Here is a 72,089-nt window from a genome sequence, read left to right as displayed (position 1 = left end):
CAATATATGATCTGCCTCTAACATGCGTATAGGATGAAACCATTCAGAAAGAAACGAGTGACCATTAAATTGTTCCAACTCACTAATTCTTCGACCTGTTATTAACTCTAGTAAAACAATGCCAAATGCATATACATCTACTTTATATGTAAGATTTCCAGCTTCAAGATATTCAGGTGCAAGATACCTGTATAGGTTTATGCAAAAATTAACAACGTAACGGTGTTATATAACATGAAATTATGTATAAATAGAGATAATTACCCTGATGTTCCTACAACTCGATCTTGTTCAGTATTTATATTCCATTCTGAGTGCCATCTAGCAAGCCCGAAATCAGCCACCTGAGTGAATGCGAAACGATCATGTTTAAAGCTACTTATTCTTAAAATTCATACGGTGAAAACTCAGCTGCAGTCGATTTCAGGTGAAGTTGATAGCTGAGAGCCATTGGATAAAAATTTAGTCAAACTAGTAAAATCATCTAACGGTTCTCAGCTATCAACTTTATGTGAAGTCGACTGCACCTGAATTTCCACCAATTCACACACTACAGAATGCAGAAGGGCCAGGTAATTAAGCTACCAAAGGCTCAAAGTCATGCGTTAAGAGAATATTTCTGGGTCGAAAATCTCTGTGCACTATGCAACCAACTCTGCAATCTTCATGAAGGTAGCGTAATCCTCTTGCAGCTCCAATCGCTATCTTTAACCGTGAGTTCCAATCCAAGGGGGTATTCCCATCTCCTGTCAATATAGAAAGAAATAAACTTTGATATGAACTTTTTATTGGATTATTCAGAAGAACATTCAAATACAAGTGCAAAGAACTGAAAGAGAAACTCATAATATGGAAAATGAACTAATAGCCGTGTAAGTAAGGGTCCAATGAAATTGAGGCATACCATGTAAGTAAAGGTCCAAGGATCCATTGCATATGTATTCATAGACTAATATCCTCAAATTGGCCTCTACACAAAATCCTATCAACAACACAACATTTCTGTGTTGTGCACAGCTCAAAACACGAACTTCCCTGCAGAAATCAAGATCAGCTTGAGAGCCTCCAAACTTTAACTGTTTCACAGCAACAACCTGGCCATCTCTGAGAATTCCCTTGTGAACAACACCAAATCCACCTTCAGCTAGAAAATTTGCATGCGAGAACATATCAGTAGCTTCCTCTATCTCCTTGTAAGAAAACTGTCTAGGAGGCTTTCCAAAAACTGGTGCTTTGTTCTGACATTGAGAGCACAAGGGAGGAGGTATACACGAAGTTCTGCCCATAGGAATGGTGGCATTACCTCTGTTGCCCATGTTGGAAGCGTAAACTCTGCTTTGAGATTGTTTAAACCCAAGTTCATTAGTTGTCCTTTTCATTTCCTGATCACAGTGCATAAAATTCTCAAGTAGTGTTTTGGAAGTTGGAGATTTGGTTCTTTGGATAACTCTGTTCTGAGGAATCCAAAATACATCCTTGTTATCATCACTTGACGCATATGGGATTGAATGTGTCCCCAAATCCTTTTCCAAATCAAAGTTGAACTCTTTTGGCTCATTGATTGGTTTGTATGCTCTTTTGTCGTGCAGTCCCTGACCCTCATACAGAGGATTTTGCTCATAGACTTGGAAAAGAGAAGCCATTGAATCAGAACTTGACTCTGAGTAAACTCCGATGGTTCTAGTGGCAGAAGTAGCTGGTTCTTCAGGGCTACTCACTGGGGTTGAATGCTTCAATCTGCGGCCTTTGAGCTTTCCAATTGCTATATCCGGTGAAGAAGCAGAGGAGAAAAATGGAGTTTGGAGTTCATCAGAGCATGCTAAGTTAAGCCTGAGAACTTTTGGTTTTGAGGCATTCATCACCACAACGCTACAGTTGAGTTCATCCATGCAATGCTTTACCTCTTGCTTTAACTTCCTGTTTCAGAAAATAAGGTTAAGTTATATAACAAAGTATGATTTTGGCATAAGGCACTGAAAAGTTCTACTTGGTTGCTCTGCATGATTGATAGTTGAAAACAAATGCTGGTTTGTTAATATTAAAGGGGTATGCATGTGAGTATGTGAAGAGACACAATGCAAGCAGTCAATTAAATGAGCTATAATAGCTTAGAAAAAAGAAATACATTTTTCATGTTAAATTACTTGTCCAGTATGACCCAATGGGAGCCACTCCATCTGGCTTCAGCTGCTACAGCACCACTTGGAGTACCAGTTACCACCTTAATCTTCACCCTAACCTGCATTTATATATTTCATCAGTACTTATGTTATGCTTATTAGTATCCATTTACATGATTAGTGAAAACTGAAAAGGTTTCACCTCCTTGTGTGCAATCTAATTTGTCACTTGTAAAGTTGTACCCAAAAGGTTCACTGTGGGAATTATTTATGTGTCTTTTTTGTAATTTGAAGTTTTGAACTCTTGTAAGGATATCTAGCATATGGCTAATCATTGAAAGAATCTATTCATCTTTTACTACACATTATTGTTGCCACGCCATTGTTACTAACGGTAATGCTAGGAAAACAAAAGAAACAGTCAGAACTTGACTTGTTTAATATTATTAATTATCGCAACAATTAATGAATGTTAAATAAGACAAATTATGACTGTTTTTAGCTAATTTTCTTTGATTATCAAATATTTTTGTGTTACGAATATGTCTAACATGCTTTAATTTCATGATCCTTGAAGTTAATTCTACATTCCAAATACCTTTTTAAGCTAATTGCGTAAATTTATAGTTCTAATAGGCTTTTCTCCTTGCTAGTTGCTGCCTCCTGTTTAATTTTATTAAATATTGTTGTCTAGTTCGTGAAAACTTTATGCATGTGCAATTATTAATGCATGTTGTTTACCAAGGCAAGATTTGCAAAGCACATGCAAATGAAACAAACTACAGTCAAGCTGGTACAGCAGTACAGCTTGGCAAATATCAGAACTGAAGCTTCCTCTATTCTGACACGTTACTGGGAAAAAGATTTGAGAAAAAAAAAATATATATATATATATATATATATATATATATATATATATATATATATATATATATATAAGGATATTTGTTCATAGATCAGACTACCATATATACTATTTTACGTGGTAAGAGCAAAAGAATCTATTAATAATTTAAGTTTCATTCTCAATAGTGTGTGCATTAATTCTCAATAGTGGTAAGAGTTAAAGAATCGATTAATATTTTAGGTACAAATTCATGCATGATTTTGGGGGAAGAAAAATGGAAAACCAAATTAGTAAGGAAAATTTATGGAAGATGAGGTGTGTGTTTGAATTAAAATTTTGTAAATGAGAATTTGTATTAAATTGATTTTATAAATTTTATTTTGATAAAAAGTGAGTTAGTATTTTTTTAAAAAAGTAAGATAATTTCATTCATAAAATAAAAGAAACATATAGGTGTTTATATATGGGATAAATAAAAAAAATAGGAGATAAATAACTGAGTTAGTATTTACAAAGTGACTTAGTATTAATGTGATTTATGTTTAATAATTTTATATCAAAATAAATTATAATAAAATTAATATTATTTAAATTATATTATTTAAAATTATATTTAGATAAAAATTACAAAAAAATGTTCATTTATATCATTTAAAAATATATTTTTTAACACTATTTGACTATATATATTTTTTTAAAAGAACTTGAATTTATTTGTTAAAATTTAGTATTTTTTAGTCATAATTTTTCAATACTCTTTTTTAGTATTTTTTTTGCATTTAACTTGACATTTCTAATGAAATTAAAAAATTATATTATAGAAAAAATAACAACGGTAAAAGAATTGTATACTAATTCAAAAAACACATAGTAAAAATTATACAAAATTAAATAAAAATTAACTAAGTTTCATATAAAAAAATATGTATTAATAAAAATAATTAAAAAGTTTATATGAATAATGAGTACTAAAAATTTTATTACAAAAATACAACAATATACGTTAGAAAATATAAATTAAAAAAAACATATATATTATGAACAAAAAAATTAAATAAATAATTGATTAAAAAAATTAAAATTTATTATAAAAGAATACTAAAAATAATAGTATAAAAAATATTTATTTATAAAACATTACCGTGAAAAAAATACAAAAATTCTGATAATTATTCTTAGTATTTTTTATTACAAATGAAATTGAATAGTAAAATTAGTAAAAAAAAATATTTTTTCAATTATTTTTTAATTTAACAATTGAACGTAAACGTAAAAAATACACTTTGTTACTTCGAGTGAATAAGAGTTAAAACACAGAAGTTATGTTTGTCTTTAGAAAGAAAAAAAAAAGTCAAACAAAAAAATTCTGATATTCAAAAAGATTAAACGTAATTTTTGTATGTAAACGCTAAACTAAACACACCATTGTTTAATTTGCTTTACGCTTAAGTAATAAAGATTTGAAAGACAGAGCAGGTGAAAAAAATAAAACAACAGTAAAAGTCTACAAAACTGAAGGTAAAAAAAATAAAAGGAATAATACTGTAACTTTTTCGTACACTAAATTCAAAAATTTTTTTACGATAGTAATAACTCGCAAATCCCAATTTAATACGAGGACAAAATTCGTGAGGTGCATAGCTTCGTTATTTCATTTTATTATTTAAAAAGTTTGGAATAATTTATTTACCTCAATTTGATTGTGCAGCTGAAGCACCATCTGAGCACAAGATTCTGATATATCGGAAATTTTCTCCGGCAACTTTCCAGCACTTACTCCGCTAGAACAATCTCCACGCAACCTTGAAAAGTTCCAGAACCTTCTGCCTGAAAAATTAAATCCACTCCACGTTCATCAAATTGTTAGAACAAATTACAAATAATAATAATAATAATAATAATAATAATAATAATAATAAAAGGCTGAGAGAGCGTACCAGATTTCTCGACGGAATAAACAGCAAGGAGCGTGATGGAGTCCGAGGAGTGAACAACATGAGTGAGAGCCCAAGCTAGTGCCGTATTGGAGATTATCTTCTCTGCTTTAACTGCAACCAGAACTTTGTTGACCGATGCTGAAATTCTGGTGCCAGCAGTGCTGGTGGTGCTGTGACGCGCGCTAATCGAACCAATTGTTTCCTCTCTGAACATCATCATTTTCGATCGATGATTTTAAGAGTCTGAGATGAGAGTGAGAGTAAAAGTAACGTAAACACATTAGCCATTAGCTTGATGGTTTCGTTTGCATTATTTTGTTGTGTTGTTGCAGAATGCAGAGAGAGTAATTAATTGAAGTTTGAGCCGAACGAAAGTGAAGCATCCATGTCTACTACAACTGGCAGCTCTCTTAACTATGGTTAGGTGAGTAACTCAAGTTAGTTATTACATATGACGTAGGACAAATGGAAATTATAGTAGGTAATTTAATAGACTATATTATAGTTAATAAAATATATTAATATGCAAAATGAATAATAAAAAATTAATATAAAATAAAAATCGAATTAAAAAGTTGTTGCAACGAGTACATAAAATGATCATGATATATACGTGTATATTAAAATTGTTCATTAATATAAAATATATATTAAAATATAAAAATATATTAAAAATAAATTAAATAATATATATAATAATTAATTTTAGTGATTTATTTTAATATATAAATAATATTTTTGATATCAAATATATATAAAATAAAAAGATATGTGAGTACATAATAATAGGAAGATATATAGGTGTATTATAAACATAATATATTAAAACACAGCTTTTTTTGTTTTTGTTTTTGTTTTTGGTGTAATTTACTCTCTAATGGAGCTATATATGACCTCTATTAATTCTTGAAAGATAGTACAATTTATATTATTTTTTGAAAAATATATACATGTGATGTTTGTTTATTTAATTTTCAACGAAATTATTTGGTATAACATTTATATTTTAATGATAATATAAGGAGTCGAAATTATTTATATCTGACTAAACTATATATATATGTTGAAAATTAATTTTAACTCTCTCAGTTAATTTTTTTTGTTAAAATTTATTTTATTTTTTTTAATTTTTTTTATCTCAAAACTTCACTGAAAAAGGAGACAATAACCCTCTTAATATTTAATTTTTTTATATAAATTATATATAAATTTTTGTTTTATTCTCTTAAAATTTTTATTTTTATTTTATTTTATTATAAAATTAATTTTTAGTTCTTCTTTAATATTTTGCCTAGTTCCGTCATTGCATCTATTATTTTATTATCTAATTGTTGGCTTAAAAAATTTGAGTTTCAAGAAAATTGATTACAAATCTTTAAAGAATTAAACTTATGTTAGGTATACTTTTTTTTGGATTAATCCACTAGGTTATTATTATTTAGAAAATTATAAAATTATCAGTCTCTATATATATATATGTATATCGTTGTAAAAAAGGATAAAAAGAAAATTATGAGAATAAAATTAGCCCTCTTTTAATTATTACAGTCTATATATATATATAACAGATTTAATTAATTATTTTTCAGCAAAATAATATTCTTAACAAACACAAGTTTTAATTTCAAGTAAACTCAAACAACGAAAAGGACATAATCATGGAATATAACATATAATTTTATTTAACTAACTTTGTTTAATTAAAAGATACATTATTAGTTACAAAGAAAAAGACGAGCTATTATTTGCTTTCGGTTGTTAATAATAAGACAATATAACGAGTATGTATTATAAGTACATCAGATATCATCCACCGCCCCAAATCTCAATTAATTAATGAAAAAGTACGAAGAGTTCAATAGAATATTTATATAATATGTATAATGAAAGTTTATGGAGTATTAAAAATATAATTATTAATGTTATTTTTTTATTAGTTGAAATTTTTGGAATAAATGATATTATGACATATGGTATTAAAGCGTTAGATAATAAATAATATAAAAGATGTTCATTTTGTAACTCAATAATCTATTGTATAAATAGTTTATTATCTCCTTAGCAGACTCTTAATTAATTAGGTAACTTTCTTCTATTCATACCCTTTTTATTATTCTTCAATGAAAAATAACTATTAAATAAAATCGAATTAATTTTTATCCCACAAAGATAAAAGATACTGTGAATAATAAAAAAATTAAAAATTAATTATAAAATAATTAATATAAAAGTTAGTATCAATAATAGTTACTATTTATGTTAAAAAATATTTTTATAAAAGGAGTATAACTAAAAATAATTATTTATTATAATACGTGTTAATATTTTAATTTTTTTTATATAAACAAAGATATTTTTATATACGTGAGTCTTATCATCGAAAATATTATTTATTATAATACGTGTTAATATTTTAATTTTTCTCTATATAAACAAAGATATTTTTATATATGTGAGTCTTATCACCGAAAATATAATAAAAAATTTCAATGATACGGCTGGACCTTGGTTTGAGTTGGTACACATCAACATATAGGTTAAATATAGAGCAAGTAGATAGACGTTTTCTTTTTGGGACCATATCCAACAACTTTTATATTTGTGTCTCCTATTTTATTTTTCTCATTTAAAGTGTAGTTTTTTAATTGGATGAATTCATGCTTAATATCTACAAGTACAACTCTCAAATCTAACACAGTTTATGGCTGTAAATGGATGAAATGAAACATAAATTATTTCTTAAAAAATTTAAGAAGTTAAAAAAATAAAGGAGAAAATAACAAGTAGCTACTCGTTTAAAAATTTTGGTCATAACATGATTAGTTTATTATATGAACAAAGCAAATTAAATGTACTCCAATTATATTAGGCTGAATTTGTCATGCCAAAATTCCATTGTGGGCTACAAGTTTGGTCCACGTTGATAACAAAGTTCTTTCCAAAGTAATCACAAAGGGGACACATGGGTACATGCAATCCATTCAGAGGAACCCACTGATCTACATGTCAAATCTGTCTCATTTCGGTGTTATTTATCCTATTTATTTATTATTTAAATGGTTATTATTTTAGTACTGAAATTAAATTTAATTAACAAAAATAAAAATCATGAAAAGATTAGGATTGAATTTATAGTCTAAAAATTAAATCTTTTATCTAATCTTATTTGAATTTGGATCTCATGTTTAACTCTTTCATATACTCTTTAGAAATAATTTTTACTTTTACCATTCTTTAATTAAAAGAGTGTACTATTCTCACTTGAAAAATAAAACATCACTATTGAAGCTTTTTATTCAAAATTATCAAAAAAAATCAGTTCTTTTCTTTAAGTATATAAATCATAATTTTAAGAATTAAAATAAAAAAATAAATTAATAAACTTTTATAAATATATTCAGTTTGCATCTAATAAAACATGTCAAATATAATGTATATTATTATTTCACGTTATCAATTGTTAATGGCAAATGTTAAAAGAATGACAAAAAGACAAACATAATTTACTTTTAATTTTTAAAATATTAATTTGATTGACAAAATTTTTTAAAAATAATATTAAAAAATAATGAATCTTTTAAAAAAAATTAACTATTAACTCGTATATCTAAATTATATCCATTGAAAAGATGACTAATGGAAAGAGACAAGGAACTCAACTATTGACATGAGATATACATACAACCATTTATTTATATATGTGTGTAGCAAGAGAAGGAAAAAAAAAAAGCATCATGATGATAACAAATTTTTAGCAAGACTTATCTTACCATGCATGTGAGTGCAGTTATGACATTATTGATGATAATATCATCCACCAAAGAGCACGTTTGCATTGTGGGAGCACCCACCATGGACCGTTTCGGTGCAAACTATATTAATTAAAAGTAGTTAGGAAATGTGCACATATAAATGAATTACGTTCAACCCTTCTTAGATCGAATTAATGGTAACCAATAATAAACGTGAACATTGTCTCACAATATATATACACACACAAACACACAATTATTCGAACTGTTAATGTGGAATGACAACTAGCTAGCTAGGGTGGTCACCATTTCTTCTTCTAGGATAAATGCTTCATCAGTTGATCTACTTCATAGTTCAACAAAAAGTAATAATAATGTTAAGAATCGTTTTTTTCTTTTTGGGTTTTGGAGAATAAAGTTATTTGTAAGAAGGCTATTATAAGAGTTCTTCAATTTGAAGGCTATGTTACCCAAGGTGACTGAGGCCCATCTACACAATATTTGTTTTTTTTTTCTTTTGTAGAACTTGGGTCTAGTGACCTGGATTTAAATGAATAGTAGCCTTTGAAAAATAAAAAATATTGAGTAGTTGGGACTATGATACGGGCTTTATGCTAGAAATGTATCATTTAGTCTTGGGAATCAAACATAAAAATTAATATTTTTATATTTTATTTAGTAGTAAATTTAACATAAAAAATATAAATTATGAAAGTTAATTTACAATAATTTTTTTTTCATGCAAAAATTTTAGAATGAAAAATATAATGATAAAAAAAATTAGTGTCTATGTACTTTTTCTGTCAGAAACAATAGAAAATATATATCTTATCTATTAAATATGATTTTTGTTGTCTTAATGTTTCGTATCTATCAACAAATGCAACAAAAAATTACTAAATTTTGAGCTGACCGTATTGTCAGTTTATTTGTACACTTCAAGTTATAACGTATTAGAGGTTGAATCTCATCTTATGTATATTATAATCTATTGACAATAGTAAATTTTTAAATGAAACTATAATAAATTGATTTTTGATTTGTCAAATTATATATATCGATTATGCTACATGTACATCAAAAGTAGTCACTAGTATAAAATGTTGAAATATAAATATACATTAAAAATATATTAAACTACACATATATTTATACACAAATATACTAATAAATAATTAATTTCAATGACTATATATATATATAATGAAAATGATTTAACCAAAAATTCAAGCGACCTAGCATTTTAGGACATCTTAACTCTTAAGATGCCATGAACATTATCTTTGTACTTTATCCCTTTAAACCTTGCATGCACTAGTCCATGAAGTTTGAAATTAACAAATCATAGCCCTAAACTTTTTCTAATTGTGATTTTTTTTAGAATTACTAGCGAATCAGTATAATTTATTATTTTTTATTATTATTTGTAATTATTAATCTAATTATTTTACTCTAATAATTTAATATTATATTTTTAATTCTTATTTTTAAATATTAATAATTAACTACTAATAAAAAATAATAAATTTTGATAATTTTTAATTTTTTTTCCGCTCTCAGTAAAGTGTATCCCCTTAAAGGTTAGCTTATGTCCAAAGCATCTCTTGAAGCTTTCGTAATATATATATATATATATATATATATATATGCAAAATTACCTCCTTAGTTTTTTAGTCTTTTTTAATATGTATTCTTTTGTAACAATTAATGAGAAAACTGTCAACATGATGATACATTTACACTTTTAAAAAAGGTTTCAAGAATTGATTTATACATTTTAAAGTTCACAAAATTAAAGTATACACATCATATAAAATTCGGATATTATGGCTATATATATATATCGGAAAAGTTCTGCATAGGGCTTGTATGCTTTACAAGTTTATTAAACAATAAATTTAAAATACGCGCTCCTCCACCTACGTTGATTACACGCGCTATATAATATCCCGCGTATATCTAACTTTCAAATTTAAAATATTTGTTTCCTTCTTCGTTTTCGTTATTTTGAGATTTGGTTGTTCTTCTTCTCGCGCGTCTTCCCTCATTCTTCTCCATCGATCTTTTCCTCTTCTTTTCTCACTGGTATGTTCTTCGTTTACGTTCTCTTTTTCTCTCTCTGCAACTCGAGCTTCGTTTTCTCTTTTGATTTGTTGTTTTCTGAAATCAAAGTTCGAACTCGTTTTGAAGATGATGGATCTTTCAAGCTCAGATTCTGTGCTGAATCCAGGCGATGTGGATTATGAATTTGAATCTAACGAAGTTCCTGAGGTTTGATTTACAGTAATTTGTATAGCATTGTGTAGTTTAAAAATTGCTGAACATTGTTTAATTACCTGGAATTTATAGCAGACGCTCGGGTGTAGATCAATTCTTCTTTGGGTGTATTTTAGCTATAAGTGTGGGTATATATACACTTTACTGGTTTTTTGTTATTTTTAATTGAGTTGTTGTTGTTCAGGTGTATTATATCAGACATGATTGGGTGTGTTTTTAGTTTTTGACATGGTGTATTCTGCAGCCTGTGTATTGACAGTTTATGGCTTTAAAGGTCATTCTGTAGTTGAATTGTTTCGGTTCGGGTGTATCATATTAGACATGATTGGGTGTATTTGTATCATATCTATGGGTGTATTCACAGTTCTGACCAGGTGTATTCTGCAGCCTCTCTCTGTTGTTGATGACGAGCTTGTTCCGAAGGTTGGAATGACCTTTACGACCCTTGAAGATGCCGGAAAATTTTACAGGAACTACGCGAAGGCTGCAGGTTTCTATACAAGAGTTCGGTGCACAAATAGGAAGGGAAACGAGATTAAGAATCAACTGATTACATGTAGCAGAGAGGGAAAATGGAAATCTAAAATATCTCCAACCGAGAAGACCAATCCGACAGCCAGTTTAAACTGTCCTGCAAGAATTTATATACACACATTGAAGGATGTCGGTGCTTGGATCATTTCAAAGGTTGTGCTGGATCATTCACACCCCTGCTGTCCAAGCAAAGCAGAGATGCTCAAACAGCACAGGGAACTAAGCATGTCCATTCGTCGTACGATAGAGAATAACGACGAGGCCGGTATCAGACCAAGCAAAACGTACCAATCATTTGTTGCGGCTGCCGGGGGTCACCGCGAGTTAAATTTTATCGAAAAGGACGTGAGGAATTACATTACCAGGGAAGTGCGGAATGTTTCCGAACAAGAAGATGCAAAGGAATTCGGGAAATATTTCTTAAGAATGAAAGAGAAGAATCCGAATTTCTTTTTTGAGCTCGAACTCGAGGAGGATCAATCGATTAAGCTGGCTTTTTGGGCCGACGCAAGAAGCAGAGCCGCCTTTGAGTATTTCGGAGACGTCATTTCATTCGATACCACCTACAATACAAATAGGTAACAAACTGTCCCTGTTTATGATGCTAAATTAATTTATTTTTACGAATCCGCAGCAGAGGTGTATATTGGCCGTCTCATTGGGTGTATTCGAAGCATTTGTTGGGGTGTACCTAATGATTTTGCATTCTGCACTATGGTAATTTGTTTCAGGTATAATTTGGTCTGTGGTTCTTTTGTCGGGGTGAATCACCACGGTCAGTCAACACTTCTCGGATGCTCTTTGATGAAGAACGAAGAAATTGAATCATTCAAATGGTTATTTCAATGCTGGCTTCGTTGCATGGGAGAAAACGCTCCGAAAGGGTTTCTCACCGATCAGTGCGCATCAATGAAAAGGGCTTTAGAGGCCTGTATGCCAACAACAGTTCACCGCTGGTGTATTTGGCACATCATGAAGAAGATTCCAAGCAAATTAAATGGGTACAAGGGACATGCCGATATCGAACAACAAATGAGCCATGTTGTTTGGAACTCTCACAGCAAAGACTCATTCGATTGGAATTGGAACGATTTTCTGGTGAATTTTGGTCTTGCGGACAACAAGTGGCTTTCAGGTAATGTGTTTTTAAAATCTGCAGCAGAGGTGTAAATTGTACGATCACTCGGGTGTATTTTACTGTGTGTGTTTGGGTGTATTATGCAGATCTGTACGAAGACCGTCACATATGGGTTCCTATCTATCTGGACCACCACTTCTGGGCAGGGATGAGAAGCACACAAAGGAGCGAGAGCATGCATTCATTTTTTAACAAGTACATCACCCGGAACAGCTCGCTCATTCAGTTCGTCAAACAGTACGATAATTGCCTCGGAAGCAGGGAGCAAGCAGAGAGAGAATCAGATGCTGCAGATTTTCATACGGTCATACCGTGTGCAACCAAATCCTCCATCGAAGCTCAGTTTCAAGATGCGTACACCCACGCAAAGTTTAGGGAAGTCCAAGCCCAATTTAGAGGAAAGGCGAATTGCATCACCAGATTAAAGAATTCCGCTCTAGGCTATTCAGTATACGAAGTCGGAGAACAAGTTTCCAGCTCAATATTCAACAAGTTCGCGGTTACCTACGACTCAGTTGCAGCCGAGGTAAAATGCCAATGCTTATTATTCGAGTCGAGAGGGATACTGTGCCGTCACGCACTAAGCGTTTTAAGCTTCGAACAAGTAAGCCAAGTGTCCCCTAGATACATACTGGAACGATGGAGCAAGAAGGTAAAGAGGCGACACACACACATCAAGAGCAGCCACGACGAGCCACTAATGGAGCCAAGAAGCAAGAGGTTCGACCAATTGGTTTTTCGTTCGCAAAATATTTGCGAATTTGCCTCCGAATCGGCGGAGCTGACTGCAATTCTGCACCGTGCGTACGATAACGTCATGGCCGAGATAGAAGCACTAAAAGGCAAAAGGAAGGGGACATCTTCTTTATCCCACGAAGACGCCAACTTGGAATCCGTTAACGAGCTTCAAAGCCCGCCAAGGATTCGAACAAGAGGACGTCCAAAAAACAGGCTAGGTTCAAAGCTGGAGAAACAGATTGCAAATTCCACAAAGAAGAAGAAGACGAAAGTTTTAAGCGAGGTAAATGTAATGTTCTTTAAATTTGTGGCGATTGAGTTTATTTTTCTAGTTAATAGTTTAGCTAATGCGTGAGTGTTATATTCAGATAAACCTGTTTGATGCTGCATCAGTGGGGCATTCAAGTTGCAGCCAATATCAGGGACAAGTTATAAATTATCAGTTCATGGTACCAATAGCAGGGGATAACTCTTTGGGTGTATAGTTATAAAGAGTATGGGTGTAAAAGCACTGTTACTTTTGGGTGTATTTTTGTTAATTGACAATTTACATATAGACACATATGTAGATACATATAGAACAAAAGCTGTAAAAATTCACAGGTTATGGGCGTATATTTCAGTTGATTTTTTTTTCATATTTTAGTACATGTAATTCATTCATTTTGAATATAGCACAGACAATTGGGTGTATATTTTATTCAACCTCGGGTGTATTATTAGACTTGCGTTGGGTGTAACAGTTTATAATATGCGTATGCCTTGATTTTTTGCTTTATGTTTTACCACCTGTAATACAGTTTTTGAATACATCACAGACAGTTTACCAGCACAGATAGTTTAACTATGGGAAAAAATATACATGGAATAGAAGTTGTTGATAAATGGCAAATATTTACATCATTTGTTCAATTTACAAACTACCCAGTTTCTATATCAGCAGAATTAATCTGACAAAACGGACTCAATAATACAGAGGATGGCTTCGACAGCCTTATAACACTACTCTCTCTAATTGCCCGATCTCTCTGTGTATTCATCTCACTGAATAGTATCCGGGAAGCATACTCCACTCTATAGTGGTCCACCTCCTCCTACAATTAAAAAGTATGTTATGTTTAAACAGAAATATTAATTCAGTAAAGTAATACAGAGTTATATAGTTCTAAAGACAGTTACATGTGTCCAATTATCCCATTCATACTTCCCCTTTTTAATGTTTTCCGGCTCTATTAACTCAAGCCACTTCATTACGTAGATAGAGCAGTCATAGCTGAAAACGAAGAAAATAAATTACAAATCTCATTTAGGAAAGTTTAATGTTCAGAGTCACAAATTTATACCTTGTTTTTTGGCCTGAAATTTTAACATATGGTGCTTTAATTTCCTTCTCCTTCTCGCCTTTCTCGAGAGGTTTCCCGCCGGCATATGTTATCAATCTTGAAAATACATATCCCTTAAATACCAAAAGAAGTCAGTAATTCACCCGAATAAATGGACAAGATACACCCAACTGAATATGGAATATACACCCAACTCAACTTTCAAAATAGACCTATCTATTAAAGTAAAGAAGACAGAGGCAACTTACAGTGAATTTATTAATGTCCTTTCTCTCATCGCTTGGAGCTTTTTTGTGTAGCGGGTCAAGTATTTGACATTTCCGCGTTCTTGTATTTATCAGCCATAACCACCAATGTCCCGAGTGGCAAACAGGAGCAAAAATCTGAAGGATTTCCATATTTCAACAGTCTGTTATTTTATTTGGCATATAAGTAAATAAGCGTACTAACAAATTTAGGAAACGAAAACTTACATATGGATGCGAACTTAATTTTTTTCTATCTATGAATTCAATGAAACTCGGGTAGGCTTCCACCCTGAATTCTTTGTTCGTTTTCGGGGATATGAATTCCCCCCTTGGGTGATCCGAAAGTGCCATGCTCTGCAAGAATTGCGATACAAGAAATGAAAAACCGAAAATACACAACATACACCCAAATCAAAGCACAAAATACACCCAAATCAAAGCATAAAATACACCCAAAGTTCGTAGAAGTAACACTTACCACAATATCAGGGGGGAGACAGTATATTTGTTCCTGAAACCTCTTTTCATTTTTCTGGTTTAGGATGAGGCAGATGGCAGATACAATCTAGAAATATATGACGAAATCAATTTTACATTAATAAACGTTGCAGTTGACTTTGGTGTAAAAACATTAATATTATTCTAATATTACCTGAGATTCTATATCACTTTTTGCCTGGAGGGATGCGAGGTGCATTCTGATCAAAATGTATTCTCCTTGGCCAATCAGAGTGCACATCTCCTCATACTCGTCAGTATCGCCCTTTGCATCTTCCTTCAGTCTCGTCCCCCAGATGTAGCACTTTTGTTTCATATCATCCGGAATTTGATTTATTCCCCCGGGGTTTCAAACTTTGCAGAACTTTCTCCCCCAGCCTCCCTCCGAATTTGTGGACTTTCGTCTTTTCCCTTTGACGCACTGCTTGCTAACTTTTGGACCAAACTGTCCAATTGTTCTAGCATAGTTGCAGTTTCTGGAGATTTTTCCCTTTCTGTCTCCTGCGTCGACGCCCCTCCTGGCTTGAATCTGTCAATCCGAGGCTGAATGATGGCATCCCCGGATCTGTTTTAGGAACATAGGCTGCTGTCCGTGCCATCATCAACAGGGCAGCAGCGTCCTCGGCGTCTGGATGACTGCATCATTATGTATAAGAATAAGAGTAAGAATAAGAATATACGGATGACAAGCAAAGATTGATTTTAGTCTAATTAACTTACATTTTTGTTGGAGCTGGGGGAAGCTTGGGTGTTGTTTCTTGAAGTTGTTTGGGGGTTTCAGGAGTGCTGCACAGTTACACAAAATCGATCAGGAAGAGTATACACCCAAACTCTTAGCAAATATACACCCAAACCCTAGACAAATATACACCCAATACTATTTTCTTACGTTTCTCTAGCCCCTTCAATCTGTAGCATAGGGGTTGGTTCGGAATCTGCGTCAGTGGTTGTTTGCTGGGATGGCGGCACAAAAAACTGGATCGGGACTCTAAACAAGAATAAAAATGAAAGGTTAACAACGTATTTGAAAATAATAAGCTTATAAGGTTGAAATATTCTTGGAAAACTCACATTGCAAGCGCTTCCGACGGCGTTTGTTCCCTAACAACCATCATATTTGAATCATCCGGAGTCAACCTAAAATACACCCAAAGAAGGTCAAAAAATACACTCGAACAATTCAAAAAGAAGACGGGCTTTGTTTTTTGAGAACTTACATACTTGCAGTTTTTGCTTTTTTTTGCTGCCTTTTTTTTCTTGAATAAAATAATAAAGGGCTTTTTTTTCTAAAAAAAATATATACAGAATTAGAAGTAGAAGTTATTAGAAGAAGAAAAGTAACGGTTATTTGAAAGAGAAATTACATGCTCTGAGATGGCTGGTTTACACTACTCTGTTCTGTGCGTCCTTGAGAGGAAGGATCATCACTTCCCAAGTTCACAGCCGGTAGTCTAAACAGATTTCATGTTATTCAAACGAAATATACATCCAACTTAGTAAACAAGATACACCCAACTTGATCCACAAAATACACCCATATTGTTTCACAGAATACATCTAAATCACGATAACAATATTTTATTAAATAATAAAGCTTCTTACGTTTCAGAGGACACATAGCGACCTTCTGTCGATCGCAGGTCAGCTTGGTTGTCCCTGCGAAACAAGATACAATTATTAGCAAACAAAAGACACCAAAATCTCAAATACACAGCACAGCAAGACATACCTCTCTGCAGCAGATTTATGAACGTTTTTCCCTAGCAATTCATCAAGTTCGTCACTCGATATTTCATATGTCTCACTACATTCATAAAATAAGACGTTAACAAAAATAATTACGATGATAGACCGTAGTATAGCTTATGAGGTACTGTACCCATAAAAGTATTGATCTTCTTCAGGAGGTGAATCCTCCACAACTACTTTTTTCTTTTTTTGTGGTGTTCTGGGTGGAAAAAAAAAAACAGTACCAATCAGAAATAAAAAATTAATTTTATCACAGAATATTAATGAAAGAAGTGCTTACTCTTTTGGTGTTGTTTTTGTTTTTTTCTTTTTCTTCTCCTTCTTCCCAGGTGATGATTCTTCGCTCCTATAAGTCAATAAAAGACACCTCAGTTAATACACAAAATCTTTATAAAGAAGCCAAAAGAAAGGAGTAATAATTTCAGGACATTACTCATCACTTGGTTCAGATTCAGATTCTGAATCAGAATCTGACTCCTCTTGCCTCTGCTTTCTTTTTCTTGAGTCCATTCTGCAAGGCAAACAATTGTCATTTAGAACATACTTAAAATACACCCAAATGGATTCACGAGATACACCCAACTAAATATACAATATACACCCAAAACAGCAAACGAAACACACCCTGCTTAATAAGCTACATACACCCAACGTGGATAAACAAAATACACCCAAACCGAAAAATAAATTACACCCAAGTATGGTACTTACTTTTTCCCCTTTTTGCCGGGGTGTTTAATTCCCGAATCCTCTGAGTCTTCTGAGCCTCAAACTCAGAGGTAGAAGTGTCACTGTCAGTAGTTTCTGTCTCCGAAGACGATGTTGAGCTCGCCTTCCTTTTTTTGTTTTTTTTTATTTCTTGTTTTTTTGTTTTTTTTTTTCTTTTTTTCTCATTTTTTCTCTTGTCTTTGCCAAATTCAGAATCCCCTGAAACATGAGATATTTTAGTTAGCACCATTCGGGTAAATAAAATACACCAACTTATTATGATTACTCACCAAAATTTCCTCTCTCTCTGCATTCATTCTTTCCACCAACTGCTCCTTAGTCCAGTTGGCAATCCATGGCTTTGGTGGTCTTTCAACCCTGTTCTTGCCTTTGTTTTTTGAAAGGTGAAAGTAGATTATCATCAGGGCGAAGAGGCAGCCATTGATTGCCTTCTTCTTCTTCTCTTGATAGTCTGTTATGCCCTTGATCATGAAGGTCAAAACATGCCCCCCCAGTTTCTCTCCTCTATGCCGTCCATCTTAAAAATTGGGACCAGGTGCACGGGCGATATTTTGTTTATCGTCGTTGGCAAAAGGAACGCCATCTGTATGTAGAGGATGAATATCCTCTTGAACATCAGGCGTTCCTCTTCGTTGCCAACGCCGATTTCCATCATTTCATCGGTAAGACTTTTGAGGGTCTTACCCTGGAATCTTCTATAAATTATTTTTTCATCATCAGAAAGTTTCTTATAGTCAACTTTCTCAGGAAATAGATCTCCTACAAAAAGGAAGACAACAAAGCATCCAAGTCGGTTCAAATACACCCAAGCATCAGGTTAATATACACCCAAGCAACAACTTAATATACACCTATAATTTTGAGCTAATTACCTGTTGCATTGATGCCAAGCGCATCACCTATTTTTTTTGGGGTTATATGGAAAGAACCATATCCTGTCTTCAGTTTGTTCTCCCCAAGTTTGAAGTTGTTTGCCAGCTCCCTTAAGAGTTGGTGATCCACCCTCAGTGGTGGGATGTGCATCAACCCATCGAATTCAAGATCCCTCACAATTGCCTTCTTCTCCTTAGTCATGTTTCTGAACTTATCATTCAGGAGATGTGTGGCACATTTCAGGTCTTTAGTTTGGTTTCTTGCTGCCATTTTCTCTGAAACTAAAAATACACCCAAAGATATCAGTAATATACACCCATATATATATGACTCACATACACCCATTGATAACAATTAAGATACATCCATTGATAACAGTAAGATACACCCATATATATGAGTCAGATACACCCAAAGATAATCGCGAGATACACCCATTCATAACAGTGAGATACACCCATTCATAACAGTGAGATACACCCATAGATATTATTCAGATACACCCGAAGATGTCAAACAAGATACACCCATTGATTACAGTGAGATACACCCATAGATATTATTCAGATACATCCATATAGATATCAGTCAGATATCACTCAACCATGCTTCAATATCAAGCCACATTACAAGGTTAAGCAGTTTACACCCCCGAATCTACGGAATAAACCCCCAAAAATCAACAAAAATAGCAGGAGAACTTAGAATAACAATGTAGAATGACGTAGAACTTAGAAGAACGACGTATAACTTAGAAGAACGACGTATAACTTAGAACAGTGTAACAAAGAAGCAAGAGTAATAGTAAACCCTAGAAGAACAACGTAGAAGAAAAGTAAAATATACAGTATTTTAATGGACTTACGTTGAGTATTCTTGGTTTGTTTTTTCTTCAGATTCTTCACAGAGAGGTTGATGGTGTTTTGATGCAGTTTTCGAACAACGATTTCTATATTTTGAAACTTGATTTTCGCTCGAAAATGAGAGGGTTTCGTTGTTTTAAATGCGCCTTGAGAAATGGAAGAAGTGGAAGAGTCTTCCATACGTAACCGTTCGAATGTTGAGCGCGTGATTTTGACGCGCTATCTTGTCTCTCTTCATGCGCGTGATTTCTGTTTGGGTTGGGCCAACTTGTTTGCTTGTAGGCTTGTATGTGTAGCAGGCCTGATATATATATATATATATATATATATATATATAGACTCCTAAGTCCTAACATATGTCGGCGAAGGACAAAAAGAAAAAGATGGTGGGCATAAATAAGATCAAAGAAGATAAATGCTTTTGCCAAAAAAATGTATATTATAGGAACTAAACATTTTGTTAGTTAGAAAGAATTAAAGATCCCCATAAAATTGGGATATAAAAAATTGCTTCCAAATTCCATACATATGAATATAGTAGAGGTACAAAATGTCAAAATCAGAACTTCAGATATTACTAAATAATTTTTTTTGAAAAAAAAAAGAAAAAAAATGAATAGTAACGACGTAAAATAAAGAAGTGGATTAACACTAATAAAACTATCTAATATCTAAACAAAAAAAGGAGAAAACATTATTTTTTTTTCTTTTTTCATTATAAACAAAATTTATTCCTGGATCCAATACACGATATGCAGCTCTTTTTCTATATACCCATTAATTTGTTTACCAATTTTTCTAATATTACATTTATCCTTCAAACTCATTCTGTCATTCATTCATCCCTCTCCTTTCCTTTGCTAGAATGAGTTCTTTAAATTTGTCTAAATGCATCAACAAAAACGATCATCAACTTTCTCTCTCCCCCCTGCATCATTGGACACATTGCTCTGTCCCACTAAAATCTTAGCAGAGCCAACTTTTGTAATTTGTACATATCTAATTTAACAATGAAGAAAATTCCTATATGATCTTAAAAGCAAGAAATATCTAATTACTCTTAGCATTGGTAGTCATCTTTAATTTCTAAACCACCTACTACCTTCCATTTTTTTATTGGGAAAAGTATTAAGCTTTTCAACTTTAGCTAACACGTATTGTATACTTTAAACATTTAGACTGCGCAATTCAAAATAATATTGATTTATGAAACAACAAGTGTGGATCAATCAAATAAAGAGAAATTTGTTCATAGTCAATAATCCAAAGAGAAAAAAGGAGTGTTCATCATAGGGTGCCCAAAGAGCATCAAAAGGACAAGGCTTAATAACATCCAACCCCACCTATATCTTCCCTCTTCCATTCCAATGCAACAAACTCAAGTCCAGAATGAAGATCCCTACACAAACCTAAGCTACAGTAAAGGGGTATATCTCTGTTCAACAAAACATATTCCTATTAATATAATGGCCACCACACCAGTATGATGCACAAAAGTCAAAACTAAGCTACAATCCTCCATTTAATTTAGTGTCTTGGTCACCAACAGCAAACCTGTACAAAGAAACTCAATGGATAGAGTGAGCAAATTTGAAAAAGTATAATAATTATAAACAAAGAAAGCAGAGAAAGGTTCATGCTTACATATAGAGTTTGCTATAGGAACCAACTTTAAGATTACCCTTGCATTCAACCTTGGCAGAAAATTTACCATCAATTTGGTGGAGCTTGACTCTAGCATAAGGAACAAGGTCAAGATCACCACCACGTTCCTCAACAACCTTTTCATCTACTTCCATGAAGAGATAAATCAGACTTTCCTCGCTGCTGTAGTGGCAACAGAAAACATATGACACCCGTCCAGTCAGCTCTTCTAAACCATTCACGTGCACATCTGCCACGAGTTTCTCCTTAGAAGAGTCATAAATGTACCACATAGCTGCAGAGTCAACAATGAGTAAATACTCACTGCATGCCAAACGAATGAGTTTCCTTGGATAAGAATCATCACTTATTAGCGGTAACTCCCACCAAAGGTCTTCCCAAATGTTGGCCTCGAAATCATATGAGACGAGCCACTGCTCCTTACCAACAGAACAATAAAACACAATGAGGGTCTTCTTACGAGGCTTCGTTCTGTCCTCCCACAAAAAGTAAGATTTAGGATTCTGGAACATGTATATATCTTCGGGCACTTCCCTTTTTTCCCATAAATCTAATTTTGGATAGTAGATTTCAACCCAATATCCACCTCCAGTGTCACCCGCAAAGATGCACACTTTGCCATGGTATGGGACCACTATGGGATTTATCCGGTAGTAGAACATGCTTCCGCATAAACTCCAAATCCAAGTAGAACCTTCGTACTTGAGGCACCACATTTTTGCAGGGAAAAAATGTTGCCATTCCAGCTCAAATTCAAATTTTGGTCCATTATTACACATGATACCACCAGCAGGGAACAAGTTGCCACCAAGGGAACAAAATCCTTGAAAAGATGGTAATTTGGAATCGATTATTAGATCATCTGCAAGAGGCCATTGGGCAGTTACAGGACCTCCATCTTCAAGATCAACACTTCCATTGGCCTCAGAGATAATTAACATTCTGCGCCTGAAGGTTCTTTTTCTATCTACTACATCCACATTTTCCACCAACATATATATGCTTTTTGGATCAGAACAACCAACATCATCCTAGAATTAGAACAACAATCATAGTGTTTAGAATAAAATTATATAAGAAATTAAAACGTCATAGTTATAAACTGACCTCAGGTTCAGATTCCCTGCCATTAGCAACTGTATCTCCCGAAACCGTCACAACAACACTTCCCAACCATTCTTCAAAATGATGATCGTATTTAACGTGATCCAAATCCCTAAAATGATTGGCGGCCTTAGCCATCAAATTCTTACCATCCCTTTTGCCCACCACAAATGCAGTGAAATCGCAAGCCTTCACAACAACCGCTCCGATCCCAAAGCTCTCCGCGTTATGCACGAGCCAACTGGCGAAGACCTTTGCTCCTTGGGTATTGTCGGAGAACGGTCCGATAGGTAGGTTCCAAAAAGACGAAGTTGAATGAAGGAGGAGGATGGGGTTCTCCTTGGGTAGGTCTTCGGGATCGCAAGTCCGAGCATCTACGACCTCCAAAACGAGGCCTTTCGACTCTAACAAATCGCAGAGGCGCTTCGCTAGGGCTTCTGCAGTTGAATATCCGATTTGCGAAACGAACAGGATCTTGCCACGAGGATTGCGTTTGGGTTGCTCTTGATGGAGTGTTATGAGATTCTCTTTGTGCGGGCGGATGTGAGTCTTGTAGATTGAGAAGAAGGATGCGGCAGTGACCGTGGCGGCGGCCACGCTGGACAGGATAGCGGATACCGATACATCCGCCGGTAACGAAGGCAACGAAAGGGGCATTATTGGCTATAAGCTCAATTTTGATGCAGCCGTCGAAGAAGGTGACTACTGCATGTCTGCATGTGTTAAGTATTAACACTCCCCTGTGCTACTGCATGTGTCTTGGTCAGGGTGTTCAGACTATCCAAATTAAACTTTCATCCAATTCAATCTAAATCAAAAATTGATTAAAATCGTATTAATTTAGATTTGATTGGATTTTACTTTTTACAAACTAAATCAAAAATTGATTAAAATCGTATTAATTTAGATTTGATTGGATTTTACTTTTTACAAACTGTTAAATTGGATTCAGATTTTGGATCTATTTTTTACAACCGATTCAATCTAATTCAAACTGCACAATATATTATAATATTATTATTTTATTATTATGTTTACAATTATATTTATAACATATTTAATTTGTTATACATTTTTATATTTTTTATATATTATTATTATTTAATAAATATTTTATGTTCAAAATGTGATTTATTTATTTATTTTAACTAACTTATAATTTTATTTTTATTGTTATGTTATCATTAGTTTTTTTAAAATATTGTTAAGACTTGTTAGGTCATTGTTGGTTATTTAAAATTTGATGTTGAGTCTTGTTATATATATTTAATTTTTTTTAATTTACAAAACCGTAAATCTAATCCAATTCAGATCGCTCGAAATTGGATCGGATCGGATCGGATTTTTTTTTTAAATCATCCAATCCAAACCACAGTGCAAATAAACATAATGTTCGGATCGAATAAATGTTTGACTCAAAACCGATCTAAATCGCACCTAGTTTTAGCTTTTTTGGCATTTGGCCTGAAACTGCTTCTACACGGGCCATATTGTCAACACAGGAAGCCGTATAAAATTTTGAAAAACTGTAAAATTCAAAAAATTCAATAGGGAAGTGTTATATCAAAGTTTGTTTAATATCTAAAAAATAAAGGTAAAGTTATAAAATACAAAAAAGGATTTTAACTAACACAAAATTATCTATCAAAAAATACTATTCTTTTGTTCTTTTCATTGGAAACTAAAATAGGTTTTTGGATCCAATAAAACATAAATAATATTATACATCCAATTTTATTTTAATCAAGTCCAATTAAATTAATTATTAATTGTTGAATATGGATATATATTTCAAGAATTTTATTAATTGTTGAATTAGTTTATGATTATGAATTTTGTTAAATGTTGATTGTTATTGCTGTGCTGATGTTGGTTTATTAGAATTTATTTTTTATTTTTTTATGTAATAATGAAAAATTTGGATTTTACCATAAATTTATATCACGGTGAAAAGTTTAATTCAGGGTATGGTCTAAAATATTTTATCCACTTTGGTCATATAACATTTGATGCAAAATTTTGCAAATAAATTTGATTCAAAAGCTACTGTCAACAATTTTAAATTCAATGCAATTATTAACAGCATTCTGCTGTTAACAAATTTATAGGCACGGTTAAAAAGAGTGGTCATATTATAGAATAGTCATCAATGGCCACATTCAAAAGTGTAGCCTTATCTTTGGTTATTAGCACGTTTTAAAAACGTAATTATATCTTTAGTTATTGACACGCTTTAAAAGTGTAGCCATATTTTCTGCTTAACACGTTTGAAAAGCATGGCTATAGAGTCACACATACGGCTACGCTAAAATAGTATGGTAATCAATAGGAACATGACAATACACAAATCGGACCTACCTATTTATGTTTTAATTTTTTAAACACAAATTAGTGGGTTCGATTTGTGTACCCTAAATTTTTAAAATTTTTTAAACACAAATCGAAGAATCTGATTTGTGTACTTCTCATAATTTTAAAAAATACCAAAAATTATCACGTTAAAGTATAACATTCCTCCTACTTCCATATCCAAATGTTTTAACCTCTCATAATACTCTATATTAGCAAAAAGATTTTTATGTTTAGGACTTCTTATTAAGAGAAGTATTTTTTTTCTTACATGAATTTAATTTTTATACCTAACAGAGTAAGAATTTTACACGGATAATAATAATCGTATATTGAAATATTAACAAAAATAATTAATTTTAAAATTTATTACTTAAAAATGATCTAAATATGAATTTACTTAAATTACCGTATAAAAATATTTATATTATCAATATTTTAAAATTTTATTTATGAGTTACTCTATTCATAATCAGATTAAAATGCTTATATTTTTACGAATAAATATTCTTTTGGATGTCTAATAATTTGTTTAAAAGACAAATTATCTTTTTATAATTCAAAAATTTCTAATCAACCCCTCTATTAATGGTTTCAGCAATTTCTATAAGGACTTGTTTGGGTGAGCTCTTAAGAAAATATCTTTTTTCGAATTATTTTTTTTTAAAAGATCTTATAAAAAAGTAAAAGTAATTTTATGTTTGGATATCTAATATAAAAATGTCTTTTTATCTATCAATTATGTTTGGGTATAACAATATAAAAGTACTTTTTTGTTTATTTATTACATGAAAAATATCTTTTTTTTAAGGAAAAAAGATCTTTTAAAAAAAGATGTAAATTACAGCTTCTCAAAAAAGATCTTTTTTTTATTTTATTAGTGCTTTTACTTTTACTACTAAAAATTTACCAAACACGTTAAAAAATAAAAAAAAATCATTTTTCATTGAAAAAAATCTTTCTTTAACAAAATAATGGCGCCCAAACATGCACTAAATAGTGATATTAGAAGCTACCTAGAGTTGTATACCAATAACAACAACCACTTCGACTAATTATTTAAATAACTAAAAATTAATTAAAAATTTTTAAATTATAAAAAAATACTTGGTTGTTTAAGTAAATGGTGAATGATTGAAAAGAAAATTTATTCTATTTTTATTTACTTTAATATATTATAAAATAATTATTTAAATTAACCTCTACAAATTTTAAAAATAAATATTTTAGTCTTTAAAAAAATTAATATTTAAAAACATTTCTAAAATTTTATTTTGACAAATAAATTAATGTCCAATTCATTTTCTAGTAGAATAATTATCCAAATTAGTCTCAAAAATTTTAAAAGTTAATATTTTAGTTTTCAAAAAAAAAATTAATACATAAATCAATAATTTTTAACGTTTTTTTAGTCTATTTTTCGATATAAATTACTAAATTTTTCAAGTATTTATTAAAAAAAAATATTAGTAGATATTATAATCAAATTAATTTTTAAAATTAAATTAAATTTATTTAATTTATAATATAGTATTATTATAAAGTAAAAATTTAATTAATTTTTTGAGTTAATTAGTAATTTAGTGATTAAATGAAAATAAAAAAATAATGCTCTAATTACCAAAAAAAAGAACATCAAATCACTAAAATGAATTTTCTCTAATTTTTTTAACACTTAAAAAAATAAAGTGTAATATCTTATTTTTAATTTTATAAATAAAAATAAAAATTAAAAAAATAATAAAAATTGAGGTTAAACAATGAACATCATCCAATTATTTTTTTTTTCACTAAAAAAAGAATCCATTCCCATCGAATCACTACCCCAGCGCCACCTTCTTCGACGGCTGCATCAAAATTGAGCATGTAGCCAATAATGCCCCTTTGGTTGCCTTCGTTACCGGCGGATGTATCAGTATCCGCTATCCTGTCCAGCGTGGCCGCCGCCACGGTCACTGCCGCATCCTTCTTCTTAATCTACAAGTCTCACCTCCGCCCCCACAAAGAGAATCTCATAACACTCCATCAAGAGCAACCCAAACGCAATCCTCGTGGCAAGATCCTGTTCGTTTCGCGAATCGGATTTTCAACTGCAGAAGCCGTAGCGAAGCGCCTCTGCGATTTGTTAGAGTCGAAAGGCCTCGTTTTGGAGGTCGTAGATGCTCGGACTTACGATCCCGAAGACTTACCCAAGGAGAACCTCATCCTCCTCCTTCATTCAACTTCGCATAACCAACCTCCCCTACCGTTCGCCGACAACAGCAATGGAGCAAGGGACTTCACCCGTTGGCTCGTGGATAATGCGGAGAGCTTTGGGATCGGAGCGGTTGTTGTGAAGGCTTGCAGTTTCACTGCATTTGTGGTGGGCAAAAGGGATGGTAAGAATTTGATGGCTAAGGCCGCCAATCATTTTAGGGATTTGGATCACGTTAAATACGATCATCATTTTGAAGAGAGGTGGGGAAGTATTGTTGCCACGGTTTCGGGAGAAGTTGCTAATGGCATGTGCAGGGAATCTGAACCTGAGGTAGATTTCTGCATGCTCTTATCCTTCATATATTACATGTATATTTGATAGATAATTGTTTTAAACTGGTGATCTATTTTTCTCCTAAATATTATGATTGTTTTCTTAGTTACAGGATGATGCTGGTTGTTGTGATCCAAAACGCATATATATGTTGGTGGAAAATCTGTATGATGGATTTAGAAGTAGAACCTACAGGCGCAGGATGTTAACTATCAGTGAGGCCAACTTCATGAAGAATGGAACTGTTGATCTTGAAGACGGAGGTCCTGTAACTGTCAAATGGCCTCTTCCACATGGTGGAACAAGCGATTCTAGTTTACCATTATCTGAAAAATTTTGTTGTTCCGTTGGTCTCAGCTTGTTCTTTCTTGGTGACTGGGATGAGGATATTGAAAGAGAACTGCATTTTGATGGCGCTAGAAACATTTGGTGCCTCAAGTATGATGGTCATACTTGGATTTGGAGTTTATGCAGAACCATCCTTTTCCCCCACCAATTGCGCCCCATAATAATTCCATACGATGGCAAATTGTGCTGCATTGGTGATAATTGGGTTGATATCTACAACCTAAAATCAGAATTTTGGGAAAAGAGGGAAGTGCCCGGCATGCGTGAATCCTCACTCTTATTTTTTGTGGGAAACCCTCATTGTGTTGTATTCTTTTGATGATGTGAATCAATGGCTCATGTCATATGATTTGAATGCCAACATTTGGAGCCCCATTGAGTGCAATTTTCCGCCGTTTTGTGATTACAAAGCTGGTAGGAAACTCGTTCATCTGGGTTGCAGTGATTTTCTTCTTATTATTGATATTGTATCTATTTGGTGTATCTATGACTTGTCTAAGAAGAAACCCGTGGCAGTTGTGCATGTGAATGATTTGGATGAGATGGGGATGGTGTCTAACGTTTTTTGTTGTCACCACACAAGCAAAGAAAGTCTGATCTATGTCTTTACTAGTACAGATCAAATGGATATTAAAAGGGATATAGAGCGTCCAAATCAATATATTAACATTGTTCCTTATGCCAGAGTCAAGCTCCAAACCGAGGGTAATTTTTCTGCTAAGGTTGAATCTAAGGGTAATCTTAAAGTTAGTCCCCATCTGAAGTACTATGTGTAAGCATGTACCTTTCTCTTCTTACTGTTCTTTCTATTATTATAATGTCTCAATTAATTCGTGACCCTATCCATTGTGGACAGGTTTGCTGCTGTAGACCAAGACATTAAAGGGAAGACTACGGTAGCATAAATGTTGCTGTTAGGAATAGGGGTGTGCATGGCCCGGCCCGCCCCGGTCCCGAACACTTTAGGGGCTAATTTGATGTGATTTCATCGGGTCTAGGGCCGGGTATGGGTCTCAAAAGTAGACCCAGTCATTATTTTGGGTTGGGTCTGGGCCATAGCTCGGGTCACCCAAAATCGGTCCGGTGGCCCGGTCATCATACACAGTTAATATTTTGTGTTATTAGTGATGGATGATAGCTATTATTATGTGAAATTTAAGTATTGTAAACCTTAATATTTTGTGTTATTAGTCATTATATATAAGACTATAAGTTAATGTTTTATGTTTAAAATGCATAAGATTTTAGACTAATGCATAATCTTGTGTTATTTGTATTGATTTAAATATTTGGTGTTATTAGGCAATATTAGTATTGATTATGGTTATACTTTAATTTTAGAGAAGAGTTAGTTCTTATTATATTTTTCTAAGTGAATTTTATCATATCAAATAATGGTTGGAGTCTTGAAAATTTGAATATTTTTACATGCTAACTTACAAGAAGGTATCAAGGTAATATAATGTTAACGGCCCGGTTTTCATTCAGTTTTTACCCGGTATAATCGTGGCCCGAAAGTGTATAAGTTTCATTGGGTCTAGAGTCGGGTTCAGGTCTAACAAATAGGCCTGGTATATATTTCAGGCTAAGTCACATCAAACCTAGTTTCATCCGGCCCATGCACACCCCTACAATTCATTTGAAACCGAAGCCTACAGTTCAATAACTAAGTTTCTACCATCGTTTCGTTAATATCTAAAAGATAAGGGTAAAGGTATAAAGTATAAAAAAAGATTTTAACTATAACACAAAATTATCTATCAAAAAATATTATTATTTTGTTCTCTTCATTATAAACTATAATTACTTTCTGGATCCAATAAAACATAAATAATATTAAAGACGGATACTCCTCAATCTAATCTTTCGATCATAGTTAAAATTTATTAATTTTCTCTAACTAATTTTTCTCTAAAGTATAACTCAATTTATTAATTTTAAAAATTATATATAGTATTGAAAAATTATCCAGTATGTCACTTGAAAAAAGTGGAATAGGATATTTATGGTACGAAAAGTTAGTCAAATTGCTATTTGTCATGTAATGAAGATTGAAATGATTAAAATAATTCTAATTGTAGAAGCAAAATGTCATAAACAAGTAACTCTAAAATAAGGACGTGGCCCATCGATCAAGAGCGACTATATATTCGTTTAATTTCTTTTAAAATTATTTACTATTTAACTATTGTTTACTTTTTTTTTAAACTGTTTTTACTTAGCCATTATACGTATTTAGATTTTAATAAATAAAACTTTGAAAGTGGATTGAATTGACTTAGAACATATTTAACAATTAAAAATATTTAAAAATAATAGTTTGAAAATAAAAAGAGCCATATTTTTTTAAATATATTTATTTTTTATTTTTTATTTTTTAATCATTACTAAAATAAATGAATAATCTTAGATATAATAAATATATAATTTTAGATATTACGCATGTAAAATTATAAATATTAAGTTAAATAATATAACTTTACGTTATTGTCTTCTTAGTATTACTCTTAATAATCACTCCTAATAATCAGTAGAATTTATCTTAACGAATTATAAGTTTATATTTTGTTATTTATACAAAATATTCATTTAAAATAAACAAAATGCTAAACCAAAAGCTGTAATTACAAAAAAGGGAAAAAAATAGCAATACAAAAATAAAGACAATTTACTTAAATAAAAGAAAATAAAAAAATATTTATCTAAATACAACAATCGAGAATTAGTTACTTACTTATCTTATTTTTTCTTTATTAGCAGTGTCTGTTTACCCGCTTTTCTAATATTTTGAAAAGATTAATTTTTTGTAATTTTATTTTTAAAATTATAAATTTAATAAAATAATCTAAATATTAAGAATAAAAAAATTAAAAAATAAAAATAAAAATTTTATAAGCTATTTAATTTTTAAAATGTATAAAATTTATAAATTTAAATTAAATAAGTCATTAAACAAATTTATTATGTTGTTATTATGTGTAACAAAATGAAAATAAAGATTTAGAAATATTATTTACCATTAACTATTTAAAAATGTTATTAAGTTTATTTATTTATTTTTAATAGTATTTAATTTAAAGTAGAGATAAAAATTTATATTCAAACTACTTCATGCATAATTTCAATTGATAAAAAATATTTTTTTAATTTTATATTTAATTTTTTAAATTATCTTTAATTTTATTTTTTTAAATTATTAATTTATATTTTTATTATATCCCCTCATTATATCAAACAGACAAACATTATTCTTTCTCTTACTATATTTTTTAAATTACCCCCTCATAATAATATTTTTTTAAAATTTTGGGTCTTATATGTAATAATAATGAGGGAGAAATTTTTGGAATTTGATTCACATTAAATTTAAAATTAACTTCTGGTATAATTAAATGAGGAAAGATAATTAATTATAGAAAGAAATTAACTATCAATTAGATTAGGAGAGTGATTTACACTCTCTTATAAATACAAATGTTATTAATCATATATCTTTATTTATTGTCTATAATATTTTGGCTACGTAGCATTACTCTATATATTATTAATATTCAGTTTCTTTACTTATTAGTATAGTTGATGTGATATATTTTTAAAATTATTTTTTAATTATGTATTTATTTAATTTAATTAAAATAAATATTAAATTATTTTATTATAATTTATTGTCTAATAATTATATATCCATCATCAACTATATAATTGTGAACATTTTATCAATAATTAATTAAAAAGACACAATTTTATTACTTCTTTTATTTTATTTCTGTATTTCCTAACTTATCCGCTATAAAAAGTAATATATATTATAAGAAAATTTCATTTTTTTATCAATTACTTTTTTATTTGACAATTTTTATTTTTCTCTTATAATATATTATCTCTATTTTTTATAAACTATAAAATATTATTATTCATTATTATACTTTATCTCTTCTATTTTTTGTCTTTTATTCATATTTGTTTAAGTTTTAATAAAATTTTGTTATAAATTTATCCTTTTTTTATCCCATGTAAGTTAATTATTTATTATAACTATTCACATATTTAACCTTCTCAATGTTTAATTTATATTTCTTAGGTGCTAAATTTTATTTTTAATTTAAAAAATTAAGTAATAAAATAATATCAATAGAAAATGTTGTGTATTTTCTTCTTCATCATTTGGGATTATCTTTTTTTTTTTAAAATATCATGAGTAGTTAGTTATACAATAGTATTTATGAATAAAAGATAAATATAAATTATATTCCATCTTTTCTTAGTAAAATTTATATTATTTATTTTAAAATATAAAAAATATTATAAATTATTTTGGACTAATAATTTTACAAAATTTTTAACAAAAATTATTATACATATTTTTATTTACAATTTTGTAAGAAAATTCTATATATTTTTGTATATTATTTCGTAGAGAGTATGTGCTGATTGTAATAATGATCTACAATTAATAAAATTATTAAGCGATATTTTTAAAATAAGTTATTTCACCATGATTCCGGATAAGTCCATACCTAAGGCGTAATTAGTTAAAACCTCTTGTTGACTAGAAAATAGGGCAAAAAACAGAAATAAGTCAAGGGAGGAGATAATTTACGTGAATCAGCCAATAAGAAAATTGCTTCATCAATCAACCAAAGGACATTTATATATAATTCGAACTAGCATAGTTCGATTTATATTTGTATATAATTCGAACCGATTTGGTTCGAACTATGATCTTATAATTCGAACTAAGGGAGTTCGAATTACACTTTTCAAGTAATTCGAATCAAGGATGTTCGAATTACCTCCATGCACGTAATAGCACATAATTCGAACCAAGTAGGTTCGAATTACACAAATTGTATTTCGAACCAGGCTGGTTCGAATTAGTGAGGACCAGGCCTGTATATATATGGTGTGAACGCGAGTTGCTCTCATTAGAGGGGGTGAGATGACTAGTGAGGAGAGTTTCGTAGTGTTGGTTCACCACAGAGGATCCATTAAGAGGAAAACTCGTTCCGGTGTGAAGTTCACTGATAAGGATCCTCTCTGTATTATCATCAGGCCTATGACGAGGTATGAGGACCTTGTTAGCTCTGTATTGCTGAAACTTGATCTAGAAGGTGTGAAACGGGTTAAGAAGTTTTTCTATCACATTCCAATCACGGTGCTCCAGGAAACCGTAAAGTATGATTGTTTCACGATCGGGAGTGATGAGGACTTGTAGGTCATGTTTCATTGTCGCCGGCAGTTTCCAGAGGTGAGGATGCCAGAACTGTTGGCAAAGTTGGTTGACGTGGTATCCAGCTCAGGGGGTTTGAACTGGAATACCACCACTTTAGCCACGGTAGTCAGTTCTAGCTCCAGACCTGCCGTTGCTTCTTCCTCTGTCCCTGCGTACGAGCCACCCGTCCAACCTGTCGCCTCTCCTTCGTTCGCTGTTGATCTCAACGACAGTGTAGGCGACGAGGTCGGAACAGGGGAATTTCCACGGACCTCTTTACAGTGTGCTGCACCCACTGGGGTTGGAGATGGATTGTTGGATGATCCAGAGGACGATGATGTCGAGCCGGATATGATTGCTGATGACAATGACGATGATGTCGGAGCAAATGAGCCTGCTGGGGCCGGCGGTGGTTCTAGCTCTGGCACACAGCAGTACCCTCCACATTTTTTCTCTTTGGACTTGGATGCCATGAGGTAGGAGGGGGTTCCTGGGCAGCCGGCTGGATTTGGCGCTAGAGATGGTGAAGGGTCTGCAGGTCTGACAGAGTTTCAGGTTGGTCAGCAATGTCAGGATAAAGAAGAGGCCCTGTTATGTGTGAAGACTTACAGCATCCGTCGAGGGGTACAGTACAAGGCTGCGCTTGAGGCTCCTGACGGAGGCTGGTTACCTCCGTCTGCATACCGGGCATTCTGCATTCGACATGTAGCGGCAAATTTCGCCCTAACCTTAAAGGGCAAAGACGCAAGGAGGCTACTTGTGAATGCGGCGTACGCTAAGATCGAGGTCGAGTTCCATTACTGGTTTGATATTCTGAGATCTGAAGACCCGGCGATGTGTGACTGGGCGAACCGAATTGAGTATTCGTTGTGGACACAACATTGTGATGAGGGGCATAGATTCAGACACATGACGACAAATATCTCTGAGTGTGTGAACTCAATCCTCAAGGGTGTCAGAAACCTTCCTGTGTGCTCGCTAGTGAAGGCAACATACGGAAGGTTGGCCGAATTATTTGTTCGCAAAGGGAGAGAGGCTGAGGCGCAATTGGGAACCGGACAATAATTTAGTCAGCACTTGGTGAAGTGTATAGAGGCCAACTTGAAAACGGGTAGGTGCTTCACGGTGACTTTGTACGACAGGGATAACTCCGAGTTCACCGTCGCAGAGACAACTCCGACTGATTCTTTCTCACTGGGTAGCTACAGAGTCTCGCTTGCATCTCAGACATGTGACTGCGGATACTTCTAGGCACTTCATTTCCCGTGTCCCCACGCACTGGCATGCTGTGCCTACTCACGGCTTACATGTGAGCCTTACGTCCACCAGGTGTATCGTCTTAGTTCGGTGTTCAGTGTGTATCGGATGGGTTTCACACCTCCCATTCCGGAGGACTTCTGGCCACCATATGACGGGCCGACTGTCATCCCGGACCCGAATAAGAGGCGTGCGAGAGAGGGTCGTCCGAAGTCCACTCGAATACGGATCAATATGGATGAGGCAGATCCGAACCGGCCAAAGAGATGTGGGCTTTGTCGGCAGCCCGGCCACACACGTAGGAGTTGCCCACAGCTCGGAGGAGCAGAGCACACATGGGGACATAAGTAGGTGTATTGCTAGCTTTGGTACTTTTTATTTCACTTTCGCGTTTAGAATCCATTATTATCGGTTTTCTTACTTGTAGTTGATAAGTGATAGAATTTGTTAATGTTAGTGCGATGTACTCTGCATGAGATCTTAATTAATGAATATGTTTTGTTTCCGGGGTTTTAAATGAAATGTATGTTGAATGCACACCGGAATAAATAACTCTACGAGTTAAATTAAGACATGATGCGAAATCTATGCTAGTAACAAAAATTAGTTTTTGGAACGAATTGTGAGTAATTCGAACTAATTGAGTTCGAATTATGTTCCTCGATAGTTCGAACCAGGTAGGTTCAAATTATGTTCATCACGTGCTCCTCCATAATTCGAGTTAACTTGGTTCGAATTATATGTTAGGGTAGTTCGAATTACATAGAAACGTGCTTTGGCTGATTTGTAATGTTGTTTTCGGTTTGGTTGATACACGTAATTTTTGTCCTCCCTTGATTTAAATGTGTTTTTTGCCTTAGAAAATAATTAAAAAAGAAAATCCTTTTTATAATAGTACCAGTCATAAATCAGCAGTTAGAAGAGATATTAATAAGAAAAAAAATAAACAAAATATATGTTTTAATCTTGAAATTTTTGAAATTCTTTTTAAAATTTTAATTTTAATTTTTTTATTTTATTGTTGAATCTTAACATTTCGAATAAATTTTAATTATCTTTAGAGAGTGTTTTTTTTGACAATCAGCATTTATCAAAATTATTTTACTAATTTTATCCTCAATAACTCATCTGACAATGACCATCACCATCACCATCTCAACACAACTAAACAACAGATTTAACAAAAAGAGTGGGGAGTAGTTATCTTTTGTTTAAAAAATTTTCAGAAAAAAAAAATTATCATGTAAATTTTTTGCTATCATATTATCTATTCAAATTTTATTAAAAAATATTACATATACACAAAAAAATATAATATATTTATATATAAATATATATGTAATTTAATATATTTTTAATATATATTTTATATTTTAACATAAAAATGACTAATTTAATATTTATTTTTGAATATACACCTATACCTAACATAATTGAATTTTATTTTATTCAATGTATTAACATGAAATTAAGTTAAAAAATTATTAATATTAATTTAAATAAAAATAAATATAAAATATTAATAGTATATTATTTTTTAATGATTAAAACTCAAATACACATCAAGTTGATACTAAAAAGTACTAGATAAAAATTTATTTAAATTATCTAACCGCTTAGCTATTAATTTTACACAAAATTAATTACACCTGAGTTTCTAATTTTTTTTAATTGAGATTATTATAGATTCTTACCCAAAACATAATTAGTTAAAACCTCTAATTGACCAAAACAAATAAAAAAAAAGAGAAACTTCAATAAAACCTCTTTTGTTGTTTCTTTGTTCCTCCTTTCATAAAAGAAACTATCTGGGATTACCGCGTTTGGGTTTGTGATTTATTTTCTTCTCTTCTCAATCATCTCTTTCTCTTCAATCTCATTCCTTTGAAGAAAGAGAAAGAACAAAGAACCAAGAGGACCCCACACAACACAACACCCTTAAACAACACAAACCTTGTTTCTTGTTGAATTTCTTCGTAGTCTTTTGTCCCAAATAGTTGAATTTGTCACAACCACTGTTTCCCATACAACACAACACCATAAATTATTATTATTACTAATAAATAAATTAATTAATCAATTTCCAAAACCCTTTTTTTGTCAAACCTTCTTCCTTCCCCCCTTTGGTGTTATCATCAATCTCATCAATTTTTGACCTTTTCTGAAAAATCTCGTGCATTTATTATACTTTCCCCTGTTTCCAATTGTAAAAAGATTATTTTTTTTTAATTTAAAAATTTGATTTTTTTTCCTCTTTGTCAATGATATTGTGGAGTATACGTGTTCCTGTTTCTCGTTTCTGAAATTAAAGGAAAAAAATAAAACATATATTTTTTGCTTTGTTCCTTCTCTTTCCTTGTTCCTTCTATTTGCTTTCCCTTAACACATACAAACACTTGAGTTGAAGTTTCTTAGATCATCATCATCAAGTTTGCAGTTGCTGGAGAGAGAATATACTTTCTCGCATCCAGCGACAAACTGAGAAAACTATAGCAAATGCGTGGTGAGCTGCGGGCCTTTACTTAATTTCTTTTTTCTCCCTTCTAAGGGAAATACCGAAATAGACATATATACTCTCGGTTTTGTTTGGGCCGAGTCCAGGTACTGAGCCCAAGTTGAGCTGAGCCCGACAAAGGAAAAGGAAAAGCCATGACCGAAAAAAAGGAGGAAAGGAAAAGGAAAAGCAAGAGGAGGAGTTGGTGTTGGAGAAGAGGAAGAAGAAGACGCATAGGAAGAGAGAGAATGGGTTCGGCAGGGAAAAACACAGCAGAATTCTTCAGGAGGAGGGACGAGTGGAGGAAGCACCCAATGCTCACCAATCAGTTCCGCCACGCCCTCCCTGGCTTCGGTATCGCCGTTGTCGCCTTCGGCATCTACCTCGTCGGCGAGCAGATCTTCAGTCGCGCCGGCGCTCCTTCTTCCCACTCTCACTCTCACTCCCACTCCACCGCTTCTTCCTCTCACTGATATCTCTTCAGGTACCCTCCTTTCTCTCCACCATCCATTCCCATACATTTTTGAACTGTTTTTTTCTAGATGTACCTTTTTTCTCTTTAGCTGCAGCTTCACTTGTTAAAAGTGTGTTTGGTTTGTTTATAGTTTTGCAAACTATGATTTTGATCCATTGCAATTTCTGCCCAAGTCATTGTTTGAGGCTAAAAAGTCAACTTGTTTTTGCTGAAGATGTTGAAATGAATTGAAATCGAGTTTGTTAGTTTGTGCCCTTTAAATTATTGTTTGGAGTATGCAAATTGAAATGCATACATATTATGAAGATGGAAATAGTTTCTTTGAATTTCACTTAACCCATGTCTCCAATAGTAGTGGTGTTTCCAAATTCCAATAGTATTGGAGTTTTCGAGTTAATTGAACTATTGTTGGCTGTTTGATTTTCAGGAATGAATTTGTACCTATTATGAACATATAGCAACTTGAATTATGGGTTGGCTTAGCAAATTTTTTAAAGGCTCCGACCAAAAGATTTCGGAAGGGCATTACCATTCATATTATAACGGGGATGCGGATTCTTACTTGCCGTCGACGTCTGGTGTAACAAACGTGAGAACTCCTTAACAATTGCTTTTGAATGCATTGGAAAACTTTTGCAAAGTGTTGAAATATGCCATTGTTTTCTATTTCCTGTTTGTCCAACTTTTCAAACATATGTTGATGGGAATTTGGATGCAGGATGTTTGGCCTGAGAATGAGAACGAAGATATAGATCGTGCCATTGCATTATCTCTGGCAGAGCAAAATCATAGAGGAAACCATGTAAATGGTGAGTGATATAACTCCAAACTGTTATTGTATATTTTAAAAGAAAAATAATGCATTTACACAATTGCGTTCCTTTTAGTTGTTATGTTCAGAGACAGAATAATGCAAATTGGAATGCTCTAAATTTCCATAATGTCTATCGTTGTTCTTCTAGTTATTGTTCCTGTATTTCAATTGGCTATTTTTCATTTTGTAATTATGAGAAATTTGATATCAAATCTGTGATAGTCTATTGAATGTAGTCTTTGTCAATTACAATGGTAAATTCAGTTGCTATAGAATTGAATAGAACTTATTTAGTCGTAGCTATTTACTATTGTTTTGCTTTTGCAGTTTGTTTACATTGGAAGATTTCTGCTTGTGTTGAACATTAACTGTTACTTTTACATATTTTTGGATCCGGCGCTCTGTCCTTTATAGATGATATATGTTACCTTAACCTTGTCAATTGTGTTTTTTTCAAAAACCAACTACAATGGAATTTACGTCAATGAGTTTTTCTGTCTATTATGTAGACTAAAGATCTCAATTAGAAGAAGATGAACAACTTGCTAGAGCTATAGAAGAAAGCCTAAATCTAGAGTCTCCTCCCAAATATGGAAATGAAAACATGTATCAACCCCATCCGACGGTTCCAATTCCAGTACCAGTGTATTTCCCAATGGGATCAAGGTACGAGTTAGAGGACAGGTCACACAATATTGTACGAATTTGGTATCACCATTTCAACACTTTTTGTTTGGCTACTTAAATGTGCATGCTAAGATTATCAATTTATCATCTAAAATTATCTGTTCACCATTTACCATTTACCATTCTGTCATGCTTGATGATTTCGAATTTTCTATTTTGACGTATGTTTTACTCCTTTGTATTCATTAACATATTTTTCCCCATTTATTCTTGCTGGTCCTTATTAGACTACTTATTAACTGGCACTCGTATGCCTCTTTATGGATATTTTCGGGAGGAACAGGAGGATGTAACTGAACTAGGATGTAGCATAATACATTGATATTCTCATTTATCAAATAATCTATATACATATGCATAGTGATCTTCATCTTTAGTATCCTCTTCAAATATATTGTACCATATATACCATAAAGTTACCGTAATTGATTGATAACCGCACGTATAGTTCAATTAGCATACAAATAACACAGATCCCAATGACTTAAATTTTTCGCCTGCAAAATATATCATAATTTGTTGGTTTGAAAACTTCGCATCATGCATCTCATGAACAAAACTTGCGTGTTTGTTTTCAGTTGATGAAGAAATTATTCTCTTCTCTCTATTTGCTATTAAATCAAGATATCATATGTACATGTGATGCAGAAATATTTGAATGTTTTTTAGTTTTTTGCATAATAGGATTTGTGCTGGCTGCCATACTGAGATTGGTTATGGACGATACCTAAATTGTTTGAATGCTTTCTGGCATCCTGAATGCTTCCGCTGTCATGCTTGCAACCTACCGATCTCTGATTATGAGGTGCCTGAATTTCCATTTACCTGCCAAAATGCTACAAGCATCCCACGTTAATGCAGGGTCCGGGAAAGGGCTGCATCCAAAGGATGTAATGTACTCAGCTTAATCTGATATATTATATATATTTTGGTGAATGAACGGGGCTTTTGCCCAAAGACTACACTACAGAGATAAAGTGGGGTAACTGAACCCCTCTAACATCATCAGACAGAACATTCCTCAATTCAACACATGGTTCATCCAAAAAACGGAATCCTAACCTCAAGCTTAAGCTCTTTCTTGCTAGGACGTCTGCTCCTCTGTTTCCTTCCCTGAAGGAGAGTAAATCTCATTCTCCAATCCCTACTCCTCATCCAGTCTAATCTAATAATAGGATCAGGGTGTTGTGAGCATTTCTCTGGCTTCTGTAACACCGCTAGGCTGCTCTAAAATCTCTTTCTATAATTGCCTTTCTAAAGCCCAAGTCCCAAGTCAACTCAAGACCTTTCAAAATGCCCCATAATTCCGCTTGATAAGCGGTTGTGACTCCTACATTCATCACATACCCAGCAATCCATCTTCCATGCTCATCTCTAAGCATCCCTCCGCAACCCGCTGCACCCAAGATTGCCCGCCAAAGCTCCATCCGAGTCGTCTTTAACCCACCCCGGGGAAGGAGGCTTCCATTTTATGTGAGCCTCAATTCTATCTGGGGGGTGTCTAATGAGAGATTCCTTCTTGAAGGCCTCTTTGATATTTTGAACGTAGGGGATTATGAAATCCTTTGCATCTTATAAGGTGGGGAGAACAAGAAATCCAATCCTCTTTGTTTCTACCAATGTGTGATATGAGGTTCCGTCTTACCCAAAGATCAAAGGGAGCTCTAAAGAAATTGTTTAGATGTTGAGGGAGGATAAGGCTTGACCAAATCCTGGCTGCTACCTGGCAGTCTCTCATCACATGTAGCAGCGTTTCCTGCTGTCCAAGACAGCGGTGGCAGTCCGAGCTAGCTCCAAAAAATCTAGCTCTTCTACACGCAGTCATAAGCCATTTATTCACCATAATCCACATGAAGCACTTTGATTCCTTGAGGACTCTTCCATTTCCAAATGATGTTCCAAGTTTGGTCTTCATTTAAATTTTCATTAGATAAGAGCTTGTAGGTACTCGCTATGTCAAGATTTCCATCCTTCAAATGCTTCCACAAGATTCTGTCTTCACCCCACGGCTTGAACCGGTGACATTGAAGTCTCACGGAGACAACTTAACCATTGCTCCAAGGCTCCCCTTCATTGTAATTGATACCCAAAAGGCCAAAAAAGTTTCTTTTCCATTTACCATGTAATATGTAAAAATGGATGAGAAGAGTGGAAAGATGTTATGTTATCAAAGTTTGTGCATTGTGTTCTTGATGGTATAGATCTAAAGCCGATGTCGTTCGTGAAATCATGATGTTTTTATAGCTTCTCAAGTGTTGGCATTAATTAAGTATATGCTACTCAATTTTCACCAGAATTTAGTAATTTACACCTTATACCTCATTGCGGTAGCTGTTAATTCGGTAATATATATCTTTTGACAGATTCCAACAAACCCTGCTGGTCTTATTGAATATAGGGCACATCCATTCTGGGTCCAAAAATATTGCCCTTCTCATGAACATGATAACACTCCTAGATGTTGCAGCTGTGAGCGAATGGAGGTTAGTATGAATGAAAAATTTTATCATGAATGAACTTTTATTGTGAACAGTGTAATTAAAGTTTTCTACCTTTGTATGCAGCCACGAGAGACTGGATATATCGGTCTTAATGATGGCCAGAAGCTTTGCTTAGAGTGCCTCGACTCTGCTATCATGGATACAAGCGAATGCCAACCGCTTTATGTCGATATACAAAGATTTTATGAAAGCTAGACATGAAATTGGAGCATCAAATTCCACTGCTCTTGGTTGAAACACAAGCCCTGAATGAAGCAAGAGAGGGGGAGGAGCATGTAAGTGAAAATGCATTTTCACCTATTTATAGTAATTATATTATAATATCTGATAAATTTGATCTTCTAGTTTTCATCCTGCTTATTCATTATCTTGGCCAGGGCCACTATCACATGCCGGAAACCGAGGACTCTGCCTTTCGGAAGAGCAGACCATCAGCAGCGTAAGATTTCCTTTTATGTTTTCGGCTTTAGTGACGTTTCCTTCTCTCTCGCTCGCACTATTAAATGATACATTGCATTTGAACTTTAATCAGATCTCGAGACGACCGAGACTTGGAGCAGGAAATAGAGCGGTCGACATGAGAACACAACCATACAAATTGACCAGACGTTGTGATGTGACGGCAATTCTCATTTTATTCGGACTTCCAAGGTAATAATTCAATGCTTTTACAAATTCCAGAGTCACAAAGCTCAATGCTTATGAGTACATAAATCTTTCAAAGTTAACAAATCTAGCTCTGCAAGGGAAAAAATTCTTCAGTGTATTCTTCTTCTGCCTTTGTGTCTGCTAGTTTGCTCATGCTATTTTTCTTCATATTCTTGTTGATATTGAATTTATATGTTTGCATATTCCTGTTTCCTCATCTTGTGGTTGGATGAATCATGATTCTATTTATGAATACAATTCTTTTTTATCTTTTCAGATTGCTTACTGGATCGATCCTAGCTCACGAGATGATGCATGCTTGGCTGCGGCTTAAAGGTACTATTTCACCTAGAAATTCTTTGAATGTAGAGTATCATGTGAACTTTGTTATCCATTTTGGAGTTTAGGGTTTAAGATTTAAGGAATTTATTCATACATTTCAATATCTGTCATCAAATCGATGTACTTCGTTCTAAGCTATCTGCTCTATTTGTGAAGGCTACCGAACCCTAAGTCAAAACGTCGAAGAAGGTATATGTCAGGTTATGGCATACATGTGGTTGCATTCTGAGCTCACTTCAGCATCAGCCTCATCCTCATTTTCAACATCTAGAAAAGGGAAAAGACCCCCTTTTGAGACGAAGCTCGGCGAGTTCTTCAAGCACCAGATTGAGTCAGCCTCATCCTCATCTTCAACATCTAGAAAAGGGAAAAGACCCCCTTTTGAGATGAAGCTCGGCGAGTTCTTCAAGCACCAGATTGAATCCGATATCTCTCCAGTTTACGGAGACGGGTTTAGGGCAGGTCACCAAGCAGTACAGAAGTATGGTCTTCAGAAGACCCTAAACCATATATGGATGACTGGTACTTTTCCATTTTGAAAAGCATTGAGAAAAAACCCTCCCATTGGTGGTCGAACATCAGGGACGAACTTATACAAATATTCAAGCCAATTTTTGCAACATTGAAGAATATGTTTTTGGAGGACCAGTATCACGGTAAATTGAGTATACATAACATCAAAGTTGGATTTTCCGGGAGCGGGCAGTTGCGTGCTATTTTAACAGATATGGAATGCCGGAATGATGGGGCTAGTACTGAATACATTCAAGACAAACAACTACTTGATATCAAAGTGCTCAGATCAATCATTTACCAGATTATTAATCTTCCTTTTAAAGCCGGTAACGAACCTCACATTCCTGAAGTGGAAGAATTGTATCATCAACTTTATTTCCTCGAAAAAAAATATGAAGCCAGGTATAATTTTTTGTCTTTTCTAATTGTGTGTGCGCTTTTTTTGTTAAACTTACATTTTAATGCATATAAATCCAAATATTTACTTTTAAAAAAGAATATTTAAAATGCAAATTAACCTTGGACTATGAAAGCAAGCTAAGGGAGTATATTTAAAATGCAAATTAACTTTTTTTGACATCAAATGATTTTTTTTCTTTGTTAAACGGACATATTTTAATTTAGGAAAATTACCCCTTAACAATAAGGTGGGGGATGAACCCAGTGTTCTTTTGGAGCGTACCGAAGAAAATTCATTTTCTGAACACGGTCTATTGGCTGATGTTCAGAAATGGGATACTCCCAACTACAGCTTTTGGTTATGTTGGCAGTTCATTTCCCCGATGGCAGTTTAATGAGAACATACATCCAGAATTTTCCAAAATATACCACCACCGTGGAAATTCCGGCCAATATTCTTCAAATCGTGCCATAGTAAAGTTCTATAGGAACTGCATCCAACATTTTGTATTCAGGGAAACCCAAGATGGAGCGGTAATTAAAATTTAGTTTTGGTTGATTTTTTTTATTATATACTGATTAATTAATTAATTAATTAATTAATTAATTATATATATATATATATATATATTTTGCAGCCAAAGCCAAACTCACTTGTGGCTATTCACAAATTATTTGTTGATCATTTCGAAATTATGATGCCATCAATCATGCTGACAGAGAAGATTTGTGGGAGGATGAGAGAAAGCATCGCGGTCGCGTAATTAACTTATATTTTGTTAATTTGTAATTTTTTCTTTATTTTTTTAAACTTATTTTATTCTTTCTTTTTTCAGTGAACATGTTATGTAACTTATTTGTAGAAGCATTAGAAATTTAAGGTTAGTTTATCCTTTTCTTTCCTGGTAAATACTTTGTTATCTTGTTTCCTTAAAGTTGAAGCTTCTCTTTTGTTTCTGTTTGTTGTTTTTTTAATATCTGGAGCTACTATGTTATACAATATGTACATAAGGTAACTTAGTAGTAGTAGGAGTAGTAGTGATTACTATTAAGATTAGATTAAATTAGATTGGGTGTGGTTTCTCTTCCTTAATCTTTTTAGTTTTATTTTTGAAAAAGCATATATTTTGTGTTGAGAAATTGGCTGACGATTTTGAATATGCTTTTTTAAAAATAAAACTAAAAGACCAAAGAAGAGAAATCACACACCCAATCTAATTTAATCTAATCTTAACAGTAATCACTGCTACTCCTACTACTACTAAGTTACCTTATGTACATATTGTATCACACAGTAGCTGCAGATATTAAAAAAACAACAAACAGAAACAAAAGAGAAGCTTCAACTTTAAGGAAACAAGATAACAAATTATTTACAAGGAAAGAAAAGGATAAACTAACCTTAAATTTCTAATGCTTCTACAAATAAGTCACATAACCTGTTGTCACGGAAAAAAGAAAGAATAAAATAAGTTTAAAAAAATAAAGAAAAAATTACAAATTAACAAAATATAAGTTAATTACGCGACCGCGATGCTTTCTCTCATCCTCCCACAAATCTTCTCTGTCAGCATGATTGATGGCATCATAATTTCGAAATGATCAACAAATAATTTGTTTTTTAACCACAAGTGAGTTTGGCTTTGACTGCAAATAAAATATATATATATATATAATTAATCAGTATATAATAAAAAAAATCAACCAAAACTAAATTTTAATTACCGCTCCATCTTGGGTTTCCTGAATACAAAATGTTGGATGCAGTTCCTATAGAACTTTACTATGGCACGATTTGAAGAATATTGATCGGAATTTCCACGGTAGTGGTATATTCTGGAGAATTCTGGATGTATGTTTTCATTAAACTGCCATCGGAAAAACGAACTGCTAACATAACCAAAAGCTGTAGCTGGGAGTATCCCATTTCTGAACATCAGCCAATAGACTGTGTTCAGAAAATGGATTTTCTTCGGTACGCTCCAAAAGAACACTTGGGTCATCCCCCACCTTATTGTTAAGGGGGTAATTTTCCTAAATTAAAATATGTCAGTTTAACAAAGAAAAAAAATCATTTGATGTCAAAAAAAGTTAATTTGCATTTTAAATATACTCTCTTAGCTTGCTTTCATAGCCCAAGGTTAATTTGCATTTTAAATATTCTTTTTTAAAAGTAAATATTTGGATTTATATGCATTAAAATGTAAGTTTAACAAAAAAAGCACACACACAATTAGAAAAGACAAAAAATTATACCTGGCTTCATATTTTTTTCGAGAAAATCAAGTTGATGATACGATTCTTCCACTTCAGCAATGTGAGGCTCGTTACCGGCTTCAAAAGGAAGATTAATAATCTGGTAAATGATTGATCTGAGCACCTTAACATCAAGCAGTTGTTTGTCTTGAATGTATTCAGTACTAGTCCCATCATTCCGGCATTCTATATCTGTTAAAATAGCATGCAACTGCCCGCTCCCGGAAAATCCAACTTTGATGTTGTGTATACTCAATTTACCATGATACTTCCAAAAACATATTCTTCAATGTTGCAAAAATTGGCTGGAATATTTGTATAAGTTCGTCCCTGATATTCGACCACCAAGTGCTTAAGCTGCCTTTATAACCGTCCGTTATTGCCCTTCTTTCCGAGACATCGAGATGGTGCATTTGTAGACAATTGCCATGGTCTGAATGACAGATAACCTGTGTTTGGTACCATCCTTTTATAAAAGCAATGTCGGCAGATTCTTCAAACTCATGAATCACTGCCTTATATTCCTGACCACCAAATCCAATGTCTACTAGTTGACCTCCGTTGTCTGTCTCTTCGTCTAGAAACTCACAATAAAACTGCCCAGCACAAGCCATTGATATGGCTAAACCTAAAAAAAAATTTCAACAAAAATTTCAAGAAAATTTTCATTTTCACTAATGATAGCTGAACTCATCCTTTTTATTGACAATTCTGAATTCTGATTAAGGTCCAAAGTTAGTAACATTCAAATGCACTCTGTTTAAATATCAAGGAAGCAATGCTATTAAAAAATCAACAACTAAGTTTAGGCATAGCAATTCAACAAACATGTAATGTACAAGAGAAAGGAAGTGATGCAATTCACTGATTATTAGGTTCCGCTACTAATATTTATAATACAAAGCAATTCATCAAACATGTAATGTGCAAGGAAGCAATGCTTCTTAAAAATCAGCAACTAAGTTTAGGCCTAGCAATTCAACAAACATGTAATATACAAGAAAAAGGAAGTAAAGTAATTCATCGATTATTAAGTTCAAATTCATCAAAATGTACTATGCAGTCAAAGAAAGTAAAGCAATTGACCAATCTCTTGCTTGAATATAAGCATAGAGTTCTGAACAAATTCACTCTCCAATCATATTAGGATCAAGGTAAGAGTAAAAATATCGTGAACAATGTTTAAAAATTAATGATGATTAGAAAAGACAAAACAAAAGCACATCCGTGACACGTACCGCAAAGAAGACGAGATGCGATCGCCGGAGACGAAGAGCGGAAGAAGAAGCAGGTTGCCGCCGGGAGAGAGAGTAACCTCCGCCAGAGATTGGAAGAAAAAGAAGCAGAAGAGTGATCGAGTAAGAAATCGGAAGTTTCGAGAAACCTAAGTCATGATTCAGTGACTGAGTGAGTGAGAGGTGAGAGTGTATAGCTTAACTTCTGTATTCGCGCGCCAAATGAGAGAGAGGGAGAGAGAGAGCCCGCGCGGAGCGCTGTGCCTATTGGGCTAACTTAGCCTAAAAAAAATATATACAAAAGAGTTTAATATTCTGGCAAAAAAAAACGATTTAACATAAACCAAAAAATAACCAAGACCAAAGAAAAAAAAAAGTTTATAAATTTGTGATTTGGTAGATAATCATTAGTCTACTTAAATAAGTATGGGGTTGATTTAGTAGTTAATTTACTAAAATTTGAATTTCGACTTATATATGTAACAATTCTTTGATCAATAACAAACCTTTAAATAAAGAACTGATCTGCCAACGAATTAGTCTTTTAAAAAATATTGTGAACAAAAACAAATTAAAGAGTTTGATATATACATTACATTAAGGATGATTACTTTATCAAAATTAATTAATTTTTAAATATATCACTTAAAATTAATCTAAATATATGAATTTAATTAGATATTATATAAAAAATTATTGTCAGTATATTAAAATTAAATTTTTTATTTATAATATTTTTTAAAAAATTTATTAAAATACTTGTTTGTCAAATTTTAAAAATTATTTTTAATAAATTATTATATACACAAAATAATATTTAAATTCTAATACTTATTTAAACAAATTAATGAATTAATTATTAAATTATTTTTTTTAAGGTACATTACACTTCCAACAATAAATTACACTAATTCAAGATAACATGAAATATCCACAAAGATGGGATAACAAGAGAGGTTCTATTATATTTGGATGGCCTTTAAGGCCTTTTTCTTACCACTCTTTTTGGCTGATCCTGCAGCTCTCACTTGTGTCAAAGGCTTAATCTCCTCAACAACTCTGAAAATGTTGACATCCAAGATCAATGTGTTGTTCATCAGGCCTCCGGTTTGAAAACACACACGTTGTACTCTTCCAGGGTAAAGCGTTTCCACCCTCCGCTCAGTCCTCCGGTGTTTCTAGGGTCCACTTATTCGGGAGCTACTGGTAACAACAAAAGATAAAACAATTAGTTTAATAGCAATAGATAGAGTAAAAACCAATCGCACCCAGGTCTGATTGGAATCTGTTTTCATTTCATTTTTTCCCCTTTGTTTTTCAGAAATTGTTGGAGAGAAAAAAGCTGAATTCAATGAAAATGATAAATCATATCTTTTATTTCATATTTCCCTTCACAAAACCTTGAAAACCAAAAACATTAAAAAAAAAGTATCCATGAAATATATAATTATTTCATGTGATGATTTTTTTTGACCTTAATGATGAGTTAGGTTAGATTTTGATATTTATAAAGTGTTGTTTTATTTAAAGTTGGCAAATCAATAAACACATTATAAAAGCATCTTCAAAAAAGATGTTTTTGCATTTCATTGATAGCTCCAAATAAAAAGTGAAAACAGAAAAAAAGAGGCCCAAGTTTCACAAGAAAAGAAGGCTACTCAGGATAGTATATATTAAGACCAAAGTTTAAATAACCGGTTTAGTATTGGGATAAAACTGAAAGCAAAAACTCATGGCACATTAGAACCTAAACCAAAAACAAATCCTAACAAGGAAAGCTGAGGAGGCAAATTATTACCACGAAGAATCTCTTATAAACATGCGTTGGTCGCATGACAACACCAGAGGCTGTCATCGGTACATGTTGCCTTAGCCATCTGAAGGGTACTATTCATCTCTTCTTCAGTGACAGGCCTCCTCTGTGAGACATAATTCATAATTCCCACCCTCACTTTTACCCGCGGAAGCAGGTTCAGGATGTGCATCTGCATCTGTTAATATGAGCAACAGTAAGGTATCATATCATTAGACAGCTAAAATACTAATTCAAATTGAAATAAACATTTGCAAAGAACCTAATTCTCAAGAAAGAGCAGCTGTTACTATTCGGATGGTTTAAGTTGCACCAACGCCACTTAATAGGTAATGCTTAGACTGATGTATAGTTTTGATATAAAACTCTAGTTAAGTTTCAGACTACAAGTCTACAAAATACATTTGAAGCTACTTAACCAGTACTAGGTATGGATATGGGAAAAGGATATGAAAATTTTGCAAAAATTAGGATATAGGTATACGTACAGAGAGATATAACATAAATAAAAATATGAAATCACAATCCATAATGTAACTACATCATATAATATACATCATTTTTCTAAGATTCTAGCAAATTATCTAATATACATCATATAATATACCATATTTGAAGGGAGATTTGCTTCATTTAGAAGTCAACCAAAGTCCAATATTTTAGAAAAACTAGTTTGTGTTTCAAACAAATGCTTAAGTCAAAAGTGCAGTGCTCAACTACTTGAAGTTGGAATTGCTAACCATTTGAAACTTTGTGACATTTTGCTTTCTGAAGATATAATGTCCATAAAATGAAACACAAGGTATTCTATTCTTATTTGAAGAGTAGAACTTTACCGATTACCACGTTTCCTACTTCCTTATGTGCATTAGATGTTTTTGTCACCCTTACTGGTCTCCTCTTAGTTTGGAAATGGTTAAAAGCTCGAGTCGGCTTCCTAATTCTTTTACCAGTAGTGTGGGTGCGACCTTCTGACATCATCACTCCATTAGCATCAACTTCAACACCGGCATCACCATCTACATCAACAACTTGTTTAGGGGTGGAGAATTCAACATCGCCATTAAAATCTCTTTCACTAGGAGGTTCGGTGCGTACAGGCAGTGTCTGGCACTGGGAAACTGTTAACATGCACAGATTTCTGAGGTGATGCACATTCTACACCAGCATTAGAGTTCTCAGTGTCTTTTCTCATTGTCAAGCGTCCAACCCCATTTTCCGGATTCCCGTTTCTGACATTTCGAACGAAATAAGCAGCAGCCTTCTCGCAGAAGTTCTTCCCATCGAATATTAGAACATCGAATGTTGATTCACCATTGGACTTAAAGACCAGGAAATCATTCTCTATCAAGGAGTGATCTTTCACAAACTGTTTCCAACCGTGTGTGAAGTACAAGGTATCATCTCTTGTTGTCAACCCTATATTCCACAGGGCACCACCTGTAATTCATATAAACATACTCCAAAAAAATCAAAAGCTCATACTGCATAAAAAACATCATTAGCCTTTTCTTCTCTTTCTTTTTGATAATTTATATTTTATAACAATAGCGGGTGACGAGAATATTTAATAAAACAAAATATCTATAATAATAAAAAAAAAAAACTTGATTACAATTATCATAGGACATGAAACACAGAATATGATTATAAACTTCCACTTTAACCAATTTCCTTTCATTCAACTTTGTTGCATCACCAACTGTCGTGCCCTCAAGCTCAAATACAAGTTGCTGCAAGGTATACATGAAAATTAAGCTTAAACCATGTAAATTGTGGCAGTTAAAACAAATTTAACTAAGGAAACCTGTTAAAGGGGTAATCAATAACTAAGTTCTGCAAATGAAGAAAATAGAATGTTAAGTTCTCAATTGCTCAATATCATAGAAAGAGAATGAATTTACTATAATATAACATAAATATAATAATAAAATTAACTATAACAAAATAAAATATTTCATTAAATTCACAATTTCAATAATAAGTCCACAATATTTACTAAACACAAAAAGTACTAAACTATGTCACAATTTTTTTTTGTTATAATATTATTATCATTTAATATGTTAATCTGTAATATGTGAAAGTAATAGAACTATTGATAAAATATTTTTTTTAGAATTTCATTATTATATATTTATTTTTTTCTTATGTTAAAAATTCTTTTTATTGAAATTATTAAATAAGATAACTTTTTCATTTTTTTACCAGATATTCTATAATGATGTTATTATTAATCGGAAATAATATCATTTTAATTTATTAAGTAATGTGTAAAATTAATAAATAATATAAGTATTTCAGCTTTTTTGTAATTATGTTTTTATTTTCTGTTATAAAATTATTATATTCTAATTTGAATAAGTATTTTTTATTTTCTGTTATGATATTATTATTTTTTAGTCTATGATTAATAGATTTATTGGAATAATATAAATGGATATAAAAAATATCAAATTTTCTATAATTACTTTTTATTTTCTTTTATTTTATGATATTTGTATTTTGTACTAGTTCGTAATTATTAATTTTAATAATTAATATAAATATAATAAATATAATTTTTCGAATTTTATATAATTATTTTGTAATTTATGTTTTAATGTTTTTTTAATTTTATTGTAATTTATATTTTTTAATTTTCATAATTTGTAATTTATATTTCGGTTGAATTGTACTAGGCTAATAGGAATTTTCTGTCCCGTAAGTTTGACCAGCTGGAGACGTGTCATCCGGAGGTTAAACTGGCCTTACGAACCACTGGATTCTACCAGCTCTCGAGAGTTGGAGTGATAAGAGAGCATTCCGCGATGCTATCTACTCTTGTGGAAAAGTGGCGGCCGGAGACCCATATGCTTGTAATACCAGTCGGTGAGGTTACAGTGACACTCGATAACGTGTTACACATATTCAGCCTACCGATTGATGGAGAGGTTGTGACCGGTTGTATCGATAGTAGTCATGACTTCTTAGTCACCCAGAGCCTGTCGAGGACATCTACTACGACAATGACCTTGTCTCCCACAAAGACGGCACACTCGGAGACCACGCATTTCACGTGAATCCATTTCATTCAGATAGCGAGTCGATTTGGGACAACCTTTTTGACGTTCGTCTCAAAGCAAGATTTGCGACCATCGTTGGTCCCGGGTAGTCAGGCTATGTCTCCATGAGTCCATGTCGCCTAACGGGACAAACTCAATTCTATAGACCTTGCGAATCTCTGACATCTTGTATACATCGCTAACATACACCTACCAATACAGTTGTTGATTGGCACAGCAAGTAATAACTTGGCGACTTGGAAGTCGCTCCAACTGAAAATGCCCACAGTCGCACCTCCGTCGCGCAAGATCAACAACTAACACTCTTTCACTAGGCATTTCGCGCACCCCAAACACCTCGTTTCTTCTATCGAACTGGTTCACAACGATGTTTCCTGCATGTTGCATATTTGCCTCTATGCGCTGCGTGGCAAACTCAGAGTAAGTAAATCCAGCGCGCTTATGCTGGTGAGCCTCAATACTCTTTCACGTAAATAACTCGTTCAACCAATAATATGTTGCTCGGACGAGCGCCTCGATCGGAATATTTCGGACACCCTTCAATACTGAATTAATGCACTCGACAGGGTTTGTCGTCATGTGACCCTATCAATGCCACTCGTCAAATGCCAATAACTATGAGGACGTTCAATGTTGTCGAATCAACGAACATATGCCTCACCTCGTTTTTGCAACCTCTTGTAGTTGACGTTATATTCCTCCACTGTCCTTGAATACCCAATGTTGATCACAAGCATTTGCAAGTACGGGACCTTGAATTCCCTTAAAAAGTTGCTGCCAATGTGCCGAATACAAAACATCCACCATGCTCTTGGAGATTTTCAATCATCTCCGCTGCGATTTACTGCAGCTCGAATTAACTCATGACGATCCGAGATTATATCCTCGCCATCTCTTCTTACCACATGCGTTCGTAAATTACTGAGATAAAAGTTTCACGTATCAACAGTCTCACCCTCCACAATGGCAAAAGCAATCGGCACAATGTTTTGATTCCCATCTTGCGCAACTGCAACCAAAAGGAAACCTTTTATATTTTCTGTATAGGTGGGTGCCGTCAACCTGAACCAGCGGCTTGCAATATTTGAAAGCTTTTATGCAAGGATTAAAATTCCAGAATACCCGATGAAGTATCCTAATACCGTCTACCTCCTGACTCCCATTATACAGGAGTCGTGTTTCCATTTGGACTTGTGAAGCAAGCATCTTTTGAACCATTGCCGAGAACCACAACGGCAAAGCTTGGTAAGATTCTTTCCATCCACCGAAAACTTTTGCTATCAAATTTTGCTTTGCCAACCAAGCCTTTCAGTAACTAATAGTGTAGTCGAATCTTGCTTGGACTTTCGCAATCATAGATTTCACCTTTATGGATGGGTCGGACTCAACCAACAGCTTCATAGCCTCGGCAATCGTATCCGAGTCTAACTTGGAGTGATCCTGAAAGATCGTTCCCATAGAACACGTATGTCTCTCGTTATATCTTTGAATCTCCCAACAAGCTTTCTTCTGTATCAAGCTGGCTCAAATAAGCCAGTCACACCCATGTACATAACTCTTGCACTTTGCATAGAATGTCTGTAACTCGGATTCATAAACATAATTGACTCCTCTGAAGATAGTGTAACTCAGAATTGCCGCAATGACTGATTTCTAGAACCGTATTCCATTCTGATTCTGAACTCTCCGTCCTCAGAATCAATCCGTGAAACGAAAAACAAGGAAACATACTGGCCACTACTCACGTACTGATGTTCGCATATTCCAGGAACTCCGGTGCATGCATGGCGTCAATATCCAAGCTACGTATAAAAGGTGGAACGCCCATCGGTTGACTAACTGCAGGTGGAACCACTTAAGTTTCCGCGACTACATCCACCCCCCAACAAAAAAAAAGCCATCCTCGTCCTCGTCACCGGCTTCGTATGTAGCTTTTAACTCCTCGTCGCTATCATTGTTCATTCCTTCATACGCTTCAGCTCTATCATCTTGCACATCTAGGTCATGTTGAACCTCATCCGCAACTATATATCTAAACTCGACATACAACTCAATACTTGGGTGTTGCACCTAAGTTTGCTGGTGAATATGAAACATCCGCTGAATACTTGTTTCGTCAACGATCAACATAACCTCAAACTGTATCAGACTGCCAAATACGACAACCGACTCCTGTACAGAATGTTGATCACCCTCTTTAAACCATCAGTCTCTATGCTCTGACAGAACCCATACTGTAGTTTCGCGAACGTTATAGTGCACGGAACCACAAACAAAAATGTATTCTCAAACGCAAAACTCACCATCTCATATGTATTTCGTATAACCTCACCGTTGTGGTAAACCACTATATTTGCAGTGCCCTCCATCACGCCAACTGTGCAGGAGAACACCTCTCTCACAATGAAGTAAAATGGTAACAAGATTCAGTTTTTACAGGCGAAGAACTCACCTCGCAGATTATGTGTTGCAATGCCATCCAACCAATATCTGACACATGTACAACATGCAAGGTGCGTATCGCTTGCATGCCTGACACGTGGCAAACACGCAAGGTGCGTGTTGCCTGGATGTATGCCACGTGTCCATCACGGATGGTGCGTGTTGCATGGGATTTGGACAAGTGTCCAAACGTTACATGCGTGCTGGGTCAGCACGTTGCATACGTGTTGTACTTGTACATGCAATTCTGCATCGTCGACCCACCTGTATATACACCAAAAACGCTAATTTCCAGCAAAAACTCACCTCCTTTTCCCGTATTAAAATTTTTTAGCCTCATAATAGCACCAGAGAATTCTTAGTTCTAGTTCTAGCTAGGGTGGAGTAATAAATACACAACTAGCACTAGCATAACGAAGCTGGCTTTTGTAGGCTGTAGCACAGGAGGCAGAATTCATAACCAATTTACCATTTTAAATGCTGACAAGATGATTAGATAAAGGTTCTACGCAAAGATCTAAACTAACATTGGTGCAGCAAAACCTCTTCAGGTGGCTAAGTATCATAAAATAATATTTATAATTTATAAGAGTAATATAGTAGAATAAATTGCTACATATAGTTTTAAAACACGGTTGGAAAAGGCTGCCTTTGTTAAAATAAGATAGCTTCACATACCTGTAACCTGAACACAAATAATAGATCCCTTTGTTTGATGCATTCCTGCAATATACAGCAGAGCACTTGTTATCAATGTTTAACCACTTAGATAAACATCCAACTAAAAGCTAAAAGTTGTGCTAAAACTAAAACTAATGTAAGTATTGCATAGCACAAATACCTGCCCAAAAAGAATTTCATTCAACTCACTCATGGAAGGGGTTCACTCAATGGACCATAATTGAAACCAAAAACACTGAAACTTAACTAAATGATCGTATGAACATTAAGAAAATTGTAAGAGAAACAAGTAGAAGACTTTATTACTGCTCACTGTACAAATACATATATAAACTACTGTTGACAAGAGTTTAAATACAAGTAAGAATATCATTAGCTGTTGATTTGAATATGGGGAAAGATAAAAGTTCATTAACCATACACCTAACCTCCAGTATTCCAGGGAAGCAAAAAGAGAGAAGATCCTTGCATTTAAGAGGCCACTTTTTTATGGAGGATAGAAAAATAAGACCTGGAAAAATTTGAATGTGAGTGTTAAAAGGTACTCAGAATCTTAGATAGTTGAAGAAAAAAATTGGAGTTCAAAGACAGCAAACAAACTAAAGTGTTGAAAACATTTCAACATTGAGGTGCAAATTAGTGAGAAATTGAGAGCACCTGCATGAAACAACCATGATATCTAGCACTACCCATTAAATGCATCTATATGTATATAAGTTTCAAAATCTCGAAGAAAAATATAAAAAATAAAATAAAATAGCCAGTGACCTGATTGTGGAAAGAGCACTCTGTAGCCAGTGACTTGGAGTCCAAGAGTGAATCATACATGACAGTGAATTGAACTGGCTCGAGGGAAAAATACTCTCTAGTTGGAAGGAGGGAGAGAAAATGGGGAAGATCCTCAAATTGATGGTGATGATGATGATGAGCTGTCGTGGGTTGGAAGTGTTTGAGAGTGAAGAGAAGGGAAGAAGAGTGGAAATGGAAGGTTCTGTGGATAATTCTTGTAAGAGAAGAAGGAGGAGAGGAAGAAGAGAAAGTGGTGAAGGTTGAAGGAGAATCAGCTTTTAAAAACTTGATAAACAAACTAAGCTAATCTCATCTCACTTTTAATCAAAATCAATTTTATGCAACCTAGTATCTATAAACTTCAATTTAAACACACATTTAGTAATAATAAATTATTTTTTATAATTTTAGTTACCAAAAAAAAACAAAAAAAAAGAACAAAAAACCTTTATAACTCTATTGTCAATACAACCTCACATACATTTTAATCACTTCATCTTTGTTTAATAATGCAACCAAAAAAAAAAAAAAAAAAACCTTAGTGTAAGTCCAATTATTTTACCAAATTGTTGCTGGACCATAAAAAAAAATCCAAGATCATAATCATCTTCATTAATGCATGAGTTGAGATCATCTAATTAATTATCTCATGTACCACTCTCTATAGTTGCAGAATTGTCAAGAACTAGCTAACATGTGTCGTTTATTTTTTTAGTTATTAGTAAAGTTTTGGTATAATATTTAGTTATTATATTTTATAATAATTTTTAAAATTATAGGAACGAGATAATGTGTCAATACATCTCTTTATTAAAATATACAATATAAAAAAGCTTATTGTCAATACATAGAGGTATATTATTCTACTCTTATAATTTTAAAAAATATTAGAAACGACAACAATTAAGTGTTATATTAAAGTCTTTTCTATATTCAAAGAAATTAGTTAATATGTATTTTAAGAATATATGATAAATTTAATCTTTATAAAAAAATTTAAATATTTTTATTTAATAAATATAAAATAAATATATTAAAAATTTAAATTTTTTATATTTTAAATACAAACTTTTTTTACAATTTTAACATGTATTTTTAAGACACAATATAAATAAATTCTAAAAAAATATTGAAAATTTTTTTGTAGTATAAAACTTTATGAGCAATAAGAGACAAAAATTTAGCAGAATGGTGATGATGTTACGTAGTACCGAAATTTATGAAGTGTCACGGTGCAATTTGATGTTGCTGGTGCAGAGAAATTTCTGGGTTCCAACTCATTGTCTGTGAAAACTGAAAAGCACAGCACAAAATAATAATCATGGAGTGCGCAGACATTATTTATCTTTTGAAAAAAAAACATCTATGAATTATCAGAGAATTCAAATTCGTCATGATGATGAATGGGTTGATAACGATTAAATGTACGCAAGTTGAATTTTGTACTGTATGTATAAAATCACAATTTTGACGTCACTTAAGTGTGTTTATATTATTGTTTGCAAATGGATGTTTGTATAAAATTGATTTTATAAAAGTAATTTTGATTAAAAATGAGTTAGTATTAATATAGTTTATATTTGGTAATTTTTATTCAAAATAGATTATAAAAAAAGACATGATGTTTCGATTACATTATTCAAAATCATTTTTAGATAAAAAATTACAGAAGAGGACATGAATTTAAATAATTATTTTATGTTATCTTATAATTTTATTTTAATTATTTAAATAAATTTTAATATTTTTTTAATATTCTCAGTATTCTTTAGTACTCTAATAGGATTAATAAAATCATAATACAAAGTAAAAAAAATATTCCATGCAAAAAAGAAATAACAATAAAATTAAAAAACTCAAAAAAATAGAAATTTTATAAAAAATAATAATATGCATAAGAGAATATTAAAAAAAATATTATAAAAAAATAATAAATATATGAATAATAAAGAATATAATTGATACATAGAACGAAAAAACTAAAATTTTTAATTTTTAGTAAACGTAGGTTGAGAACGGAAATCACTTTTATATTTATAGAATAAAAATGTTGTTAAACATAAAAATAAAATGTTTAAAAAATTCAAACAAACTTTTTTTTCTCTCGCTCAAGCATATTATTATTTTATTTAAATTTAAATAATTGAATCATCAAAAGTCAACCACTATATATATATATATATATATATATATATATATATATATATATTACTTTTTCCGGTAAATAGAGGGTTGTTCATGAATTAATGGAGTAATTGTTTGTCTTTTTTCTTTTCATTATCTCTAGTTCAATGATGTGGCAAAAATACATAATTTCGATTTGTATAATTTTTTCATTCTTGTTATTTTTATGATAGACACTATTTTAATTTTAATTTTTTTAACAATTAACACATATTTTATTTTTTTATTTAAAAAATAATTTAAATATATAACTAATTAATAATAACTATATTTTTATGTAAGTGTCGAATATTTTGTGTATAAATAATGTTATTTATTTTCATATACCAATTGTGGGCCATTTTGTAGAGCTTATGAAAGTGTATAAATCAACAAAATACGACTTATTAGGCCCACTAGAAAGTATTTAATGGGCCAACTCATAGAAGATAGAAATAAGCAATGAAAAATATCCAAAGGAGTGAAGGTTCCGAAAAAAAGAAAGAAAGAAGGAAAACTGAAAATGTGTTGAGAGTTTTAATTTATTTTAAATAGAAAAATAAGGTTTTAAATTTTTTATATTTTTATTTTTTTAAAAAATAACATACATATTTAAGTTTTTTCTCATTTTAGTATTAGAAGGATAATTAAAAAGATGAATTAGAATTCTTAATCATAATTCAACAAAATAAATACAAAAAAAAAATTTTAGTTTAGGTTACTCTTTCTACTCTCCTCTTCTAAAGAGCATATGGGAAACTAGACAAAGAAGATAAGTAGTGATATTTTAAGATAAAAAAAAGATTGAAAATACTGCACGAATTATATCTTTATTTTAGGTGTATAGATCCCTTTAATTTCAATGAATACCCCACCCGATTCCTGACAATTACCTCGAAAGGACTACGAGTCCCCAAAAAAAACATTCAATCTGGTCCCTAATCTTTTTATTAAGGGTCTCGTTATCTTTCGAAGTAATTGTCATGAGCCGTTTAGGATTTTTTTTTTCCTTTAATTTCTTTCCCTTGAAATAAATTCTTTTTTTTTTTCACTAACATCAAAATTGGTGATAATTTTTCTTTTACAGATAATATGATGAGAACAATATTGTGATGATAGTGTGGCATAAAACTTTACCCACATGTCCAAAATAAAAATTCCGAAATGGGTCCTCTGATCTCTTTTGCCTAAGTATAAGCCATGGTCCATGGCCTTCTCTTCTTCCTTTTTATTCTTACACTCTTGGCACTGAAAATGACATCAAAGACAAGACATGAAACTCTTTGGACTCGAGCATATGTTTTGTAGCAACATTTTATTATCCCATTTAGTTCCATGCATCTATCTCTCTCTTTCTAAAATTTATAAAAAAAAGGGGATGATGTACTATCAATACAAAATCATTAGTAATTCACATGGAACAATAATAATTACTTAGCTTCATCATCATAATATATATAAGCTAGTTGTTGTTGTAGTAGTAGTACTACTACTATTTTTTTAGTGACAAGGAAATTAATTAGTGATTAGTCAATTAATTAATTGATTAACATTTGAGAAGGGTTAATTCTACTCTTGATGACTCCTTTTGATGTTCCTTTTCCCAATTTGGCCTTCCAAGGGTGAATTCAAGATCAAGCATCAACTCATCAGAACTTGACAATGAAGTAGAATCCAACTTATTCTCCTTCATGCAATTAGACATGCCCCCACAATTGTGCTCTTCCACCTATTTAACATAATATCTATATATTAGTTTAATAATCAATATTTATATATGTCCAATTTTATATCATCACACATAAAATATCTAGTTAAGAATTCCCTCCAATATGAAATTATCATTTATCTCTAAAATTTCAATTTTTCACAAAAATAACTTTCTAGTTAAGTAAAATTGGGTAACATTATTTTCTAATTAATATATAGTAACTTTATATAACCCATTTTGACAATCCTATTATCCAAAACAGTTTTTTGTTTATTATCACTTCAACATTTTTGAATTACTTTTTAATTTATATACACATTTAATTAAAATTGAATAATAATTAAGAGTAAAGTATATTTTTTGTCCCTAAAATTTGACAAAAGTTTAAAAAATACCCTTAAGTTTTATTTTATTTTAATTTTATCCCAAAAATTTTTGATTTGTATCAAATATACCTCTAATGACTAATTTTTCAACAAATTTAAGACCGATTCAACAATAATTTCATAAGAACAACCTCTCAACACAAGCAAATCAAGCATAATTTTCATGCATTATTGTTAGATTGGTCTTAATTTTTTTAAAATTTCAGCCGTCGAGGATATATTTCATGCAAATCGAAAACTTTTGGGACAAAATTAAAACAAAATAAAACTTAGGGGTATTTTTAAAACTTTTGCCAAACTTCAAAGACAAAAAATATACTTTACCCATTAATTAATGATATAAGAAAGAGTAATAATATATAGCATTATTTTTTTATTTAACATTTATCATCAAATATATATATATATAATAATAATTAAAATAAAAAATAACACATGTAATGAAAGGTATAGCAACACTAGAAGCCACATGAAAGGTCCAGTTTCTGACCCAATTTGTCTCAACTTACCATGGTTTCATATCCCTTTGTATGAGAATCCGTCAAACCAAGTTGGGGTTTTTGTCTACTATTGTTTGTATTTGCCTCCATTATTGATGATTGCCATGACCTGATTTTAGTTCATAACATTATTATTAGTATTAGACTATTAGTGTACATAGTAAAACTTGTTATAAACCAACAAATCAAACTGTTACTCCAATTTAGCACTCAATTCATCAGATAATTAGGTAACCAAATTAAAGCAATACTCCAAGTGATTCAAAATTATCCAAATCTGTATGTGTAGTATAATTAAATGGCATCGCTAACACTTTATTATAGATAGGTTTTTAATGGTTAAATATAGTAGCAATAATTATAGAGGTCAACATCTAAATAATGTTAGCATCAATTTCCCAAAATATTACTATGGAGTAGCCCCACATATGAAATAATACAAAATAAAACTTTTATTGGGAAGAAAAACAATATGTTAAAATTTTTAATGGAATATTAATATATGTTAGAAAATCAAATTAAATTATGCTAAGCAAGTGAATGCAAAACATGAATTTATCCAATATAATGTCCTTCATTCATATTTCATAGCCTGCATGGAGGATGTTTACTAATAATTCCTCTAAAAAAATTAACGAGTAAATAAACCAAACACAATCCTTGGCAATGAAATTATAAATTTATTAGGGTAAAGTATATTTTTGTCTCTAAAAATATTTTTAAATTTTAGTTTATTTCAATTTTATCCCAAAAATTCTCAAATTGCATCAAATATATCCATGTCGACTAATTTAAAAAAAAATAAAACCAATTCAACAACAATTTCATAAGAATAACTCTCAATACAAACAAATCAAGCATAATTTTCATGTATTATTGTTAGATTGGACTTAATTTTTTTGAAAATTTAGCCACCGAAAATATATTTGATGCAAATCGAAAAATTTTGAAATAAAATTTGAACAAAATAAAACTTAAAAATATTTTAAAAATTTTTGCTAAATTTTAAGGATAAAAAATATATTTTATCTAATATATTAAAATAAAAAAGGAAAATAATTGTACTAATAAAATAACACATTGAGATTTGGATCAATTGTTAGACTTTTTTGATAGACACATTGGGATCAATACATTGACGATCAAATGTAAAAAAGCATCATTAGGGCTCACATATAGAAAATGACCACCCACAAACCTATGGGGAGAAAAATTAAATAAAATTAAATTAAAACCCTAGGTTATTGCACGTCAAAATCTATGTATTGGTAGAGTTTCTCGTCATTAATTTTGGAGTTTGAACTTTGAACCCCGAAATCAAAAAGATAAGAACAAAGGCAAATTAAACTTAAGTTGAAAACAAACACTAGTATTAAAGGGAAGAAAAAACCAAACACGAGGCATTTGTGAATATTTGTGCATGTATACTATATAGTTGAACCTAGCTAGCTATGCTACTACCTTTTATTTTATTTTAAACTACTAGCGGTAATTCACTTGCTAGAGTTTTATATACTTTTATGTTCACATTAATTTATTTGTAAAGTCAACATGGACCAAATTAAAGAGGCAATCAAGGATGAGAAATCGTTATTAATTAGATGCTTAACAAAAAGTGATGAATAATAATGTTCTCTAGTTTTGTTTTACTACACTTAGAATGTTTGTCCTGCCAAGCATTATTGGAGTTATTTGCACATACATCTTAAAAATAAAATCAAAGGCATACATATGGGAAAAATTTATGTATTTTTATGTAATAGCAATATGAAAAAAATTACACAAATATTAAATCAAATATTATATATTGAGTGAGTAAAAGTTGTTAATTTTTACGTTTATTATTTTTTTCAAAGACTTTAATTTTGATATACTGACAGTATAAGATATTTTATACAATCGTGCAAGTATAACCGTTTTTTTAGAAAGTAGTTATTTTTACTAATATTACGTTATGTGATTGAATACACGTATAAAATGATTTTACAATGACAGTACATCAAAATTAATTTTTTTTAAATTTTTTTTTCCTTTTCTAAAGAGGAAAACATGATATTATATAAGTTTATAAAATATAAATACACATTTTATTTAGGCGTGCATAACATTATTTTTGAAAAACAAAATAGGCAAACAAGATATTAATTATTATTCACCTTTGGGAATAATTTTGTGGTGGATGTGGTAAATTATTTGGTCTATCATCATGAGAAGCTGAAACTCCATTATTGGCATGCAAATGAGCAACATTATTAATCCTTGGCATTGGGATTAAACCCATATCTGTCTGGCCATGACCTGAAAATTTTTCCATCAACATTAAAAGCCAATGCACTTGCTTTATCAGACACATACAAATTAAAGCTTATCAATAATTCACATGAGAACTAATTGAAGTGCCAGTCCTATAATATATATGTCCCTTCCAAAACCACCTTTTGTTTTTAAGGGGAAACACTACTATATAGTACTATGCTACTTATCTAGAGAGGGGTAAAAAAATCATGGAGTTTCTCTGCCACACTAAAGATCACAAGCAAAGAGAATAACAATAATGATAGTATTGGAAGATATGAAGAAAATATTTTATATATGGGGTCCCTTTGAGAAGGATCACACACAAATTCATGAAATTATACCTGTGCTTTTGTCAGTGCTCTTCACTGTTCTATACATCTACAAGATCACAGCAAATTAAAATAATAATTAAAATAATGATTTAACTTGTATTTATTATCAAGTAAAAAAAATTATACACTTCTTTAATTAATATATCAATCATGTTAAGTGTACATTACAATCAAATCGGCCACCAAAATCAACTACTAAAATAGAATGTACATTCGAATATAAAAAATACATTAAAAATAAGTTAAATTATGCATATTTATATACAAATATATAAATATATGGTAATTAATTTTTAGTAGTCAATAATTTTAATGTGTAAATAATATTTTTATTAATATATATAGTATATCAACCAAATTATTTTACTTAATTATTTTTTATTTTAAAAAAAGGTTCAAATATAAAGATAAATATATTAATTAATTAATTAATTAAGAGGGATAAATCATAATTAAAATTTAAAAATAAAATAATATATAAAAATAAAAAGTTAAAATATGATCATTTATGTACTTTTTTATTCGTTTAACTTTTTGAGACAAAAAATTTTATGACATAATATCAAAGTTTTTATACTTGAAAGTTCTAGAATTTAATCTTTTGTTAATCTCCAAATAAAAAAATCTATATAAAATTTACACAAACTAAAAAAAATTCATATACAAAGATATATATCATAGATATAATTATTCAAGTAAATATTTTATCAAATTAAATTAAAAAAAAGTAATATATGAGAAGAAATAAAAAGTTTCCAGAGGGCTAATATTATTAGATTTCCCATCTAGATACCCTTTTGTCCTTAGTCCTTGTTTCTATACCTTGCCCACTACTGGAGGCAACTAACCAAAACAACAAACAATATAGTCCCTTTTTCTTTTCAATTTTCATTTGTGTCTAAATTTGAAAATCAAAAAGAGGAAAAATACGGATACATAGCTCATCATCATAATAAGAAAGAAAGAAAGAAAAAGAAAAACAATGGAGACAATGGAGATATGGGAATAGTGAAGGCCACACATATATATATATACCTGTAAGTGACTTTTGACGTGTGCTAGGGTTAGATCCTTAACATTCATTAACTCTAAAACTGACTTTGGTGTTGCCCCTGCAATAATATAATGTTGACATCACAAACCCCCTCAAAAAGTTTCATCTTATATATGGATAGAACTAATAACCTTATTAACATCAAAGATGAAACTATATCATTATTTTTTTTCTTTTATCTAGTACATCTGTAAATCAAGTATATATTGATCTAAAAACGTATTATTATTATTATTATTATATTTTTTTGCCATATTTATAATAAGAAGAAAAAAAAGAGATTATATATAAGAGAAATGAAAATGAATTAGCTAGACACTCTCATCATCATATTAATAATTACTTTAATTACTTATCCAATATTTTTTCCATTTCTCAAAGTTAAAATTTAGTAGATCGTGTGTAAAATTTATCAATGATAACATGGCATCATTTTTTCCCCACAAATAATAATAATAATAATAAGAATAATAATAATGAAATTATTACTTACTTTCATGGCCACCAAGGAGTTGAACAGCATGAACAAAATGGGCATGGAGGGTTGTTGTCCATCTCATCCTAGGTGCTCTCACGCTCCTCTTGACTCCATTAATGACCCTGGAGCTTCTCTTGAACTCGCGGCCATAGATTTGAGGTTGGAAATGGTGGTGATTATTGAAGCTTCTAGAAAGTCCTTGATGATGATGATGGTAATTATTCAAATCTAAGGTCAATGTAGGTTGATGATGAAGAAGGTTGTTGTTTTCATGGCTTAAGTCACTTGCACTTCCACAACTACTACCACCTGAATCTGAAGTAGTTGAACTAGTACTTATATCATTGTAAACAATTTTCTTCCTACTACTTAGGAACATGTTCATGTTCATGTTCATGTTCATGTTGTTGTTGTTGTTGAGGTTGTTGTTTTCGGAATCTGAGACACTAACACATGGAGGGCTTATGTTTAAGGACAAATCTGGTCCTTGAAATTTAGGGGGTGATGATGCTAACAAGGTTTGCATTATTGATGGAAGAGAATTTGTCAACATGAAGAATAATTCAAGATGCTAATAGATTTATAGATAGAAAAAAAAAAGAGAGAGAATAATAATAATAGAGAGAAAGATCTCTACTTGCTAGGTTTGTTAGAGAACTAATAAGTGTATATATATATGAAGTGGTAATAATTATATATAGAGATATAAATTAAACAACACAAATTAAAAGAAGAAATAAAAAAGGGGATGAGAGAAAGAGAGAGAGAGAGAGTAGTTAATTTAATTAATTAATTAATAGGAATTAAAAAAGTAAAAATGATGGTGAAGTAAATATATTAATATAGTAAGAATGGTTGAAAGTTGAATTAATTGATTATATGATGATGAGTGAATGATGATTTGCATTGGTTTTGGAGAGAAAAAGATAGGCTTTTTAAGGATTCAAGTGAGTCTACATATATAGGGTTGAAACTTGAAAGAAAGAAAGAAGTGCATAAATGAATTAAAGCATGTTAATAAAGAGGAAGAGGGAGTAGTAGTGAAAAAGGGTAGTGAGTTTATTTATGGAAGGTGAAGGATTAGTGTTGAAAGTAGCATGTATGAATGCAGAGATAGAGAAAGAAGAAAGAGAAAGAGAAAGAGAAAGATAATGGAGTGAGAGAAAAGGAGAGGCTCTTGCCTTAAGGTCCATTTTCCCTTATCTGTAATATAGTACACTGCAGGTGTAATTTAATTCCAAGATTTTTTGTTTCATACTTCTAGATTTAGTAGTAGTAAACTACAGTACCCCTTCTCATAAAAAAACAAATTATTATATATTATGTATATAAGAAAATAATTTCTCAAAATCACAATATATTATTATTATTATTATTATTATTATTATTATTATTATTATTATTATTATTATTATTATTATTACGCTAAATCAATTGGACGGAATTAGTTCTCTTCTACACGGGATGCATAGGGATAACGGCGCACAGTCAGACTGAGGCAGTATCGGCGTGGGATACAGTGGCTAAACGACGGTGTTATGATGCGTCGGGATGACTGTCTCCAGCACTAACAGCGAGTTTTGAGCGTAGATCGAAGATCGGAAGATTATGGTAAAATTAAAAGTAATTGTACGTAATGTGAATATATTTAATTGCTAATTGCTAATTTTTTAAATTTTAAAATTTAAAATTAAATAATTAAAAATCTGATTAACTTTTAATTTATTTTCTTTTTTAAATTTATGGTTTACATTATTTACAATCATCATTGTTTTTCTATAATTTCTTTTATTATTGTTGTTGTTTATAAAATTATTATTTTAAATCTCAATAAACAATTTTATCCTCATGTTTTTGTTAAGGAATACAATTGGGAATTTACTCCAAACTTAACATTTTATATCAAGGAGTGCATATAGATGATGAACTAAAAAAATTGAGATCTAAAATTTTGCATTATCTTATATATAACATTTCACACATCTTATTTAATTTAATTTGACTCATACTAATTGAGATCTAATATATAAAATAGTTACCAATATAAGTGACTAGGATAGAAAAAACAAGTTGACCTTATTAATTTTATTTAAGACAAGCGATTAATTTTATTTATTTTTATTTTTATTTTACTAATTTTATTGAAAGTAAAGGAAATTTTAATATTATAATTTTGAGTGCATTAAATTGAAAAATGAGAGTGCAGCTAGGTAGCAGAAAGATATAAATGGTTGCTGCAAGGACTATGGTTGGAATTGGAGAATAAAGCCAAAAAGGGTACTATTCAATGGAATATTGGGATGGGAATTGAGTTTCTATGGTTTAATGTTGATGGATTGTGACCCATTAAAATTCCCTGCCCTCTTTTTGTTCCTATTCTTCTCCTTTTTAAAAAAATTTAATTAATTAAATGTATTTTTCTTGAATTGGAATATTCTCTCCATTTGTATTTATGAAGGAGGATTGAGTGGCAGGGCCAAAATATCCCTGTTCTAAACCCTGATCATGACCCTCACCCTCTCCATTAATCACACTTCATCAACCTTCTCTTAATAAACATATAGCTCTGGAATACCTTGACCAATGTCCATTTTAGTACATAACCACCAAGGACTATTCCTATATATATAGCCATCAAATATAGTTTTTGTTTTGTATAATTATTTATATATTTTTTTATCAACATACATCTTTAAATAGTAGTTACATAATATGATGTCAGAATTTTTATAACCAAATAATTTAATATTTAAAAAGAATAAATTTTAATATAAGATAAACAAAAATAAAAAAATATTTATATATTTATAAAAATAAATTTTTACGTGAGAGAATGTATTAAAGATATAATTATTTATATATTTCTTTTAATTAATTTAAATTTTTTGAATAAGCGATTTTATGATAATTTTGTTTTAAGTAGTAGAATTTTTTGGTAAAAGGAAAAATTTTGCATTAACCTCATTAATGAATGTAGTATTTTCCAACGTCATCACAAATTAAGAGATATATAGTACCATTATTCTTCTAGAAATAGTAATATGGAAATATCTTGTTCTAATTTTATTTACAGTTTTGTTAATGACTAGCAGTAACAAGAAAAGACAAATTTTCATTTTTTTTTCCCGAAATTTTCAAAACTTTAATTTTTTTGCTATATACTATTTCTTAAACTGGCCTAGCGACTCTAACGGGTAAACTGTTGTGTTTATGTCGCCGCATTTATATTTTTCTATTTTAGAGACAATAATATTACTACTATATTAGGGCCGTTTAATATAATTTTATTTGCTAATGAGTTATAGTTCAAATGACATAATCTTCCCGTATTCAATTAGAAGTTGTGGGTCTGAGTCTTCTATTTTTGGCAAAATATATATAATTTTATTTTTGTAATGTAAGAGAAAACAAATTATAAGTGTTCTTTAGGTGATTAGGATTATTACCTCTCTTAATAGTAGAACACAAACACGAGATTATGATAAATTTATTTGTTCTGCGTTGGTATCTCTACAGGATTTAAATTATTTGAAAAGAGACTTTAATACTCAAAATTGAATGAGAATAGTTGAGACGTCAAATAATGGATAAAAATATTAATTAATTTATCTTATCTTTCTTGATTTTTTACGGTTATATATTCCATTGAGAAGAAACGGTCAAATAGTAATGTGAAAACCTCTCTCAGCTAAAAGTCAAAATATAATTCATGACACAAACACAGAGAGGCTAGCTAGTCATTTTCCGTTAGACCAAATCTCCATTAATATTTAATACTCCTTTTTTTTCTTTTTTTTTCCCTTGCCGTGCAATTGTACTTAATTAAGAAATTCTAATAAATTATATCTTTAAATTAAATTAATAAATAGCCGAAGATTTAATCACCCCTAGTGGTCAAGTCCAACTCTAACTAATCATTTTTTTTGAACAAAAAAACTTTTATATCTAGTTTTCATTTTCAACTAGAAAATTATTGAAGAGATATTTTAAAAAAATAAAAATGTATGTATCACCAGAGTTTTTATAAAATTCTTTTGAGAGAGACCAAATATTCTCGTTACATATATAATTATTATTTTCAGGACAAATATAACTATTGAAGAGAATCATACGTGCGTATGGTATGTTATATATAGTGGCCAATAGAGGTGGAGCTGTACACGTGGAAATTAAAAACCATCCCAACTATAAGATGATTTTCCAAACCTATGCATCTCTATGTTTTTTTTTTCAAAACTTATTATTTTATAGAGTAAAATGACAAATAAATTTTTAAAATAATATATGTGAACACATTATTTTTAAATTAATTTATTATAATTAAGATAAAAAAATTTACTTTAAATTAATTTATTCATGTTCGTTATGTTAATATTTTATTTTTTTTAAAGATTAATATGTCTGAAATGTAAGTCTTCAAAAATTTATTTATTATTTTACTCTATTTTATATAATTGTTTATTTGCTCTTAGTTAAACAATCATGTTTCCCAAAAATTTCATTTTTACCATCCGTGAACAATATATAATACTGCTCTATATATAATCCTAATAAATAAACACACACCCTCTTCCCATGACAATAACTTTGATGGAATCCAGTCAAATTATACAAAAAGTATGTTGATGAAGTAATATATTATCATAATTTGAACTAACTATGATATTAGGATACTGATATTTATATGGGACATTATATGATATAACATGGATATACGGATATATTAATTTTAAATTATTGTTAGACTCGGATAATATATAAAAGAAGAAAAATTAAAAAAAAATTAGAATGATATTTTAATATTTTATTAATATTAAAATAAAAAAGATAATTATTTTTAATTATATAAGATATTTTAGATTTTTTTGTATTAATAATATATACATACTATTACTAAGAATAAAGTTAAATGCTACATCAATACATAATCATATTTAAATGTGTTTAAATATATCTAAATAAATACTTTTTCATAAATATATAATTAAATAAAAAATACATGTATTAAATAAATATCAATTAAACATCATGTCTGAAATATGTCTAACACATAAATACAAAAACTAAAAAAATTATCTCATAGCTTTAATTTGAACACTTTATATGCTTTCTTTCAAGTGACACTTTGAATACAATTAATATTATACAGCTCAATTATTCTATCCTAGAATAATAATTCTATCTTCTGAATAGTAGTACTACTTATTTATTCAAATTGATACTTAATTGTATAGTAGTAGTAGGTACATATATAGTGTGGGTTATTGTGAAAAAGGAAAATAATAAAGTGCAAGTGGGAATTGGTAGAAGTAGGTGTTGTGTTAGTTGTTTGTTCCTCTCAGGTTCCAAGGTGTTATAACGTTAAGAATTTCAACGCTAGCTATTTGTCTAATTAGTAGGATTGTTATTAGGGGGGACAAATAATAAACAAAAATAATCAATAATTACCAACGAAAAATTAGCACATAAAAATATTTAAAATTAAAATACACCTGCAAAATCTACATTAATTTATTATTGACTAATTTTATTGATTTTCTATCGTTATCATTCTTGTCTAATTATATATATATATATGTAGGGGTGTAAATAATTATGATATTCCAATATTCTCTCTCCGTGTTCAAATATTCCATGTCTTACTCTTACGTCCATTTTGACTCCCCATACTCTAAGCAATGAAAAACCCACTTCACCTGTCGTCTACTCATTTATTTCCAACCCCAATTGCATATATATCTTATATTATACACTCTCCCTTAAAATAAGTTAATCCATTGTTTTTATGGTATACTATAAAATTGTATTATATTAAATAATTGGAAGAGTTTTAAGTGTATTGAGAACACTAATGTTTCAATTGTTTTAATCGTTAATTTGAATTATAAAAAATATATATAATATATATTAATTAAAATTAACGGTTAAAATAAATAACTAGAATACCAGTATTCCTAATACACTTAGAAAATTTTCCTAAATAATTATCTATCATCTTTCTAAGATTAGGGTATATTATTTTATTTTACTATTTTAAAAAAGGAACATTGACAAGAGACTTAGAAAATTACCTACCATTAAAGTCTCCTATATATATTAATAATGAGAATCTAACTCATATATATCAATCAAATTAAAGAAAAATTGAACATGTTTTTTTTGTGTACTCTTCTAAATGAAATTAAGTCTCATTATTCAATTAAAAAAACTAGTATAAAAAGTTTTACTATATAAAGAAAATGAGAAATGATGAATACTCTCCTAATTTCTAGACATAAAAAAATAGATTTATTTTGTTGTTGTCTATTTATTACTTTATTCAAAACCACAAAAATCTAATGAGTTTTTTAGAAATTAGCAAATTATTTAGCATGATCATTTAGAATATATAATTGTATAAAACATACCAAAACTTGTAAAATAAAATACTTATAAAAAAGTTGATGTATTGATAAAAATTTAAAAAAATTATATTATACAATCTCATCATAGAGAACTTTGGATCAATTCTTGAAGCAAGCGCCAATTAGGAGACAAACGTAACTACACCCGAACCTTTTTATCCTTGATAAATAAAATAAATAAAATTCAAAACGAATTAGCAAAAAAACAAAAAAAAAAGATAAAGATATTTAATAAAAATTTAATTTTCATTCACTATTAGCATGAAAGAATTTACATAAATATATATTAAAAAAATAACTAATTTTTGAAATAATTATTTAAAAATTATCTAAATATATGAATCTATTTAAATGATAGTAAAAGAATTAAATTACATATATTGGAATACGACCAATTTGGCAATGGCATTACCATATTCCTCGGCGTCAACATGGGTTCCCTCACGTGACTTATGGGCGTGACCATGTCTAGGTCATAATACTCTAACTTTTCTTTGTTCTCTTCTTTTGTTCTCATTTATATTCTCTTGTCCCTATGACTATACAATATCATTTTTCTTATGCTCATGGCTATAATATTTTAATAAAAACATTATATTATAACATTGTGCATTTATGGCGTATTGTATGTTTCAATTATGCTCGTTACCCCATTCCTTAATCCTCCTAACCCGTTCTTATTTTGTTTTTATGTATATGTTGATTAATAATGTGACAACAAGATCATAGCTTAGCCACATTATCTTAATAATTAATTAAATAATAAAACCAACCCATTTGTTAATAGATTCCGAAGCCATGGTCAGCGCCTGATGCGCTCTAGATTCTCCGGGAAATGTAACTTTGCTTTTCTTTATTTATACTATCTTAATTAATTATATATAGTTAATTAAATTCATTAATTATATTTGTGTTATGAACAATTTTCAACAATAAGCTTGTGATCAGGGGGAATATCCGGTCAACATGTCGTTCTATGGAGAGATAAATATTCCATGTGTTTGTCTTACATACAAGACCCAACCCCTCTTGCTCTTTTCTTCTTATTCTTCTAATTAATTATTTAATTAAAACAACTTGCCACTAATTACCTTATAATTAACTTTACGTTACAATAAGCAACAACTATATTTTTGGTTTATGCATGTAGGACTCAATTTTGTGTATATTAAAATTAATTATTAAAGTTCATTAATAGTATAAAATATATATTAAAATATAAATATATATTAAAATTAAATTAAATCATATATATATATATAAATTATATTAATAATTAATTTTAATATATGAATAACATTTTTAATTTTACATTGATGCACTCCAATAATTCAGTTACTTTGTTTATATAACTATTTAATTAAATAGAAAATAGACAAATATAATAAAATTTACTAATGCAATAATATATAATTAGATTCATGAAGAAAATCAAGTATTTTTTCTTTAACTCTAAAAATACATAAATATTATTCTTTTCACCTTTTCGATTTGA

General features: G+C 31.3%; 4 protein-coding genes and 1 pseudogene across 12 annotated transcripts in view; 2 read left to right on the top strand and 3 right to left on the bottom strand.

Annotated features, from left to right (window-relative positions):
• Positions 1–5,376, bottom strand: part of LOC112697905 (inactive protein kinase SELMODRAFT_444075-like) — a 6,049-nt gene extending 673 nt beyond the window's left edge. The window contains exons 1-7 of the mRNA XM_025751277.3: positions 4,905–5,376; positions 4,658–4,794; positions 2,145–2,239; positions 905–1,917; positions 586–746; positions 265–344; positions 1–187 (exon numbers count right to left, since the gene is read on the bottom strand). The exon at positions 1–187 is cut by the window's left edge and continues 135 nt beyond it. Of these exons, the coding sequence (XP_025607062.1) occupies positions 1–187; positions 265–344; positions 586–746; positions 905–1,917; positions 2,145–2,239; positions 4,658–4,794; positions 4,905–5,124 (1,893 nt within the window). The 5' untranslated portion in view covers positions 5,125–5,376. The remainder of the gene's footprint in view (positions 188–264; positions 345–585; positions 747–904; positions 1,918–2,144; positions 2,240–4,657; positions 4,795–4,904) is intronic.
• Positions 5,377–36,853: 31,477 nt separating this feature from the next.
• Positions 36,854–37,889, top strand: LOC140173055 (NADH dehydrogenase [ubiquinone] 1 beta subcomplex subunit 3-B-like). Its single transcript, XM_072219435.1, has 3 exons — positions 36,854–37,089; positions 37,508–37,669; positions 37,799–37,889. The coding sequence occupies exon 1, from the start codon at positions 36,854–36,856 to the stop codon at positions 37,076–37,078; it is 225 nt and encodes a 74-aa protein (XP_072075536.1). The 3' UTR covers positions 37,079–37,089; positions 37,508–37,669; positions 37,799–37,889.
• LOC112697901 (protein DA1-like) lies at positions 37,530–43,013 on the top strand (annotated as a pseudogene).
• Positions 43,014–45,254: 2,241 nt separating this feature from the next.
• On the bottom strand, positions 45,255–55,579 carry LOC112697900 (uncharacterized). Of its 9 annotated transcripts, none has more exons than XM_072219429.1 (8): positions 55,248–55,579; positions 54,908–54,990; positions 54,477–54,521; positions 49,128–54,062; positions 48,277–48,469; positions 47,476–47,681; positions 46,482–46,760; positions 45,255–45,871 (listed from the first exon to the last, which is right to left on the bottom strand). In XM_072219429.1, exons 4-5 carry the CDS (start codon positions 49,420–49,422, stop codon positions 48,381–48,383), a joined length of 384 nt encoding a protein of 127 aa, XP_072075530.1. In that variant the 5' UTR covers positions 49,423–54,062; positions 54,477–54,521; positions 54,908–54,990; positions 55,248–55,579; the 3' UTR covers positions 45,255–45,871; positions 46,482–46,760; positions 47,476–47,681; positions 48,277–48,380. The 9 variants fall into 9 exon arrangements, with proteins under 9 accessions (XP_072075530.1, XP_072075533.1, XP_072075529.1 ...); XM_072219428.1 differs by having other exon boundaries at positions 45,370–45,871; positions 49,128–50,024; XM_072219432.1 differs by having other exon boundaries at positions 47,476–47,678; positions 49,128–54,521.
• A 3,236-nt stretch (positions 55,580–58,815) lies between these two features.
• LOC112697899 (probable transcription factor KAN4) lies at positions 58,816–65,434 on the bottom strand. The gene is made up of 6 exons (XM_025751274.3): positions 64,206–65,434; positions 63,694–63,770; positions 62,668–62,704; positions 62,185–62,326; positions 60,038–60,137; positions 58,816–59,160 (listed from the first exon to the last, which is right to left on the bottom strand). Exons 1-6 carry the CDS (start codon positions 64,741–64,743, stop codon positions 58,978–58,980), a joined length of 1,077 nt encoding a protein of 358 aa, XP_025607059.1. The 5' UTR covers positions 64,744–65,434; the 3' UTR covers positions 58,816–58,977.
• Between the last annotated feature and the right edge of the window lie 6,655 nt (positions 65,435–72,089).

The sequence above is a fragment of the Arachis hypogaea genome, chromosome 16 (assembly GCF_003086295.3).
Source record: "Arachis hypogaea cultivar Tifrunner chromosome 16, arahy.Tifrunner.gnm2.J5K5, whole genome shotgun sequence".
NCBI lineage: Eukaryota > Viridiplantae > Streptophyta > Magnoliopsida > Fabales > Fabaceae > Arachis > Arachis hypogaea.
Note: the sequence above shows the minus strand (reverse complement) of the source record. Positions and strands in the feature narration are given on the sequence as shown.

Excerpts from the sequence above, each read along its gene's own strand:
- LOC140173055 (XM_072219435.1), top strand. The coding sequence starts at position 36,854 with ATGGGTTCGGCAGGGAAAAACACAGCAGAATTCTTCAGGAGGAGGGAC.
- LOC112697900 (XM_072219432.1), bottom strand. The coding sequence starts at position 49,422 with ATGTTAACAGTTTCCCAGTGCCAGACACTGCCTGTACGCACCGAACCT. Across the intron at positions 48,470-49,127 it reads AGTAGGAAACGTGGTAATCG|ATGCAGATGCACATCCTGAA; the intron begins GTAAAGTTCTAC and ends TCATATTAACAG.
- LOC112697899 (XM_025751274.3), bottom strand. The coding sequence starts at position 64,743 with ATGTTGACAAATTCTCTTCCATCAATAATGCAAACCTTGTTAGCATCA. Across the intron at positions 62,327-62,667 it reads GAGCACTGACAAAAGCACAG|GTCATGGCCAGACAGATATG; the intron begins GTATAATTTCAT and ends AAAAATTTTCAG. Across the intron at positions 60,138-62,184 it reads CCACAAAATTATTCCCAAAG|GTCATGGCAATCATCAATAA; the intron begins GTGAATAATAAT and ends AACTAAAATCAG.